General features: G+C 36.3%; 5 protein-coding genes and 1 non-coding gene across 9 annotated transcripts; 3 read left to right on the top strand and 3 right to left on the bottom strand.

The window, feature by feature from the left end:
• The first annotated feature begins 1796 nt into the window (after positions 1 to 1796).
• LOC144704829 (14 kDa zinc-binding protein-like) lies at positions 1797 to 6051 on the top strand. The gene is made up of 6 exons (XM_078577376.1): positions 1797 to 1925; positions 2040 to 2147; positions 2753 to 2839; positions 3825 to 3972; positions 5646 to 5763; positions 5867 to 6051. The coding sequence occupies exons 1-6, from the start codon at positions 1885 to 1887 to the stop codon at positions 5932 to 5934; spliced, it is 570 nt and encodes a 189-aa protein (XP_078433502.1). The 5' UTR covers positions 1797 to 1884; the 3' UTR covers positions 5935 to 6051.
• Positions 6052 to 11198: 5147 nt separating this feature from the next.
• On the bottom strand, positions 11199 to 16874 carry GB1 (GTP-binding protein 1). The gene is made up of 8 exons (XM_078577325.1): positions 16686 to 16874; positions 16497 to 16597; positions 15479 to 15612; positions 14576 to 14716; positions 13564 to 13672; positions 13360 to 13421; positions 12651 to 12754; positions 11199 to 11486 (listed from the first exon to the last, which is right to left on the bottom strand). Exons 3-8 carry the CDS (start codon positions 15569 to 15571, stop codon positions 11387 to 11389), a joined length of 609 nt encoding a protein of 202 aa, XP_078433451.1. The 5' UTR covers positions 15572 to 15612; positions 16497 to 16597; positions 16686 to 16874; the 3' UTR covers positions 11199 to 11386.
• Positions 16875 to 31599: 14725 nt separating this feature from the next.
• LOC144704166 (phosphoglycerate kinase, cytosolic) lies at positions 31600 to 39197 on the bottom strand. The gene is made up of 6 exons (XM_078576452.1): positions 38929 to 39197; positions 35576 to 35653; positions 34572 to 34832; positions 33354 to 33671; positions 32695 to 32853; positions 31600 to 31968 (listed from the first exon to the last, which is right to left on the bottom strand). Exons 1-6 carry the CDS (start codon positions 39118 to 39120, stop codon positions 31774 to 31776), a joined length of 1203 nt encoding a protein of 400 aa, XP_078432578.1. The 5' UTR covers positions 39121 to 39197; the 3' UTR covers positions 31600 to 31773.
• Positions 39198 to 49077: 9880 nt separating this feature from the next.
• On the bottom strand, positions 49078 to 52889 carry LOC144704767 (phosphoglycerate kinase 3, cytosolic-like). The gene is made up of 6 exons (XM_078577292.1): positions 52363 to 52889; positions 50896 to 50973; positions 50358 to 50618; positions 49947 to 50264; positions 49526 to 49684; positions 49078 to 49380 (listed from the first exon to the last, which is right to left on the bottom strand). Exons 1-6 carry the CDS (start codon positions 52771 to 52773, stop codon positions 49171 to 49173), a joined length of 1437 nt encoding a protein of 478 aa, XP_078433418.1. The 5' UTR covers positions 52774 to 52889; the 3' UTR covers positions 49078 to 49170.
• Positions 52890 to 59860: 6971 nt separating this feature from the next.
• Positions 59861 to 63201, top strand: SCI1 (splicing regulatory glutamine/lysine-rich-like protein). 4 transcript variants are annotated; one of them, XM_078577437.1, is made up of 6 exons: positions 59861 to 60050; positions 60286 to 60365; positions 62159 to 62390; positions 62486 to 62544; positions 62893 to 62924; positions 63056 to 63201. In XM_078577437.1, exons 1-3 carry the CDS (start codon positions 59885 to 59887, stop codon positions 62381 to 62383), a joined length of 471 nt encoding a protein of 156 aa, XP_078433563.1. In that variant the 5' UTR covers positions 59861 to 59884; the 3' UTR covers positions 62384 to 62390; positions 62486 to 62544; positions 62893 to 62924; positions 63056 to 63201. The 4 variants fall into 4 exon arrangements, with proteins under 4 accessions (XP_078433563.1, XP_078433565.1, XP_078433567.1 ...); XM_078577439.1 differs by having other exon boundaries at positions 62486 to 62522; XM_078577440.1 differs by having other exon boundaries at positions 59964 to 60099.
• On the top strand, positions 61219 to 61290 carry TRNAP-AGG (transfer RNA proline (anticodon AGG)). The gene has a single exon. It is a non-coding gene; the product is annotated as a tRNA-Pro (tRNA).
• Positions 63202 to 71911: the final 8710 nt, after the last annotated feature.

Below are 71911 nucleotides of genomic sequence, written 5' to 3' on the forward strand. Positions count from 1 at the left end.
GGCAGATCATCTAGTTGTATTAGATCTTCCTTACTGATTGGTTGCGCTTCTTCATCTTCCTCTTGTAACATAAAAATTCTGAGCTTTCCTGACAATGATGACACAGTGTATAAGGTTCATTAAAGCTATAACATAAGCCTTTATCTTTCACTTTTAAGAATTATTCATTTGATAGCCAGATCAATTTCTTTTTGCCTAATTTTGGTATCGAATCACTCACAGATAGTGGCATGGATTGCTGAGTATAATAGGTACATTGGTGATGATTATTAGAGCTCGGATGTAATGAAGAAGTTAAGGGCCGTGATGCTGAAGTTACTTTAGTTTTTTCCCTATTATCCATCACTTATAAATTTTTAGAATACCTTCCAGTCTGTACTTGTTAAGCTCAACTCTGATTTACGGCTTTAATCCTCTCCAATAGGCAGTTTCATGTATATCCTTGAAATTGAGTTTGAAGCAGTTAATTCTTCAAATTGAGTTTGTTGACAAGTCAAAGTCAAAGAAGAAAATTGAAATAAAAATTGGCATGGACTCATCCTAAAAGGAAAAATGCATTGCCTAGTAGTCTTAAAAGAAGACTAAAAGAAAAAAGAAGAAAATATGAATTATAGGAGAAGGAAATAAAAAGGAAGAAGTTAAAAAGACATAATAAGAAATTAGAAAACCCAAAAGAAAACCATGAGGACGATAGGGTATGGATGGCAATGTCTATGATGGGATGTTGGATGACGACAGTGGTAATTGGGCAATGATGACAGGGTTGGGACGAAGATGGCTATGACAGGGCTATCAGATGACAACAACAGCATTTGGACGACAATGGCTATGACGGGGTATGGATGACGATGATGGGGTTTGTACGACGACGATAGCTATGATGAGGTATCGGATGACGACGACGGGGTTTGGAAGATGATGGCTATGACGGGGTATCAGATGATGATGACGGGGGGTATCGGATGACGATGACAGATTTCTGGATGACGATGCCTGTGACGGGGCATCGGATGAAGACAACGGGGTTTGGACAATGATGGTTATGGCAGGGTATTGGATGACAACGATGGATATGATGGGGGGAATCAGATGATGATGACGGATTTTTGGATGACTATGCCTATGACAGGGTATCGGATGACGATGCGGGGATTGGACGGCAAAGGATATGGCGGGGGTATCAGATGATGATGACGGATTTTTGGATGACTATGCCTATGACAGGGTATCGGATGATGATGTCGGGGATTGGACGGCAAAGGATATGGCAGGGGTATCAGATGATGATGACGGGGTATTGAATGACGATGACGGATTTTTGGATGACAATGGCTATGATAAGGTGTCAGATATAATGAAAGCTTTGGACAACGATGGATGTGGCGGGAGATATCGGACGACGATGACGAATTTTGGATGATGATGCCTTTATCCGGATATCAGATGACGACGACGGGGTTTGGATGACAATGGATGTGACGGGCGTATCAGATGACGAGGATGTATCAGATGAGGGTGCCTATGATGGCATATCGGATGACGACGTCCGGGTTTAGAGGACGATGGATATGACGGGGTTATCGGATGACGGTGACGGGGTATTGGATGATGATGATGGGGTTTCAACGACAATGGATGTGACGGGCATATCACATGACGATGATGGATTTTTGGATGAGGGTGCCTGTGATGGCATATCGGATGACGACGTCCGGGTTTAGATGATGATGGATATGATGGGGTTATCCGATGATGATGACGGGATATTGGATGATGATGACGGGGTTTTGGAAGACGGTGACGATTGGCAGCGTCATCCGCAAACAGAAGGCCGTCCATCACTTATAAAAGGCAGAAATTTCAATCCGCGAGTGCAAATGAGGAATGGCCGCGGCAACCGCTTCTACTTCGCGCCTTCTCCGCTGGTAAAATCTCTTCTCCACCATCCAAATCGTTCAATTTTCCCCTTTTTCTGCTCTAATTCTGCTCCAATTCCGCTTTAATTCTGCTTTAATTCTGCTAATTTGCTGTGAAATCAGTTCCTACGACGCGCTGCGGCCTCGTGCGACATCATCCGGCCTAATTCTCCCTCTTTCAAGCCTTCTTTCTCGAGCTCTGCCGACCCTACTGAAGTCGCCATACTCTAGGTAGCTCACACAAACCTCCCACCGCCTCTTTCGATCTCTGTATGACCTCTAATGGATCCCCACGGAGCTTACCAAGTTGTAATGTGTATCCCGTTTTTCCTTAATTCTTATAATCTATTGATTATTTTATATGTTTTGTGGAAGAATTTTAACTAGACTGCAAGAATAACCTTGCTTCTTTCGGAGAAATCCTGCTATTCTGGTGTGGATGGAAGGCAGATCTTTGTTTATTGTTTCTATCCATTATTATCTCAAAAGAATTAAGGACAACACTGTAGAAAATTTCCTTTAAGAGCAAGCAGTTCCATCGAATTGAGGAGTGGTTGTACGTGTGATATGTTCGGAATTGGCAAATCAATTCTTTTCCTTATAACTGCAATTGAGGGTTTCCTTCTTGATATGGGTCGGCGATTAGTTATTTAGACATTGCATCTTATTCTACGTATCTAACTTAACTGAATGAGATTTCCGATAAACTTATCCTTTTTGGAGGTCAGTTTCAAAGTTGGCGATTACTTTCTTACCCGATCCATTAACCTCTCAAATAATACTTGCTTGCACCGCACCTCAGATTTTTTTATGTTGCTTGTTCATCGACTGTGCAGGTTTTCTAGGCAAATTACTCATGTCGTTGATGAGGAGGCAGCTGCCAGAGCAGCCGCCGCACATGCAGAAAGCGGGGGCTCCACGATGTAAATTCATTGTCTTCATATTTTCCTGAAAGATGAGTGCGTGGTCCCAAATGAATTGCTAAAATGATAATATTTTACTTTTTCATTGATTTTTCTGTGAAAACGCATTCCTTTCATTGGGTGGATTTATTTTTTTTACATTTTGACTTTCAGAGGTTAAGATGATTTTTCTGTTCATGGTTTTTTGTGCTTTTACTTTCCCTCGTTCAAAAGTATTTTCGATTTTTTTCTATTGGAATGTACCAATTGTGCAGTTAAATTTAGATGATGATAGGAAGATTTGCCTCAGGATTGATGCCTTCATGGTTCCCTATCCCTATTAGGGGCTTTTTTTTCTTTTGCTCTAACATTAGATCATACTAAATGTGTACCTCTCCCCCAAGGAATCATGCAAAAGGATTTATCCAGAATGGTCGACCATCATTTTTAGGCTGTACTTTTAAGATTTCATGGAGTGTTAAGGTACTATTCTGAGTATCGGTTTTAGTTTTGGATTCCATTGTCTTTTAAATAAATGAGTCTTTCAGTTTCTCCTGGAAGTAAATCTGATATGTTATTTTCGTATGAACATACGCTTTTCAAATCATATTTTCTGCTATTTGCGTTTCTTGCCAACTACTGTTTCTTCCTTTTCAGGCACAGTGTTTATAACAACATTGTTATAAACTGACTGGCCTCTAAGATCAATATGCATTGACCGTATTGCTTAATAAAATCATTTTCAGCCTGTATTCTTGTTATAAAGATCCCAATATCTACTATTTTTCTTCACCGGAATAATTTATTTTTCATGTAACTGGAAGTTTGGTCTATCTATCGATTACCTCATCTAGGTAGAAGTTTAAAAACTTGGTTCATCCGTGCACTATACATAGTTTTTTAGTCATTTGAGGATCTGGAAAAGTCGTACTCGACTGTTTTTAGTTTTTAATTTTATTTTCCACCGGAAGAGTCACATTCTTTTTCCTTTTTATGAAAATTCCAGATTTGACAAGATAATTTCGAAAGAAATTCCATCGACAATTGTGTATGAGGATGACAAAGTGTTGGCATTCAGAGATATTAATCCCCAAGCTCCGGTTCATGTCTTAGTCATTCCCAAACGCAGAGATGGGCTGACAGAGCTTGGAAAGGTAATTTTCTATTATGTCAATTCCGGCCTATATGTCAATTTTTTTTGTTCTTTGCCCTCAGAAGTTTGAAAATACTCCTTTCTCGCAGTAATGGCAATGAGACTTCAGGTTTCTATACATATAAATCATCTTTCTCTATCAACTCTTTTGGTTTGGCTGTCCATTTTTCGTAATGTCAACTTATGTTCTCGTTACTATACTTCTAAACTTAGAAATGTTTGCTTTGGGATTAGGATTTTACATTTAGGGCGTGTTAGTTGGTATATTAGCCACATTTATTTTGGTTATAGGCTTATATCAGTCAAAATTTGTCCTTATTGATGGAATGTTCTCCTTCTAAGTAGACAACATTTCGCTGCCGTTAGACCCTTTGTCAGCCTTACTTATTTTCTAGAAACATCCTTTGTGTTTTCTTAAGATGTTTAATTTCCAGAAGATACACCGTCACTTCAACTGAAGTGTTCAAAATTTGATTACGGTTGATGATGAATTAAAACATTTAAAAGAACTAAACATTGAACGACCAGTAAATCTAAACCATGATCTTTGGTTCCAGCCCGAAGTCGCCCTCTCGTCAACGAACTCAAGAAGTGTGCCTTTTATTTTTTTGAATTCAAGAAGTGTGCCTTTAACCATCCTTAGCCCTTTGATAGAGTCCTGCCTGATCCTCCTTTCACACACAGTTTGGAGAGCCTGGTGTACCATGTTTTCTTTTATTTCTTCTTTCCAAATATTTCCAAGGGATATCCGTACCAGTTAGGTTCTGTTAAGGCACTATCAAATTTTATCCAGAGATAACGAAAAACCAGAACCGACTCTAATCTTGTGCCAATAACAATTGCATAGCTCGTGATACGGATTGAATCTGACCAGTAAATGTATCCCCAAAAAAATTGTCCATTAAAGATGATAGTTGAAACACGAAGTGTAGAGAACGTTAAACTCAATGTGAGAATTGTTCTGTTAAGATCTGTTATGCTGTTGTCCAGATCGTCAACAGCAGCTCCCACGCGGAGGAGGATCTCCTTCCTTCTGGCGTCTTCTTTTCTGCAACCAATTCTTGATTCCGATCTCGGTCCCACTCCCAGCTTTATATAGAAGTTCCCGCGCCTTATTCAAACCTCGCACGAGCTGTATCAATTGGCTCGTGCGACTGGAGATTGGCGCCGTCTCTTGCTGTGATAAGTCTTCAGCAGAGACTTATCAGGTTCCTTTAAAGTTGCAGCCCTCTTTGGAGAGGTGCAACAAAAAAATTGAAGGCTCAGGCTTCACTCAAATCATCCTCTATCTCTCTGTTAACCCGCTCGACTCCTTGGAATCCCCTTCCCCCGTGATTGTTGTTACGGTATCATATCTCCAGCATGCTCCCCATTCCCTATCAATCACTCTCTATCCCCTTCTTATTCTCTCTCTTCCTCTGAGAAAACACCTTCTCAATCAAAATCTACATCAAGATTTCTATCATTTGATGACTCTCTCACCCTTATTGGATGTGAGAGGTGGATGCAGAATATAGTTTTTATGGGTTGATCTAGGATATGTGCATGTCGTAATCTACTCTGAGAAGTCAAAATAAAACTTGAATAAGTTATTGATATATAATTTTCTGGTTGGTGTATTTTCTTTTGATATGTTGGCCAATTGCTAGCTTTGACATGTGATTCATCATCCAGGCCGAGCCTCGGCACGAGGAGATATTAGGGCAACTTGTGTACGCCGCTAAAGTGGTGGCTGAGAAAGAGGGCATCTCAGAAGGCTTCCGGGTTGTCATCAACAGTGGTGCTTCTGCGAGTGAGGCCAAGAACCTTTTATTTTTCTCATTAATTTTTTTTGAAAGAAAAAAAAATTAATGTAAGTTAGAGTATGTCTCTTATATTCTCCTATATTTCTCCAGGTCAGTCTGTTTATCATCTTCATCTCCATGTGCTCGGCGGACGGCAGATGAAGTGGCCCCCTGGCTAAGTCAAATGAACTACCATCAGAAATCATTTGAGGTGCAGAATCAGCTTCTCACTTTTTATTAGAGGAAATTTCTTGTAACTTTACAATGATTTTTTTTTAAATATGGTTACCCTCTCATTCTGGGATTATCCATCATAACTAAGCTTAATTGGGCTTATGATTCATGCATAAGGATTTAACCTTTGTGGAATATGATGTGGCTAAGTCAAATTAATCATCGGAAAGCGGCTGTGATACATGGTTGGCCTCCCACTCTTTTTTATATGAAATATATGGTAGTTTTACTATGATTTTAATAGGGCCTCCCAAGATGACTCTCCAAATGGTTTAACATGGTGGATTCGGTGTGCAATTTGTCACAATTTATTGAGTTCCAATCATATGTAGATTGTTTAGAGTTGGAATTATTATTAAATTGATTGGTTAGCAGCAAACTCAAAATATCACACTGGATGTGCTATAATGATATTTTTTCCTATATGTCAAATAATATTTAGCTCCTCTCATTTGGTGCTTCTATGAAATCTTTGATTTTTTTTATATAAGGAAAGTTCATACTTATGGTAAATTAAATCAAGATCTGATCATTTGATAAAACTCAGATTCAGACTTGAACATGAATCCAAATATGTGTCAAATGTATTGAGCGGAGCTAATTTAATTTGTTAAATGGTTCAGTTAGTCATATGCATGCCAATAGTAATATGCAATTATATAAATTCTGGTTGTAAGAAGAATCATTAAATGATAAGTATTAATAAATTTGCTTAAAATGAACAATTAAGTGCTTGTAATCATCAAAAGACTTCTAATTATAGCATTCATAGTTCAAAAACTACTACTTGTCGTCGGAAAATTGAAATGTGTATTAAAAAAGATGAAAATCAGGACACAACTCCAGGAGTGGTGCTTATAAGTAAAAGGGACGGATGCACATTTGGACCCCACGGTTCCATTTGTTGACTCATTTTGAATATTTGAAGGCATATTAGTGTGAAAAGGGAAATAGCGATAAATAGAATAAATTAATATAAGTGAATCCAATTATATTTTGTATAAGCCTAATTAAATATTTTTCTTTATATTGTAATAATGCATTTTGGACATTTAATTTTCATTTTATATGTTGTCTGTAAATGAATAATGTCAAATAATAAATTTAGTTTTTTTCTAACGTGCATAACCAGAGATTAACAGGTTGACTGAATTTCCTAATATATCTACTTTTTACCTAAATAATCAGTGGAATTATGACATAATATGTTTCAAGAGTAAATAATGAAACCAAATTTACTTTATTCAGATTACATGGTAAGAATCATTAAAAAATGGACTGACATCTTGGACTCGTACATATCTATTTAACAACCAATGTCAGAGTCACAATACCCAACTAATATTAATCAATGACTTTTTCAATCTATTTTGTTTTACATTAAATATTTTAAGATTGCTTTCATTGCTTTTAACTACGGATCATTAGGATTGCTCCAAAGTTGTGCATAAAATCGTACTAACATTTCTCTCAAAGTCTAGTGCCAAAGTTACGGTTAATCTCCTAGGTCTTAATAGGATAATTCAAAATTTCGTTGAACCAGGCTGACCTCATTCAGCTGATGCTCAATATATAAAGCAGAGATACATTAAGAGGCTATTGTGTAATAAATGAAGGATTTTCTGATGACATGGAGGAATTAGATACTTTATATCTTAATGTTTATGAAGACAAATCATTTTTTAACACGGATATAAGTAGGTAAAAACTGTGTTTGGGCATTAAGTTATTTTTTCATGAATTTTAATGTGTCTTTTGGAAAATTATGGTAAAATATGCAACCAATCAGAAATGACTTCACCATACATGGTCAGGTTAACCCCCAAATGAACGAGTTACTTCATTTTGAGTGTATCATTTCTTGATGTTCTTTAGGATACAACTGGGATAGAAGTAAAACTAATGTTAAGTGAAGAAAATTACTTTTAGTTTCCAACATGGTTTTTGGAAATTATTTTGCGCCAGATTCAATGAGCTATTCAGTGAATCCATTTAATAGTATTATTGTAAATGATAAAGTTTTTCCAAACCCAAAATATCTCATATGGTGTTTTTATAACTTGATATTATTATATATATATATCAAAATAAATATGATACGTTTTGCGAAACCCAAAATATCTCATGCAGTGTTGTTATAAGTTGCTAATTTTATATTAATATCATGAATTTATATATTTATTTACACTATGCTTAACAAGCTTTATATATGTATCTTATCAAGCTTAAAACTACTAAATCAAAATTTTACAATGGTATCCTGATTTTAATAGATTTATTGGTATATGTTATGATTTATTGATCCCATACTGGTTAAGAAAATTATTTTTTTTTGTGATTATTTTTTGGAATTTTCTAAGATATAATTTTTTGATATTAATTTTCTAAGCCATAATGCATTTATTTTTATATAATTAAGGCTTTAATCTATTTAGATATTTCTTCTACTTTAATTCATGCTCCACCAGGTGTTGACATCCAATTTATTTGAATATGCAACCAATTTTTTAATTTTTTTAACAAATTAAAATCTTAATAAATGGAATTCGAAAAATAGAATTTGAAAGAGAGGGGATGTGGAAGTAGAATAATTCATCAATAAAGATCCCAATTAATGCTTTAAAATCCAAAATGGTGCACATATATTTGATGCCATATCATTGGTCGAAATTATAAAACATGTTGACATGGAGTTCACAAGATTTGTCACCGTGTCACACATCAAATGTCGAATAAACTTGACTTGTTGTTAATTTGATGCAAGGACTTGTGTCATGCCGGGAAATATGGATTGAGGATTTAATGTGTCATCATCCATAAAATGGATATCAATCAAAATCAATAGTCTTCAGGAAAAATAAGGATGAAAAATCCTAAACTAAATGGTGATAGTGCTGATGAGGAGATCCAATATGAATAAAATTTTAAGCGCAGACTGCATGATCTTCAAAAATTGATATCTGATGGTCTAGAAGACAGATTGAGCTAAAATGTTGAGGTCACTATCCTCTCTATCCATTCATCCCCTATAATTTTAAAGGGATGCTTCAAAATCTGTAAAACCAAATTTGAACTTGGTTCTACATTTGGGGGTACAGTGAATGAAATTGAGTTGGAGAACCATCTAGGAATCTTTGTGTTTTTTATCTATATGAGGGAGGTAAAATAAAAGAGGGTTTCACCTGCATCTGAGTTCCTGGCAGAATATATGCACCTAAGGTTTTCTTCCTTACCTTACATTTGTTCTTTTTCATCAACACTATCTAGCTTACATCATCCCATTTTGTCCTACAAATCACACTCCACAATATTATCACCTGCCTAAGCCCTTTCAGATCACATTTCTACATCATCCCACAATTCCAAAATTTACATACATATTTCATATCCATTTTTAAAAAATAAATCTCATATCCATTTATATATACTTATACACATGTCTATATCCCCCTTCTCATCCTTTATTGGTTCCTACACACCATTATTCATATAATTATTTATGGTATTAGGCTATAGTTGAAGCTGTGAAAAATAATTGGGTCATTCCAATTTAATACCTATCCTCTTCACTTAGTCTTTCATATACACAGAATCTAATAACTGAGAGGTTATAAATCTCATGCACTGCCAATAACACTATTTAAGACCGATTACACCCCTTTCTTTGTCACCCTTTTTCTTATTTAAATGGAACACAAATTATAAAAAGTGATTCACATATGTTGCTTATTTAATTTCACAATCTCTGAGTAGATTCTTATTCACATGTAATTCTCTTTATCAATCAGTAATATATAAAGCTTTTTTCACATGATGATCACAACATAATTCTGATTTCATCAGATCTAGTGACAAGAACATAGGTCTGTTCATAGCAAATCCCATCACCTTCTTAATTTTCTTATGCAAAGAATCTGGATTCACTTGAAGATAGTACTTGTATATTAGGAATGCAAAACAGATGACATCCTACTTCAACTAACTGATCCAGCCATTGTTGCTCAAATCTTTATCAATCAAAATAGTTCTTGATGTACCCAAACTAAGACCATTTAGAATCTCATGATTAGAGACTCGATGGCTATAGTCAAAGTGCAACCATATGTCCACAAAACGTCTTTGGTGTCTCAAGTCTAAGGATCACTTACATAATCGCGACATGAATCGACCTGATTGATAGTTCAGTATGATAACATTCAGCGATTCATACGGATCAATTCAGTGAACTCTTTCCACTAAAGAGCACCAACTATCTATCCTTACTGTCTCCACACTAATGGCTACGTGACCGGCCATTCTCATCATATGAGAGAGGCTAGATAGTGTTATTCTCATCGGATACTTCAATGTCCTTTTCGTGTATCCTTCGAATAAGAATGTCTAGAGCACATGCTTAAGACTAGTGATCTCCGTATTACAATCTTATCATAATTCACTAAGTCAGATCATGTATTCATGGACTTCATTATAAGCATCACACGTGCAATATAATGAATATCTTCTACCAATGAACATTGAACGAGATGTAGAATATATGATTGTCTTGCTGGCCACATATATTTCTATCAGTATATCTCCATCGTAAAATAAAACAATTATCTTTAAGTCAGCCATGAAATACTCTGGAAGATCAATTTCAGCCTAAGTAGTCTTTGGCACGTCTATCAATTACATATTCATCTTCTTCACAGAATCATCGATTTGAGGCCTTGGTGAAGTAAACTTCAAAAATCACATATTCATAGTAGACAATGACATATTTTATTGTTTTTTTGAAAACATCCTTCAAGGCCACAACTAAGTAGAAAAAAACAAGAAAAGAGGGATTTTATTTGATGAAGAAAATAAAAATCAAGATGTTTCCTTGGATGCATTAAACCGAATAAAAATGTTAATTTTCCTTATTAATCGAAGGTTTTGAAAAAAATATAATGTGCTCTTCCTTGAGTTGGAATATAAATTTATTAGTAAAAAATCATGGATTGAAGAAGTGCAACCCAATCAAAACTAGGAAATAAAATTCGAATGAGGATGAAAAATCCTTGGATGAATCCTTGTAGTATTGACATGAAAGTTTTTTCAAATGAGTACCCATGAAGGGTCAAAAATTAATTGTTATCAGAGGCATGTGATTGAAATTTAATCGTTTTCCATTGTAGCAGAAAAGATGATAACTGTGCCCACAATTTTTTTGAGAAAAACCAAAAAATTGAGATTAAATCATTCCAATCTGTCATATTCGTTGGAGAAGTCTTCAGTATGCGTTCTGTTCATATTCAATATGATTTACAGAAGAAAATAGACCACTTTGGGACAAAGAAAATACCTTTTCTGTAATCTAGGCCCCTTAAAAAATCCTTTGTGATGAAAAGAAAGTAAAAAAAATAAGCAAGATCATTAGATACCATTGACTCCAGGACGAGCCTTCAGGGCTTCAGTCCTCTTGCTCTTCTCAATGGCCCCCACCAGCCAGTCTGTAGCTTCTCTGATACCCATCCTGAAATTTAACATGATTACCGTCAACGGCATCATAATTATGTTAAGTTTGTTCCTTTCAAAGTGTAATAACACAACCCTTCCCTTAATCAAAGTTGGAGGCCTCAACCAAAAAAGAATTTAAGATATCATTTCTGACATTAGCTTCAGAAGTCAATGAAGATGAAAATGAAAGTTTACCCAGATATTCATGTTAAACAGTCAATTCAGATTCAAGAAGTATTAGATAATTATGATGTTACCTTGCACTTCCACTTCTCGAAGTACAGCTTTTTAAAAAAACAAGAAGTATAGCTAATAATAGCAATATCTTGGTGCTTTTCATATTCGACCTCTGGTTTGATCCATATTCAATTCAGGATCGTAACACAGGGCCCCCTTTCTGGGAGATGGATCTCCCAACCAATTCCACAGTAACATCACATCCTCTCTACTCTCCTAACAAGAAGGGTACAAGTATTTAAAGAGTAGTAAACCAAATATAATAGACTGAAATACTCTTGATCGGGGTTGGGGATCCTAACAAAATACAAGTGATCAAGTGAATTGGATGATGTCTGCCCAAGTTCTCAACAGGAGAACATAGCTTTACCAGACCAAGTAAAGGTTCGACCATGGATGATCAAAATGGGTGTATGCATGTTTGTTTGAAAATGATGATCCAGAGATATCTTTCGATATAAGCATCATTTTTATGAAGAATTTAAAAATGATACGATCCTCGCATCTCCAGCTTCCTCTTTCTCTTTCTTGCCAAATCGACCAAGCTAACAACATTTTCTTGCTGTCCTCATTAAAGGGTTACATCTATCTGAAGTAAAACGACCTTAATGAAAATGGCGTAAATAACCATTTAAGGGTTTGGAGCTCATATCAGATTATCATGAGGATATTGAATTTTGGAGCCTACGCGTCAAAAATGCAAGTTTGGTCAGTTAACTCCTTCCTCTTCCTCCTTTCTTCCTTAATCGGTCATCTAGCTCTTCCTCTTCCTCTTCCTCCTTTCTTCCTGAATCGGTGAAGTCAAATACATCTTTTCCCTACCCTCATCAGGCGGTATATATCTTTAAAGGAAAATAACTCTAATATAAATGATGGACAAAACCCATCTGGGTTTGGGGACCATATCAGGTTTCCATTAGGGCTACGAGTTTTTGGCGCTTACCCGTCAAGAGCAGAAATGGCCTCAAACATGTAAATTCGGTCATCTAGCTCTTTCAAATCCAGATATCGAGCTACTTCATCTGACGAACCAGCGCCTGGAAGATCCTGCAAAAATGGATCATAGAGAGCAAATTATTTTTTTTGAAGAATAATAGAGAGCAAAGATGAAGTAGATTATAATTCTTCAAGAAGATCCAAGCCATCAAAACCCAACATGAAGAATCAAATGTTGCTGTGGTCCAAAGTAAGTCAACAAAGAGAGGCGAATTTTGTCTCTGAGTATTATTTCGTGGACGCACTCAAATTTTTTTCTGCTATCACTCTATCGACACAATTGAATGAAAATACTTACACTAATTGCTGATTTTTCCAGTAAAAATAAATCACTAAAGTCATTCTATACTGAAAATGCACCATTAATAATATCTACTCAAACTCATCGTTAATGACTGATTGAATTGTCATAGCTCGACAAAAACATCAACTCAAGCTTGTCATTAAATACCAAAGAGGAGACCAGAAGATTACACATATTAGGAAAAAGATGACACTGCATGGTAAATTGTGAGACATAATAAAGTTAGCTCCAATGATAGAGAGAATTGAAACAGGACATTCAGCAAAGTTTAATGTCATATTAAAGTACAAAAAATGAAATCCAGGTACAAGAAATAAATCAGATACACGGAAATAGGTCTTTTCTCCACCACCTGTTTGTTAGCCAGTATTAAAACCGGTGCTCCCCGCAGATCTTCATGTCGAAGTACCTTTTCTGGTCATCCAAAATTCGCACAATGACATGTTAGATTTTTTTGCACAAAAAAATTAATAATTGGAAATACCATGATCAACAATCAATAATAGAAAAAGGAAAAAGCAGATAAATTTAGACTAGATCCTTGATTTGAACTAACCTAGTGCGGATTTTGAGTCTTCAAAACGAGATGGAGATGCAGCATCTATTACATATATTACAGCATGCGCCTCCTCATAGTATTTCTCCCATATGGTGCGTAGACCAATCTGATAGTGTAACCCAACTAAAAATAAGCAAAATATGTAGAAAATATAACGAATGAGAAATTCTCAAAGAAAGCCCAATTTGATCAAGAGGGTAAAGACCACAACATAAATACGGTCGATTTACAATCAATCCATTCTTCAAAATGGAGTTCTTATCATAGTTCAAAGTCATCCAAACTTAAAAGGCATGCGTCATGAGCATGAACAAAGAGGAAAAATAAAATAAGTGTTCTTGTTTACGTACCATGAGCATATTTCCCGTTCGATTAAAAAAAAATTATATGTGCCTCTAATGTAGGGTGTTATCTTTCCCATTTTCACCAAAGCACAAAAAAATTGTGAGGAAAATTTTTACGCGCTCCTCTAGGATATATATTAGAGACGATGAGATAGTGAGGAAATTTTCTTCGTGTACCATTAGCATAGTTGTCATTTGCTTAGACCCAACCTTTGATGTGTGCTTTCTAAATAGGGTGTCATCTTTTTTTCCCCACGTTCACCAAAAAAATCAAAGAGGATATAACAATGCCCCGACTAGAGTTCTCGAAAATAATAGAGAATCAAAAACAGCGTAAGGAAAAGTTCTCAACGTATCATGACCATAAATTACCCTTAGAGAAAAGCTTTCACGTGGTTTTAATAGCTTTTTCCACTTCCGCCAAAAAAAATAAAACATAATAGTGTCATAAAAATCAATAAAATAAATTAGATAGCAAGGAAAAATGACTCCAGCTAAGTACCAAACTAAGGAGCTATAATAATACTAGAGATAAGAAAGCCTAGAATAATCACAGGAAGAGCATCAGAATACTCAAACCAATTTAAAGCTGTTGAATGCTAAAACTTCCAGGAACATAATATTGTAAGAATAAGTATGATAATGAAAAAAAGGAAGGATCGCACCTGCCCTCCAAGGTCCCAAAACACAATCTTTGCATTTGAGACTTCAATCCGACCAATATTTAAACCAACTGTTGGGACAATCCGATCAGATGGTAAGCCTTCCAGTTTTGAGTATGATGACTTCAATTTCTCTAGCAAAGTCTGAAAATCGACAATTTTCCAGTGAATAAAAAATCTCTAAATGAAAAGTTCTAGCAGCATCAAGGTTAGACATAAAATATTCATAAGTACGTTCTTTTTCACACCCAGAGAGAGGACACATTAGCCCCACCAAGCTGACGCCTGGATAGCAGATGCATTTCTACCCATTAAATGTTTTACTGTCGTTTAGATATGACTTCACTGGGGTTGTAATTTATTACTTATGAGGCCTACAATGTTCGAAAGGTAATGTACATAAATAAAATATAATAAGGTATCAACATTAAAGTTAAAATAAGATTAATGTCAATGTTCTATGCCAGAACAACTTATTTGATAATCAATAATTTTCTCCATTAAATTATAGGGTACTAATCTTAAATATTAATGATGGCGAACATTTTTCATCAAGAAGACTAATAAGCCTCCATTCAAGAGAGAGCAAGAGAGATTAGGAAACTAAGACTAATAACTCTTAAGCCAACCTGTTAATGATAATTCAACAAATAAAATGGTTTACTGCTCTGAGTCACATAACACTATGGCGATGATATAAAGTAATCTTAGTTTAAAAGAGATATTTTTCCCAGTTGAAATGAAAAATGCTCTTCCAAGAAAACAAATTCGACCCGATTAACACCGATGATTTTATATGAGCATAACGGATACTTCCCCAGCAAAATAGAATAATGTACTTAGTAAGCCCAATAACATGAAAAATATTTCACAGAAGAGTACATTGACCAAGATAAAAGCACATACAGTTTTCCCTGCCTTGTCAATGCCAAGAATAAGCACATGGAACTCAGTCTTTGTATATACATACTTCCACAGGCCATACAACAGTGAAAACATTTCTTCGCCCTTGGGGTGAAACTTCAGACAATATTCAAAACCTGGCATGAACAATTACAAGCATAATCTGAGAGAGGCAGTGATATCAACAAATTTTCAAATAAAACCTCAATTTACAAGGTAATTCAGAAAATATGACTAACAGCTTTTTTTGAAGAAGAGAAACAAATTTTCAAAAAATACCCTGATTTCTTGCCTTTTTTACGCCAGAAAATTTCTTAAATGTCAGGATATCCATTATGTTAGATCTTTATCTAGTACCCCTGAGTAAACGATGTTTCAACAGTTATAGACGACAAGAACTAGACTATAAGGATGTTGAGCAGCCCAAGCCTTAGTTTTGCGTGATGTATCAACTCATGCCAAATATAAATAAAAAGGTATAAAAAGATACGTCCAACTAGTTAGAAAAATAAGCTGGTTTAAACTCAAATTGTTATGCTACGAGCAGATAGACAAACAGAGAGAGAGAGAGAGAGAGAGATAAATCATTGAATAAGTAAAGGAAACGAGAAATTGGAGTCTAAATCATGAAATACTTATTCAATAAATGCCGGAGAGCAATATTAAACCATAGATTACGATTGAAAGAGATAAGTAGAAGACTAAATGGAAAACCAAAATTTGACTCCAAAGATATGTAAAGAAAATTAAATATTATTCGTGCATTTTTAGCAAAAATGTCCTAAACCTCTCTCCTTCTACTACTCTCTCTCGCGCTTATCTCTCTCTCTTGATATGTATACATGACTACCTTCCAATCAAAGTATTTTTATCTATCTCTCCTTCTCTCCCAAGAAATTGAAGAACTGATGCTAGATAAATTATGGGCACTGGAATACTGATAATCAAGCTAAAGTCCTAGACAGCAAATGAATAGATAGAAATTCATCAAATACAGAAAGAACAGCCAAAAACGACTCGCCTTCATTCCCTCATACTTTCCCGTAGAGCAATCCCTTTCTTTGTCTTTCTACAAAGTGAAACTACAGAAGAAAACTCTTCATTCCACAACCCTCACAGACCCTGCAAAATTGTTTCACGGCGATCAAGATTTTTCAAGAACATGCAGATCAGAGAAGAAAAATCCGACACAAACGGAGAGGAAGCTAACCTGGATCTGTCAAAGGGATTGTGAATCTAACTGGGGAGAGGCATGCAGAAATCCTCGTAATCGAGTTAAACCCACTTCGATTTCGGCAAAATTTATTGCTTTGATCCCGATTTTGGTGATGCTTAGTGCAAAAAATCCCGTCTTGGGATCTGTGACTGGAAATAGCAGGAATGTTAAAAATTCCTTGAACCCAACTTCAGATGCCAATTGAATCAAGTTGACAAATTGTGGGTTTGATGGGTTTGGAAATCTTGGCCCAGTCCAAATAGGATGGCCCAGAAAGGCCATTCGTCGGAGGATTAGTTGTCGACTCAATCATCCTTCGTCCACATTTCGTCATCATCACCTTTCCGTCATCAGTCCTGTATAGACATTCGCTCCAAATTAGAAATAGAACAGATGGCGAAATTGGCAATGACATTCTCGCACTCTCTTTCCCAATTTTCCTCTCTTTCGTTCGTTCATCATTTTCCGTCATCAGTTGTTCGTCGTCTCAGAAGAATGTCTTATGACTAAAGATGGAAATGCCTTCATTCAGTCACCCATCCATATAGTGCAGGGACGCAGACAAAACGATTTTTTCATCCCGGGATGAATAAATCATCCCGTCCGAGGTTACAGACGAATTTCGGGACGAAAATTTGTCCAGGGGACCACCGTACAGGACGGTTTTCGTCCCGTGGAATGAGAAAACCATTCGTCCGGAGGTCTCGCACGATGGACGGACGAATCTGGACGGAAAACAGCCAAATTCACATCTGACGGTTGAGATGTTGCCACGTAGCCTCGCAATGACAATTAGCACCAAAGTCCCTGTATTTTTACGTGTGTGCAAATGGATGCCATTCAGAAATAATTGTACATATGACCCTTTGCATTCTATCTCCTCAGTAATTCCCTAAAAAACTTGAAAAAAATCTATATTAATATATTAAAAATATAAAATGAGTTTTTTTCGTCCGGGACGAATTTCGGGACAAAAATTCGTCCCGGGAGGACTGGACGGGAGGAAAAACCTTCCCAGTATGACTGGACGGGACAGTTTTTTTTGGTTGGACAAAAAACCATCCCGTCCATCGTCCACGTCCGGGACGATCCGGAACTATACCAGTCCACCAGTTTGACGGACGACGGATGACAGATTGGGACACAATGAATGACGATCTGTCATCAATCCAATCCTACGCTCAAAGGCTTAAAAGCAGTTATGCCAAGCTATTAGGCCCCAAAGTAAACAGCATTCCAGCATGGAGGCCTGAGTGTTAAATCTGTGGAGTGTGCGGGTAGACTTGCTCGAGGGGAAACCCTGTATACTTAGACTCGAGAATAAGAAGTCAAGTCTATCATGTTACCCACTACACGTGCCATGGGTGGTGACGCTCGTCCCTGATCTTTAAGGCCAACGCCCACATGGTGCTCGTGCCCTCAGTCTTACCTGCATGGTGGTTCGGGGTAGGCTGTGTGTGAAGCGCCCAGCTTGGGGGCACGCTTGAAGTGACGGGTGCATGCAAGAGTGTGTGTGTGTGTGGATGTTGGCCCCAAGGTGCAGAAGCGTTACTATCCACGGCAGGTTGCACTCCGTAGTCACATTCCTATACATGCCTTGTGCCCAATTTAATAGCAATCGCCATCGATGTATCTTTACACATGTGATAATAAAATGTCTCACTGTTCTGTTATGGGCCTAGCCCAACCTCCTTCCAAACCCTAAGCAATCTCAAGTATTCGCAAAGAGACTTCCCCTGGCTAAGCATTGAAGGATGCCTAAGCCGAAGCCTTGATGATTGTGCACGTTTAATCCAAGCATTATTCATAGCTCTAGATTTGACCATGTGACACAAGCCAATGCCATCATTATTTGCTTTCTGGTTTTTTTTCCTCCCATATTCTTTTCTGCTAAATCAATTGAAGATTAGTTTAGAAAAACATTGCCGATAGAAGAAATATCTGTGATATTTTGTAATTGAGATTACATCAATCGTTCTATGAAAGTCAAAATCAAAATTCAATTCAAAAATATGTTTCCATGACAAATGGATTTTAAACAATTGTTTAACATTTTTATATGGCTTTTTTTAAGGCAGAAAGTTTCTTGATGGATGGAAATGAGGATTGCACTAAAGAATCAGATTTAATGTGGAGGATTGAAGGTCTTTTAAGAAAGATGAGATTTGACTAGCTAATGTAAGAGGTTTGATACTAGTTATATATACGATAGATTTGATATATATATATATCAAATCTATCATAAATAAATGATTAAACACCAGCTAACATGTATTAAATAAGGAATGATCCAATTCTCGCTAGATTAATAGTTTTATACAAGGAACTCTAGACGATATAACTCATAGCTTCTAATAACATCAAACTTGTACAACTCATTTTGCAATTTTGCGCTTAGTGTCATAATTACTCGAAAAGATCATAGTTCCTACGATAGGACTCAGAAAAGTATTTATCATCTGCTTGACCAAGAATTATATTCTATTTTTTTATTACAAACTGAGAGCATACAGCTTAAAACGCTATGTATTATATCAGCTCATCAGCCTGAAAAATCAGCGAAAGTATTGTGTCGTTACAGGCGCTGCTCAATAATTATAAAAATTTCCAAGAAATCAAACTTAAGAAATCAACTAGTTCAACTAAAATTTGAAAATCCACTTAATAGGTAATCCACCAACAATATTAAACAATGAAAATGTGATGTTTGGTATGATGAATATTTTGTGGATGTCAAGCGAAACCTCACTATCATTTTTTATTTAAGTTCATTGAATAAAATATTAGTTCATTATTACTACATTGTGATGTTTATAATGAAGTCCATGAATATGTGCAATGACCTAGTGAATTATAATGATGAGATCATAACACAGTGATCACTATTCTTTAAACATGTATGCTAAATATTCATTTTTGATGGATAGTCAATATGGACAAAAAATAATCTGGATAGAATAGCACCTTCTGATCCTATTTAGACGATAAGTATGGTTGATCCTCTGGCCATTAGTGTGGTGACACTAAGGGTAGATAGTGGGTGCTCTTTAAAGAAAGAGTTCACTAAATTAATCCGAACAAACCCTGAATGCAATTATACCTAAATGTCAATCAGGTTTATTCATGTCATGGTTGTATGAGTGATCCATTTACCTGAGATACCAAGGACATCTCGTCGATGGATGACTAAATTTTGACTACGACTTACAAGTCTCGAATCACAATATTCAAACAAGTCATAGCTTGATTTTTGGAGGAAGCCCACAGAGGTGATTGAGTGTTCAAGATGGGATCATCCGCCCTCGATATAAGAAGAGATTGATTCAAGGAAAATGATGCAAAAATCCTTGGCTAGGGTAGTGAGGATATTGTTCGCAAGTCTCGCGCAGATGAAGGATTATACATATATAGTAAGCGATGACAACAAAGGTTCCATGAGAGAGTTCAAACACTATTTGTTATCTTCTAGGGTACCAGGTGTAGCTTCGCACCCCACGGGCTGAAAACTTAACCTATCGATTGGGTATCAATCCTTAGTTAATTAATATATATGTTGATATAGTTAATTTATAAGGCTGGCTAATAATTGTTATTGGGCCACTAAGTTTATTAACTAGAATGATACATGAATATAGAGGGTCACGCATAAAATCATAAGGGCATTAATGAATATATTTTACTTGATGGGTTTTTGATAAAAATCTTAAGTAAATATAAATAAGGGAAGGGGCACCCATTTTAGGCACGCAAGCCATCCAAATCTGGGCTCCCCCCTACCCTTTCTCCATTCTGTGACCTTCTCGACTCAACTAAGGAGATAGTCTTCATGGTGAGAAGATCTTTAAGATTTTCAAGAAGAGTTTGAGAAGTGTAGATCCAAGAGCAAGATGATCATATGGATACTTCTAGAGGCCAGGCACGTGAACCGCTGCAGAACAATCTCAAAGTGAACAAGTCAAGGGAGGAACAAGTTCCCACAAGATACAAATGATGCATTTATTTCGAAGATCTTTTTGGAATCAACTTTAGCTTTCGTTGCATAGAAAAACTCCATTTTATCGTAATGTTTAAGACCGATAATTAATCCATCATAATGATTGGGCAAGACCAATTCATTATCATGTCAAGTATCACTAGCACATAGTGACAGAATCATTCTTGGGGTAAATGAAAATTTTAAACCATTGAAAATAAAGTTTTTTAAAATTATTTTTCTCAAAAATAGTTTATTTAATTCATTATAATTTGAATTTGAATTTTTAGTTTTATGCTATTAGACATCCAAATTCGGTCACATACATATGTGACTTATAAGGTTCAAAAGTACATGTGTTGACGTGGCTTAGTTTAGATATAACAAGAAAAAAATGTAACCCCAAAATCATGGACGTTATATACATATATATATATATATATAATATAACTGAATTTTTATTTATCATTGATTTTATAAACTTAAATATTAACGAGAAGTTTCATCCATGTGATTATTATATTATGATATTATCTATAACGATTACGGCCTATTGCATGAGTTTTTATGCCAACTTTGTTGGATTTCTCAAAGGTATAAAAACGTTAAGTTAACAAAAAATATTTTAACCAAGTTTATTTGAAAGACCCCTATTATTTAAATGATGTATATAAAGTATTGAGTCATTTTTAAATCTTTTTTACTAATCTCCATTTATTTTTTTTATTTTTTTCCTAATCTTCATTGTTGATCTCAAGGCACCCATGGCATGCTTCATGGTGTCATATTAGAAATTATGGTGTTTATAGAATAAAATCACAATTTTGAACTATATACTAGAGTATTATAAACTAATAAGAATAAACGTACCAGATGTATTCTCAAGGAGCTAATGACATCTTACAACTTATAATATGAAATCATATCATTTATCAGACAAGATATAAAATAACATAATTTAAGTGATTCATAAGTAAATTAAACATATAATTGGCTTATACTGCTTCTTGTTTTTTCCTTTGCCATTTAGGATCAACAGTTCTGTGGAATATGTCTATGAACCTCTCATGTAATCCAAAAAACCTCAACGTTCACTCCCCCTCAGCTATACTAACTAAGGGATATTGACAAAAATAACTTTGAGGAAGAATTTTCTCCACTATCTACTTCAGCACATCGTCGAACACAAGATCTACGTCTAGAAAAATATAACATAAAATCATAGTAATGAGAACCAGTTAACCTCAAGCCAGAAAATTTATAACCAAAGTGAAGATACCATAAGGTTATTGGGCTTTCATTTATCTTCTTATATATATTTTAGGTTGTGGTCTTGTGGTTTCAAATATTTGAAAAAAGCCCAGTATTTTCTTAATTTACCAGATGGCAGAAAAAAGAGAAGAATATTATTCATTTTGGAATCGGAGCCCGTGACCTTCTTAGAGTTTAGAGACCATAATGATTCCAATAAGACTGAAAACATTGGTAGTGGGGTCAGTTCTACTATATGAGGGTCTGGGAGCAGCTTCAAAATCTCCAAGCAGTAGTAGGATTCTTGAGTCAGACATAGCAGTGGCAAGAAACCTGCTAAATATTCCTTAATTTTTACTAGAATATGAATGTTTTAGGATGGGCTAAAGGATTCAAAAGCTCCAAATTTTTGCTAACTTCCATGACTGAATAAAGGAAAACAGGTAATAAATAAGAGAAAATTGCACCAACTTTGTTGTCATTCCTAATAAAGGCAGATCTGGTGCTTCTTCTTCAACTCCATTATCAAATGTCCCATGATATCTACTTCATACTCTTGGGGAACAAGAACGTCACTTTATAAGACAGATGTTTCACTCAGCTAATCATTGTTATGGTGCACATATGAAAATTAGATTAAAGGAATGAATTTTCATAAATTTTATCTAATTGCAATGAATTTGTGGGGTGATATATTTTTACATTTAACATTGATTCAGTTTTTTCATCCATCCTCTAAAGGGCTGATATGTGATATTAGAAAATTGAGCCCTTAATATCCAGATTCAAATCGCCCCTCACTTTACATTTTCCCAAAATATGGTTGAGTAGGGTATTTTCTTTCCTAAAACTCTGCTCTTCCTCTGATTTGGATTTTGGCTTGGGATATCCCTCATATTCAAGTTTATTCTAATAAATAAATATAAACTTATCTTACTCTTGTATTTGAATAAAACTTAAAGAATTTGTCCACGAGACTCAATGAAGAAAGTGCATATAAATTAATATAATTAAAGACATGGAGAATATTTTAGATATTAATTTAGTTAGCAACGAATATGATTCAAAATTTCATGCTTACATTTTCATACTACAAGTTAAATAAATTTATTGCATATGAGTTATTTGATATCAACACATCTGTTTGCTATTAGATGTATTATGAATCATCATGACAAGGACCTGCATAGAAAGCTGTATTGAACAAAATTTCACAACCCCAAAATGTAATGTAGTTTTTTTTATATGGTTAACCTTCAATAATAGAGGTAACTCTTCTATGACTTAGACCCCAAGCTCCATCATGGTCTCACTATCCTACCTGTTTGTAAGAATTGTTGTGGTAAAACCTCAACCTCGTAAGTAACCATGGTCAAAGTCACACACCCCTTCTCCATATTTAATGTAACTGCATTCAGGAATTCTTGCCCGACGTCAGAAGATAATATCGCAATCACCTCTGTTTCGCTAAGTGTGTGCACCATTATTGTATATTTTTAATGATTCCATGCCAAATAATTCAGTGACGTGAAGTATCAGATTTTATTTACTTTTTATAATAATTATTCAATCGATAAATGTTAAGTATGATTTACTTGCGCTAAGTTCAATAGTATTCCCACATTCACTGCCAAATTATCATTTTCTAAGTGTTTTAATTACCAATGTTGGTTGCATCATAGAAATCAGCCAGTTTATTCGTGAGTTAGTACTTTCTTAGTATTATATGTGGAGGAGTCATACTAATTTAAGTGATAAATTAGTTATGGAGATGGAAATAACTGTTAGGCTTATAGTAAGGGTCGATGGAGTGTTATGGGTCAAGAAGCTAATAGAGGCAACCATCAAATTTTTTAACTCTTAGTACTCCATTCCAGACTATGGAAATAATAGACACAGCTCAGGATCTTTCAATCAATGGCAAGCACAGATCAAATGTTATGAAGATAGATCATATGATAAGACTTGGGCTTTTTGTGGAATGTACAGACACGCTTCAAAAAGGATGCCTATAAGGAAAAGTCTATCCACCATTCAAGTTGGCCAACCTATTAAATGTAATTTTCTTGAGTGTCTCAGACCAAGGTGAGAAGAGACGTCGGGAGACAATAGAGCACACATTTGTGTCTATGCATGTATTTATTCCCCTATTCTCCTATTAACTTTGTATCATCTGTTTCCACCATTCCTACCTTATCCATCTATCTGTCTGTCCATCCACCCCCATGTTATATACCATACACAACTCTCCATCTTTTTTCATGTCTTAGTTCAACATGCTTCATCCATTTAATTTCATTTATCTCCAAAGGACTACAGCATTCCAAACCACAATGTCAAATAATTTTAGCTAGGGATAGACCACCAATGTTATCATTAACCAAATTTTGTGTGACATAATTTATCGCCAGCTCGTCTTTTTACTTGTGATAAAATTTTGAAATGTATCTATAAAAATTTTACTTGAATAGGCTGTGAACGTCATTCCAGTTTTATCTTTGTGGAGTTTTTTTGCAGTAGAATAAAATGCCTTTATATATCTTCCTAATTGTATTGACATCCTATACCATTGGACATGTTCACCCCCAATTATCCAATAATTTATGATCACACCATGTGATAGAACTGTCCAACACATCAGTTTTTCAGATAATGATTAATTATGTGGCATGCAATCTATTAATTTGAAAATCCTTTATCCGGTATTTTCACTAATCATAGTAATCACATATAGACCTTGTTGGGTCCTAGGACTGATGCAGGACAGCTAGATGTTGGATGCAAAAATGACTGATGAGACGGGAAGGATGACGACAGGTGCTGGGAACGGGGTTGATTTAGGAATGGGAGGATTAATTCAGACCACAAATCCACACGATCGATTTCAAAAACTTAAATCTGATGAAATAGTAGCGGTGCAGCCCCTCTCCTCATCGAGGGCGGGAGTACTGTCTTCAACCACCGCGATGATACCAAGCACCAAAATCAATACTATCGAATTTTTCATTCGTGGGAAAACTCAAGAAAGACCTAATCCACTAATCGTTTAAAATTCCATAGAATCCAAAAAAACAGATCCGAGGGCGGTGGAAAACTTCTCGCGGAACACTTGACGACGAACACACGACACCAAAGAGTTCAGGAGTACCTCAACACCGAAGTGTGTGTCGAGGCTACGGGGAATTCTCGGCGTATCGCTGATGGGCAGGGGTGCTTGGCATTCTGGGCGTTGAGCGGCCCTAGCGATGAGGTGGCCGGGTTAGGCCTGGTCGCTCGGTGGCCCCAGGCAATTGGGCGAGGCGGACGAGCAGCGGGCGTAGACAGCGCACGCGGGCGGCTGGGCGTGCGGACGGGCACGCGGTGGGTGCTGGCGGCTGGTGCGCAAAGTGCGAAGGTGGCCGGGTGCACAAAAAGTGTTGGCAGCTAGCGCGGGGTGTGCACGGGGCAGCCTGGCGTGTGGGCGTTGGGCGGCCTTGTGCTTGGGCACAGGGCGGCCTGGCGCGTGGGCGCTGGGTGGCCTTGCGCTTGGGCGCTGGGCGGCCCGGCGCTAGGGCGCTGGGCGGCCCGGCGGTGGGGCGCGGGGCGGCCTGGCGCGTGGGCACTGGGCGGCCCGGCACTAGGGGGCGCGCGCACTGGGTGGCCCGGCGCTACGGCGCTGGGCGGCCTGGAGCTAGGGCGCGGGGCGAACAGGTAGAGAGAAGAGGGAGAGGGTGAAGGAGAGGACGGCGGTCGTCAACACGTGGTGGTGACCACGGCGGCAACGGCGGCGATCTGGGGAGGAGGGGAGGATTAGGGAAAGTCCTCCAAGAAGAGAAAACTCAATTCTTGAATATAACTTTGCCTAAATGTTCCTTGCAGCATTGGCCTATATATATAGGTCTTGGAGGAAAGAGAAAATGCGAAAGATAAAAATAAAAGTAAAGATAGGTGACGTGATATCATGTCACGTCAGAGGCCAGTTCTTGATCTGGCATTGACGATGTGTCATGACGCGTGACGGGGCGTGCGTAGGTGGAGACGTGCTTGATGGGGCGTGCGTAGAGGGAGACGTGCTTGATGCCGGTGCGTTGACTTGGTCAATTGACGATAGCGGCGTGTCCGCAGAAGTCGTGGTGACATCGTCGCCATCAAGGACCTTGGCTAAGATGAAGCTACTTCGATTCATGCCGTGAATGATGCATAGTTAAATCAAATGAACCTTCCTAGTGATGAAATAACATGTACACATATTGGGTCCATGATTTATTGGTTCCTCAAGTGAGATGAGGTGATCTGTTTATGTATCCTACCTCAAGAGATATCCATGTGAACCCTTGCACGTTAGATATTTGGCTTAATCTTGATTAGTCATGTTATCAATCCTTCGTATCACTTCGATTCGCATTTTGAGTGGAGATCAGCTAAGGGGAGAATGTTGAAGAAATGTAGAATAGCCTATAAAATCTGTCATGGATGATACTTTTTAGGGCCTTCCCTCAATATACTAATTTTGAATGTCTTAAAACTCCTTAAATTTAAGCTTATATTCCGACTTCCAAAATACCAGTTGTGTATGACCCCCTAGTCCCATGTATAATTCTAATTAATACATTACTGGCTCAATAATATGTACTAGCCTTCCTAATCAATTATATATCATAATATATATTAGTTTATCATGAACTGGCTTAACCCAATTGACAACTCCAACTGTTTATGTTTAATTACATATGTGTCCAAATCATCAGATAACACCTCTATAATATTTGATTACCTGAGCAACAGACTTCATGCTATCATCTTTCTTGAGCTTTCTCTTCTTTTATAAAGGATGGACAAACCCAGCTTGACCATTCAATCTTGAGATTTAGTGTAATCCCTTTAATAGGAACTTGTAGTTTATAGTCAAAGTACAATTGTTCGTCCAAAATATGTGTTTGGTATGTTAGGTGAATGGATCACTTACACAACCATCAGGTGAATCAAGCTGATTAATTTTTTGGTATACTACTATTCAGGGATTCATATTAATCAACTTAATGAACTCTCCCTAGATTATTCATACTAATAGATATGGGATCACTCATACTTATCAATGAGTTAGACTAGATAGTGTTATTCTATCCGTATATTTCTATGTTATTCTCAAATATTCTTTTAATAGGATTATTTACAATGCATGTTTAAAGACTAGTGATCTGCATATTATGATCTCATTGTAGTTCACGAAGTTGGACTATGTATTCATGGACTTCATTATAAGCATCACACATCACTATTATGAACACATTATATTAAAGAACATAAAACATGATATAGAATGTGTAATCAGCTTGCCAGCCACATAGATTCCCATCAGAACACTCAATGACCTTCATAAACTTGTTTTGCATCCAAGTTAAGGACTTGTCGGTCAAAATCAAACTATAACCATCCATCCACAAGATATTATTGGTTTCAATGTTTAAGGATAACTTGCATAGGAATTCCACGAATTAATGGTTAAACCATATGGTATATATAATTTATAACTAAAAAAAATTCAAAAAATATTTGTTTAAGATAAGTGATTATCATATTTCACATATTCTTATATGTTTCTTGACTTTATTAGTAGCCTCACACATGTATAATAATAAATATTTTTTTATAATGAATATTGGATGAGATGCAGAAATAGAGATTGACTTGCTGGACATGTATATAATTACATCAATCTCAAAAATTGACAAAATCTAGTCATTGATATTGAGAAAGCCAATGCCAGTCATATTATTTATATCGTACTAAACAAACTGAATTGATATGTTCAATTAGATTTTCAGGATATTTAAACTAATTTTAGAAAATGTTCCTAAGTATTATTCCATAAACACTTTGTCTCTCATTAAATTTATGTAGGTATCATAGTAATCCATACATTATGTGAACTAGTAACAAGTTAGTCTTTTAGCACCATATTTCCTAATCCACTCCCAAAAGTAGTTTCATGGAGTGCCATTCAATTCAAAAACCATAAAAACATCACAAAGCAGATACATCGCAAACGTAGATCTTCCTAATATTTTCAAATATTTATATTCAAGACATGATTTCATCAATAGATTTTTCACACGAAAAATAGATGCCCACATTCCGTATTTCATAAAAAACTCAATAACTACGAACCAATAGAGATCCTTTTATTTTGTAACCAACAAAATAAATCATTTCAAAATTACTTTCCAAAAGTGAAATATGCTTTCCATGCGACATCCTTCAATCCCCATTTCTCACATAGCTAAACTCGCGAGGGCCAAGTTTGTAGTTTAGCAATGCGCCAGCCTTGATCTTGTACACCAAGTCAAGAAGCCTTCATCAGTTCAATGGAAGTCTATATAAGTATATCAGAATTATAAGTAGTGGGAATTCCTCCTAAGCAATAACACTATATATTCTACTGCCAATAGAAATTAGAGAGTCAGTCATGCCTGGTCTTGAGCAAGGGCAGCCTATATAAATGGCACTTGGCCTTACATTAGTGGTGGCAAGGAGGCACCATGCCTTGTCTTGTCAATGCCACCTTTGTCAACCTTGTCGCTGGGATTTTTATTATTTGACTCCTTTCCCGCAGAACATGTGCTCTCGTGGTTGATCCCACTAGGTGGACCATGCATCTACGAATCTTCTGCTAAAGATGCGCTCTAGTGTCTCCTCTGGATCTGACACACTATGTGCAGAATCCGGAGGCTGTGGTACCGAACACGAGGTCTCTCTACCTCGTTTCAAGACCACCCCTAGTCAGCCAATGCTTAGTGCAAAGACTCACGTCCATTTTGTGTAAGTTGTCCCCTAGGAACATGACGGGAGTCACCACCCTAACATTGTACGCAGGGCACGTGTCTGTGCATATCCGTCATCAATTGTGGCATGTCCAATGTTACCGGAACGATCTTGGCACATACATAGACCCGCCACATGTGTAGCACAATGTTGGCCGCCATTGCCGCCAGAATGGCAAATAATGTGGTCGCCATTGCCGACCAGTAGCAAGATGCCCCATACATGTGGGACGACGCCAGAACGCGCTTACATGATGCCCCACCATCATGCATGACACTGCCGAGCATGCAACCACAAGCGCCTCGTGCTCCCATGTGGCTGTCGTACAACTGATGTCGTGTTGGGCAGTAGAAAACCGGAACATATTGGGAGCATCACACCTCTCTCATTTTGGTTTAGAAAAAAGAGTCATTCTAGGACCTTCCAATAAATATTTGTCTATCTTTAAATAACATAAACATATATATATATATATCGGATAAAATAAAGGTAAAAAATTCAAAGATGAGTCAATTCCAATAAATATATGTATTATTTAAAGATAAAATAACTAATGAAATGTGCATGAATAAAATTAAATTCATAAAACAAATGTAAAAGGCATAAATTACAAAAGCTGGATCTTGATTTCACCTTTATGATCAGGCCAATTTGGAAGACTTTTACTCTGATAGGGTCGACCGTTTTACTCCCTTCCGGTTGTGTGGTCCCTCAGAGGCTGCTTCGATGTTGACTGAGAGATTTTAAAATGCAAGTAAAAGTCAGTGATAATACCTAAGAATGCCTTCTATATGAATATCCATGCAATGGACGAATAGAAGTCTTTAAATTGATATTTAAATAACATAAAGATGATGCTACTTGTTAGCTCAAAATTTTACAAACTAGAATAATTTTTTATGATACAATAACGCAGTGTGTTATTCAAGTAGACTTATTTAAACATGATTTTTCCACCGGTGGTGCAATATTGAAGGGATCTATAATATAGAACTTCTACATTGCTTCCCCTTGAAAGAAAAATAAAAATATATGGCTATACCTCGTGCTGTAATCCATGTGTATTAGACCAAAGAAAAAGAGTGTGAATAAATTTTAAAAAGCCATGTTCATGTAAAAAATTAATTTCCTTGAATCACAAAGGTAAAAACTTTTCAATCCTAAAAATGCAAAACTTCATGTTTTCACTGACCCACATACTTAATAAAAAATACAAACTAAGAGAAAATATAACTACAAAATATTATTAAATATGCACCAAACTGACATATCAAATAACTAGATATGCTTGATTAATCCTATGAGGTAATTTTAAATCTCTGGCTTCTAGATTTTAACTATCCCTGAAACATAAATATTGTAATGTTGCGACCAAGATGATGTACTTAGGTGGATCAGGTGTCAATCAAAATCACTAGCTTGAAAGTTTTTAACTTTCAGAATGTAAATATTTATGGCAGTGACCTATGAATCTGTACTCCTCATCTCTATTTTAATGTTTTGACATATAATTACCATAACAAATATCCTTTAAATGAGGATGTGTTGGCTTCACAACCTAGAATGTTAACTCTGAACAGTGACTATAGTGTCATATGAATCTCTCCAAATGCAAAATTTACAAATATTTTTAAAGGAATCTAATGTCTTCAATGTCCTACTATTTCTCCTCTTCCTACACCCTGTATGAAGAGGGATAGAGATGAGGACTTTATCCTGTCCAGGAAAAGTATATTTTGAACATCTCCTTTTCAATTGTACTATGGTCACATGATCATCTCTCCAATGTTCTTAGGTGAACATATGATAACCAAATATTCTTCAGGTTGACCCCTTCCCCTTTTTAAACTTGATAATAATTAATTATATAGAACCATCAAGCCAAAGAATAAATAAATAATAACCTCCATTTTGTTGTCTGTTTATTGGATACCTTACCCAGTTTATGTTGTCTGTTTTCTTTTAAAATATGGTAACCCTATTCAGTATTTCCCAAACAAATCCCCACTGTCTAAGCCTAATTTTGGATGAAAATTTCAACAGAAATGCTTTTTATATTCATGACTTATTACAAGAACTAGGCTTAGGGTTGAACAGATGGAATAACTACCATTCAAAAGTATTAAAAGGTACCATCTCTTCCTGAGAGTTGGTTTCCATTCTCAGGTAGAGAGTCAAAGAAAGAGATTGAGATAGTGATTGCGATAGATATAAACATAGGGATACAGATAGAGATAGACATCGATATATATACAGAGATATGTTTGTCGACAGATAAATAGATAGACGGAGAAAGAGATTGAGGTGGAAATAGAAATAGATAAAAATAGGGATATGCATGGAGATATAGATAGAGATATAAATAGATTTGCAGATAGAGATAGAGATGAAAGAGAGTTCAAGATAGCAATGGAATAGGTAAATATAGGGAGAGCAATAGATACAGAGGGAGCAGAGATGGAAATGGAGATGGAAATAGGTAGAGATAGGGATGGAGATAGATATAGAGATAGAGCAGAGATGGAGATAGAGATGGACATAGAGATAGATACAGAGATAGCACAGAGATGGAGATGGAGATGGAGATGGAGATAGAGATGGATATAGAGATAGATACAGAGACAGATAGAGTGATAGAGATAGAGATAGATACAGAGTTAAATAGAGCAATAGAGATAGATAGAGCGATAGAGATAGAGATAGAGATAGATACAGAGATAGATAGAGCAATAGAGACGGAGACAGAGACAGAGACAGAGATAGAGATAGAGATAGATACAGAGATGGAGTAATCAAAAAGTACCATCTCTAACTGAGAGAAGAAACCTAAACCTAATAAAAAACATCATGAAGAAGACTACTCATGGAGCAACTACACCAAGATTCTGGGGGACAGGCAATTTATTATTTATTCACCCAGAAAAGGATGCCAGCAGTCAAGTTTCCAGCTCATTGTTTTGGCACAGGGCAACCATTGTTTAAAAAGGAGTTGACCAGCACAAGAAAACGCCGAAAAAAGAGTGAAATTATTGTCTATGGGTCAGGAGATGAGCGAACTTACGCGTCGTCCAAGGCAAGAACACCAGGAAGAGGCTTGCCCTCCAGCAGCTCCAGGCTGGCGCCGCCGCCCGTCGAGATGTGGCTCATCTTATCGGCCAGCCCCGCCTTTTCCACCGCCGCCACCGAGTCTCCACCGCCGATTATGGTCGTCACCCGCTTTCCTGACAGCTCAGCCAGCTTCTTCGCAATTGCCTGGGAAATTTTAACCAAGAAATAAATTACAAAATGCTCAAAGTAAAGGGCTTAGGGTTTCCTTTGAATTCATGTGATCGCGCAACACTCGGAGGTTTTAGAGTTTAGGGGTTTAGGGTTTAAGGTTTAGGGTTTGAGTAATCTTTCGTTGGTACTGGGGTTAGGGTTTAGGGTTTCCTTTGAATTCATGTGATCATGCATCACTCCGAGGTTTTAGGGTTTTGGGGTTTAGGGTTTGAGTAATCTTGCATCGGTACCGGGTTTAGGGTTTCCTTTAAATTCATGTGATCATGCATCACTCAGAGGTTTTAGAGTTTTGGGGTTTAGGGTTTAAGGTTTAGAGTTTGAGTAATCTTATGTCAGTACCTGGTTTAGGTTTTAGGGTTTCCTTTGAATTCATATGATCGTGCATCACTCGGAGGTTTTAGGGTTTCCTTTGAATTCATATGATCGTGCATCACTCGGAGGTTTTAGGGTTTTGGGGTTTAGGGTTTGAGTAATCTTACCCGGTTTAGGTTTTGGGGTTTCCTTTGAATTCATGTGATCGTCCATCATTCAGAGGTTTTAGGGTTTTGGGGTTTAGGGTTTAAGGTTTAGGGGTTGAGTAGTCTTACGTCGGTACCGGGTTTAGGGTTTCCTTTGAATTCATGTGATCGTGCATCACTCGAAGGAGGTTTTAGGGTTTTGGGGTTTAGGGTTTAACGTTTAGGGTTTGAGTAATCTTACGTCGGTACCGGCAGCAAATTTGGCAAACTCGAAGACTCCCATGGGCCCGTTCCAGATAACAGTCTTGGTGCTATCAAGCGCCTCGCTGAAGGTTACGATGGAATCCGGACCGATGTCGAGGCCCATCCAGCCGTCCGGGATGGCTGATGCCGGCACAATCTGCAAGACAAGGCGACTCGATATTATTATTTTGAATCAAAAAGAAATATAAATATATTTAGAAATTCCTACATCCAGACATTTTCTTTTAAGCATATTCAGCTTTGCCTAGAAATGAATTTTTTTCAAGAAAAAAGCTAATAATATTTTTTTTTTGAAAATAAGGATAGGGGAGATCACACAAAGTTGGTGACCTTCCCAGAAGAAAAAAAAAAGAAAAAAGCTAGTTATCCAATAAAGATGCAACTCAGAATCATGAAGATGCATTTTAAATACTTTTGATATCAAACAAATATCACATGGAGAACAATAAACGCATGAACTAAATCAATTAGTCAGATAGAATATTCAAGCCAAATAGGTTCAAGTAATAAAAAATAAAAAATAAATTGCACATATCTTCAACAAATTACACATTTCTAGACTAAACTTTACCAAGATGAATACAAAAAACATCTCAAATGAAATTTTCTTCAAATCTACGATTATAATCATCATACCTGGCTATTTGCATCAGGGGCAAACTTGTCGGCCACAACGACATCGGTGGGCAAGAGAAGGGACACTCCTTTAGCCTTGGCCTTCTCGATCAGTGCCGTGGCGAGCTCGAGCTTGTCTTCTTCCACCAGAGACGAACCAACCGAATAACCCTGGGCCTTGTAGAAGGTAAAGATCATCCCTCCGCCGAGAAGCAGGAGATTAACCTTCTCGAAGAGAGACTCGATGACGCCGATCTTGGACGAAACCTTCGATCCTCCGACGATCGCTGCGAATGGCCTCGTAGGGTTGGACACGGCTCCGACAAGATAGTCGAGTTCCTGATAGAAAATTTCAGTTTACGAATAAGATACAGGGAATCATTAATCTGATAAAAGAGAGAGAACTGTAACTCAAAAATTCACAATTTCACTGCCTGCCTTATTTTAAAGAGGACATCCATGAGCAAAAAATGACCAAAATACCCCTCGCATGGGTTGGGGTATGGATAATAAGTCTGTAATAGTAATAGAAGTAAGAAAATGATCTGACAAAAGAGAATAATTGTCGAATATTGAAGTATCATAATTGTCGTAGAACTCTACGAGGGACGGAAAATGATCTGACAAAAGAGAGAGAGAGAGAGGGAGGGAACTTGTCTGCGTCGACATGATGTCTTTCTCTGTTTTACACTCTTGACCTTACATTTTCTGAAATTGGGCATATACCCCTGTACGGTTCTCTTGTAATTACCGTATAAAGGGAAAATATAAACTATATATTAAGTAATTTGACCTAAAATGCACAAGACTTTATTTTCAAAAACAGGAGTCACATCAGAGACTAAACATTTGCCACCGAGATTCATTTATAAAATAAATAAATAAGAAAGATAATAAGAAATATGATAAGAAATATAAAATATAAAATAAATAAATAAGAAATATAATAAGAATATAATATATAAAATAAATAAATAAGAAATATAGAATATAAAATAAATAAATAAATAAGAAATATAAAATATAAAATAAATAAATAAGAAATATAAATATAAAATATAAAAATAAGAAATTTTAGGAGTGGCGAAGAAAAAGTCTACAACAACGCAGCGCCAAAAAAGTCAAATTAGGTTCTGAAAGAATGCCAGTCTACGAGAATCCGAGAACGGCATCTAGTAGAGAATAGCGGATGTTCAAAATAAAGTAAGAAATAAGAAAAAATAGAATATACGGCCGTACCTTCTGCATGAGAAACCCGGCGACGGAAGGCCTGAGGTATTTAGTGACCCCTTCGGTAGAGGCATGCGCGCGATGAGCCGTTCCGAACGCATCATTAACATAAAGATCGGCCAGAGAAGCCAATTTCTTCGCGAAGTCGGGATCGTTCTTCTCTTCTTCCTTGTAGAATCTCACATTCTCGAGGAGCAATACACCTCCCTCGGGCAAGGCCGCGACCAATTTCTCAACTTCTTCTCCGATGCAGTCATTCGCTATCTCAACCTGTTCAAAACAAGGACATCAGATGATAATATGATTCAGCATCCCAGATGACAGCGACAAATCGACAATAACAATGCAAAATGATGCGTCGAGTCATTGTCCAAGTAATTCGATGACTGATTCGTCATCGTCTTATCATTATTGGTCATCATTATCTCCTTATTAGTCTCATACCAAAAACAGATGACAATGATGAATCATGATGATCATCATCAAAATCATGACTGAAAATTTGGCATCCTCTCATCATTGCCTTTCAAATTAGTATTGCACCAAAAACAGATGATGATGAAGAGAATATAGTCATCATTTATTCATCGAATCGACATCCTGGATGTGAACCCTATTATCATCCAAGGTTGGCAGATGATGATGAATCCCTCGTTGACATAGTCATCATCATCATCTGTTTTGATACAATACTAATGTCAAGACAATGATGAGACTACGAAAAGATGATGATGTAAGATGACGAGAAGATGCCGAGATGATGACGAATTTTCAATCAGATGATTTTGATGATGATCGCCACAATTCATCATTGTCCTCCTCCAAATAAGCAAATTTGATTTCATCTCATTATCGTGTCTAACAATCTCTTCATTCTCCCATCATTGTTTTGCCATTTGTCTCGATCAAAAAACAGATGACGATGGCTATGAGGAATTCATCATGATCTGGCAACCCAGAATGATAAATTACATTTCGATGAAAAATAAACATGGTAGGGCATTAAGTCTTACATTGATACCAAGAAGCTCTGACAGTCTTGGGACCAGAGGTTTCAAGCTGTACTTGGGGGTAACGCCTTTAGGGCGCCCCTGAATATCACAAAAGATTAACATAAGTGACATGGAAATCAGCCGTCTGACACCAGACTCATCAATTTAAGCAAGAGAAAGAAGTATACGTCTTAAGACGCAGCATTTTGATATTTTAGACAACCGACAAACTAATTTCCAACAATGTGCCATTGTCATTCTCACCTCTTGTTCTAGCGACTTAAGAAAAATGAAGAAAACTAAGGTAAAGCAGGGAGAATAGAGGGAGCCAGGATTGAAAAAAGGAAATAAAAAAATATTTATGAAGGTAAAATCAAACGAAGATAAAATAGGCAGAAACTCAGCCTATGAATAAACTGACGCAAATCACTCGCAAATCCTTGTTGTGTACGATCGAAAAAGGAAATAAATGCCATAAATATTCTGAAAAATGATAAATCGTAAACATTATAAAAGATTTCAATCATGTTGTGACAGAAAGAAAGGTAAGCGAATATTTTTCTTCCACGATGAAATTACCCCACAAAACAATAGAGGAAAAGGATTACTTGTTTCCTTTAAAACAATGGACGAGTGAAAAGTCATATGAGAACCCCCTGCAAAAACCTCATTAAATAATAAGCCCTTTCTTTTTTTTGAATTAAATTAATAAGCCCTTTCTAGATCATTAACAATATTATTTCTTTCATCAAGGACAACAGACCGCCACTAATGCACATTTTACACCTGGCCTACATTCGGAATTATCGTATATTACTAGATAAGGACAATTTTCTCATCAATTTTTATGATCCATCCGCAAAAGAGTCCAAGGGCTGTTCTACAGCTGGATTTTCACAACTAGGGAAGCAAAATAAAGAAGCAAAGGACATTGCAATGAATTTTTAGACTGAAGAAAAAGTTACTCAAAAAAGGTACGCTGAGGACCTCGGAAAACAGAAAATTCATCCCGTGAAAAAAGGGGAGGAGACACCAAATCAGCAGTGGAACCTCGAAAATTCAAGACAACTTCAAAAAATCAATGAATAACTTGTTCGTTAGAAAGTAATAACTATTAAGTTGCAAACCATCACTTTTTCGTGACAAACGTCAAAAGGTTCTCAAACACCCGTCTATTGATCCCTCAAGAATATGATTACTGAGGAGATATCAATCTTGCATGATTCACACGAATCACTATTGATGAGAAAGGCTTTGCATGATTCACACGTATCAATTTTGCATGATTAGCAGCAAGAAATTCATGAAAAAAAGATTAAAAAGAAACTCATTCAGATTATCGTTTCTCGATACAAACATTGAAGACGATAAGCAAAAAAAAGAAAAACGGCAAGTCGTGGGAATTGCAGAAATCAATGAAAATAAATTCAAAATAAATAAATAATAATAAGCAGATCACCATTTTTCTGATAACATTTTTTTGCAAAACACAAGCCGAAACACAACTGCAAATCATCATAATTTGCATACATTCAAAACAAAGTAATAATTATGAAGTAGCAAATCATTGGGTCGATCACCGTTATTGGCTGATCTTCCATCTTTCTTTCAAAAAAAAGGTACAGATCATCATTTTTTCATTAAAAAATCAAAAAATTTAAACAAAAATACAACCGCAAAACCATGAGAATTTCAGATATCAATGAAACAGCCATTCTAACTACGTTTTTGAAAGAAAAATTCGTGAGAATAAAATAGCAAAGTGTCATTTTGGTCGTTGAAAAGGGTGCGTACAAACGCAAAATAGTAACTCAGAGATCAAATCTCGTAACTGGTGTCTAGAAATCACAACCGATTTTACACACAATAATGGATCACTGTAGCAGAAAGTGAAGGATTGACAAAGGCGAACAGTTTCAGATTACAAAGTGAAGAGAAAACAAAGCAGCAGTCGAGTCTCGAAACAAATGAAATACTTAGTCTTAAGAGTAATAATATTACAGTTACATGCCATCATTTTTCTCAAGACAAATTGAAAAAGTTGAGCAAAAACACAACCACAAATCAAGAGAATTCTATTAGAGACTGAAAAGACATTCAAAGGAAAGTAACAATAATAAATCACCAGCCAATCTGTCGGGTCATGACAAACATTGAAGCAGTTAAATAAAAACACCAGGCCGAAAAATCATGCATTAAAAAAAGCAAACAGGTTCATAATCCGAAGAGAAAGGTACCAAAGCAGCAGCGCTGTCTCGAAAATTCATGAGACTAGCAGAAATCAACAAAAAGATCATCAAAAATAAAATAATAAAAAACTGAAGGTAAGCCAAAAATTCATGACAAATATTTAAAACATTCATTGAAAAAAGTCCAACAGTTCCATAATCCGAGCGCAGACTGAAGAAATCACGAGAATAGCATAAAAATCAACGAAAAAATCGTCCAAAATCAAAATAATAATAATAGTTCAGTACAAAACTGAAGGTAAGCCAAACATTCATGACAAACATTGAAACATGCACTGGAAAAAGCCAACAGGTTCATAATCCGAGGAGAACGGCACTAAAACAGCAGCGCCGACTAAACAAATCATGAGAATAGAAGAAACTTCAACGAAAAAATCCTCAAAAGTCAAATAATAACAATAGTTCAGTACAAAACTGAAGGCAAGCCAAAAGATCATGCCAAACATTGAAATCATGCATTGAAAAAAGTCAACAGGTCCGTAATCCGAAGAGAACGCCACCAAAACAGCAGCGCATACCACAAAACTCACGAGAATAGCAGAAAAATCATGGAAAATCCATTCGAATTTAAAATAAAAACAACAGTTCAGTAAAAAACTGAAGGTAAGCCAAAAATTCAAGACAAATATCGAAATCGTGCACTGAAAAATCCGACAGGTTCATAATCCGTCTTAAACTCCAAGAGAATAGAAGAAAAATCAACGTAAAAGTCGTCCAACATAATATAATACTTATAGTTCAGTACAAAACTCGAGTTAAACCAAAAATTAATGAAAAACATTCAAATAATGCATTGAAAAAAGCCAACAGGTTCAAAATCCGACTAAAATCCATGAAAATAACATAAAAATCAACGAAAAAATCATCCAATATAAATAATAGCGATAGTTTAGTACAAAACTCAAGTTAAGCCAAAAATTAATGACAAACATTGAAATCATGCGTTATAAAAAAAGCCAACAGGTTCACAATCCGACTAAAATCCGAGACGATAAGCTAAAAATCCACGAAAAAGGCGTCCAAAAATAAAATAACAACAGTAAAAGCACCAAACAAACCAATTCCTCAAAACAAACCTTTAAAAAAACACAAATATAACAGTAATCCTAGGATCGAAGCCCTCACCAGGTGGCTGGAGAGAATGACGCGAGCTCCGCGGTCGATGAGGTACTTGATGGTGGGGATGGCGGCGCGGATTCTGGTATCGTCGGTGATGTTGAGGTGCTCGTCGAGAGGGACGTTGAGATCGGCCCTGACGAAGACCTTCTTGGCCTTGAGATCGGCCTCCTGGAGATCTCCCACGCTCCTCTTCGCCATCTCTCGATCTCCTCCTCTTCCTTCCCTCTTCGAGCTGAGAAATCTGCTGAGTGACTGCGAGTGGGCTCGATCTGAGCCCCAAAATCTCGGTTTAAATAGGGTCCTGGCTCCTGTGAGGGATGACGACATGCTGACGTGTGCATCCCCTTGTGCGGGCCTCATCTATCCCGATACTAGTGTCGGACTACGGCATCAGGACAGATGCTGTATTGGATACCGAAAATTAGGGTTTGACATTTTGGACCCGGGACCGGAACCGGCGGTCCACCATTTCCAGGGGGACCAGCCGACAGGAAACGGCATGTCCGGGACGTGACGCACGTGACGTGACGGGACGGATGACGACCCGTGATGAATGGTATCGTGACGAAATATTCATCACGCCACCGTCTCGTCATGCGTCCGAGGAAGTTTAAAATTTTCTTCACGTCACCGTCACCGTGACACCGTCTTCGTCACCGCTGACGGAAATAATAAGATTTCTTTTTATTATGTTAATAAACATAGTCGAAGCATAATATTATTTATTTTGCTATGTTAATATTTATGATATTTATTTTTCTATGTTAATCCGTCACGGCCGTCATCCGTGATGGAACTGTCGTCACGTCACGCATCCCGGGGTATCCGGTCACCATCACGTAGAGCCCATCACGCGTCACCATCACCGTCACGCCCCATGCATTCGGTCACCATCACCGTCACATCATCCATCACGTGTCCGTCACAGTGACGTGTGACGTGACGGATTACGTTTGCCGATCCCTACTGGTTGATCGGTCCGGATCGGTACGGGTGTATATTTAAAAAATATATAATGTTTTTTGTTGGTCAACCCCGAGAGCTTTGCCTCTCACCCCCATGCACGATCCACATCCCACGCACTGCCCATCTCCTTCCCCATTGCCCGCTACCCCCGCGCTCGTCCGCCGCCCCCGCTCGTCTGTTGTCTCTCCCCTCGCCGATTCGAGCGCTCGGCGTTTCCCCCGCACTCGCCGCCGCCCCCCTTCCCCCCTCGCGCTGGCCGGCCCCCCTTTCCCCCCGATCTCTCGCCATCGCCTCACCTTCCCCCCCACCTCTCTCGCCGCCGTCCCCCTTGCTTCTGCCCACCACTGCTGCCACGTGCCCTCCTCACGCTCGCAGCCGCCCCCCTCCAACTATTATTTCTGAATATGTTCGTTAATACTCTTATTTCTTATTTCTTACTATGCTCGTTCTTATTCTTTTCTTATTTTCTTGTTTTATTCTTCTCTTCTTCTTTTCATCTTTATTTACTCTTATCTTCTTCTTCTTCTTTTTATTATTTCTTTTTGTTCTTATCTTCTTGTCGTATTCCTCTTTTACTTTTTCTTCTCTTCTGATCTTCATTACTTCTTGTCTTCCTTTATTCTTCTTTTTCTTCTAATATCATACTCCTTTCTTCTTATCTTCACTTCAGGTCGTCTTTATTCTTCTCTTTTCTTCTTATTTTCATCTTTTTTTCTCTTATCTCTTATCATATATTATTTTTCTTTATTCTTCTTTTCCTCTTTTCTCTTCTTCGTTTTTTTCATCTTTGTTATCTTCTTATTTTTATTCTCTTCTTCTTTTATTCTCCTTTTATTCTTCTTATTTTCATATTCCTTCCTTTGTATTGTTCTCTTCCTCTTTTACTCTTCCTTTATTCTTCTTTTTTCATATTCTTTCCTTTTATTGTTCTCTTCTTCTTCTTTTATTCTCCTTTTATTCTTTTTTTCATCTCTCTTCCTTTTTTGTTCTCTTCTTATTTTATTCTTCTTTTTTCATTTTTCTTTATTTTTATTGTCCTCTTCTTCTCCTTTTTTTCGTATTTTTTTCTTATTATTTTATACTAGAAGAATATTTGTTTTTCATGTTCTAGTTGGTTTTGTTTTGGTACTCTTATTTCTTATTATGTTGGTTAGTACTCTTGCACTATCTCATCTATTATTTTCTCTTTAAGTTCCAAGTCGAATCAGCTTTGGATTCATGAATACCAAGTACTGGACACTGCAAGAACTGAATTAGAGATAATGGATGACTCCCCGACTTCCCATCGTCAAAAGTCATCGCCTGTCTTGCAGTACTATATTAAAAATAGTGACGGTAACTACAAATGCAAGCTTTGTAAAAGAACAAATAGAATCATGACAAAGGATAAGATGGGGAGCACATCAAAGTTATGGAAGCACCTAAAAGCATGGCTTATCAAGGAATACAATGACTTAAAGCCTCCTATTGCTGTAAAACCTATCTCAGGTTATTTGACAAAAACTTCAAAGTATTCAGGCAGATCTCTGGAACAAGAAAAAGCACTTTTGTTGGACCTTGATGTGAGGGTGGATCTACCATTCTCACTTATTGGCCATCCAAAATTTAAGAATGTTTTAACCTTCTATGTACAAAGTGATGATGCATATATTTCAAGTTCCAAGACTGTATGACGCACAACAGCTGAAATATTTACGCAGGAAAATTAGAAGCTGAAAGAAGAACTCAAACCAATATAAAAAGTGTCACTCACGACGGGCACTTGGACAACCTCAAACCATGTAGCTATACTTGGGATCACTGTTCATTGGACTGATACAACATGGATACTTCGTGAACAAGTTCTAAGTGTTTGCCAAATAATTGGTTCTCATCAAGGTGCATACTTGGCAGAGGTAGTGCACAATGTGTTGAAGGACTATAATCTTACCAACAAGGTATGTAATCATCAATTTTTATTATGTAGCAATTACATGTTTGAATTGTTTTTCTTTTTTTCCTAGGTGCTCACCATCACAACTGACAATGCTAGTAATAATAAAACCATGGTTGAAACTTTAGAAAGGTTCATGAAGTGTTCTGGTTCAGACTTCACCAACCAATAGCACGCAACATACATGGCACATATTCTAAATTTGGTAGTTCAAAGAGGCCTGAAGGAGCTACGTATTTAACGTTTTTAACTTTTTCTAATGAAAATCCTTCTTTTGAAAACATTTGGCACATAATTTGACTCACATTACAGGGGAAACAAGCTCACTTTGCAAAGATATTGATGACCAAGATATCCTCCTTAATAATACTCAGATTTCATTTAAATAAATTCTATATAGATTTCAAAGACTTGTCCTTGCAGTTGGAGCATCACCACAGAGAGTTCACCACTTTCGTACTTTATGTCATGATTTGGGCATGGAAAATCAAAACTTTCTCATTGAAGATGTGCCCACCAAGTGGAACTCTACATATGAAATGATTGAGGCAGCTTACAAGAAGAGAATTGTGTTAGATAAGATGGCAAGTGATCATCTAAACACAAACAAAGTTAGCTATTCAATCATGGCTGAAAAATGGGATCTCTTGGTAAGGTTTTCTGATGAACTATAAGGCTTTCATGATGCTACTAACATCCTTTTGCAGTCACGAACCATTACATCATCTATTGTTTTGAGGGTGCGTCAACTTCTGTTAGATCGATTAGACTCTGCTATTCATGTGCTGGATGATATACATCCTGAACTCTCAAGGTCACCAATCAAGGAACAAACAAGGTCGCTTAAAATTGCATATGGTGCAGCGAAGGAGAAATTGATAGATTATCAACATCACTTGAAGTTAAAGCCTATGTTCCCCGTTGCGACAATGTTAGACCCACAAAAGAAGCTTTAGTTTATTCTCGATGATGAAAAAATTTTCTTCATCCGCACTACTGTACAATTGCTCAATAAAGTGTCCAGCTATTTAACTTCCACTAACCAACAAACTATTGAAGAACAACCACCTACACTTGTAAAATGCTCAAAATTAATGGTTGCACTGATGGAGCGTGACAATGAAACTACAAGTCCAAGTCAAAGATCCACTAAAAGTGAATCAGATAAATACTTGAAAGAGTCTTGCATTGGTCCTCGTGATGACCCACTCAAATTGTAGTCTGAAGTTGGGTCTGCAAAATATCCACATCTTGCGACTGTCGCAAATGAGTTCCTCTCTATATGTGCGTTGAGTGTGCCATCAGAGCGTCTCTTTTCAGCAGGAAAAGGAATTTTCACTTTCAAAAGAGGACAGCTATCTGTAGAATCTATATCCATTTTGATGACTTTAAAATGTTGGACTTATAAAGCCGATGAGGAGAACAAAGAGGAAGATGGTGAAGTGGAGGAAATTTCATAGGATGACGATTAAGACTAAAAGTTTTATGATCATTTTTCAAAATTTAGATTGCCTTTTCCCATTGTGTGTTGTTTACTCATGATATATGTCTATGCTTCTTTTAGGTTGTAACAGCAAGGTGGTGCCAAATCAATGTTACTTTGGAGATTGTGCCTTGATCGAATTGAAGAGAGCTAGGAAGCAACATCTAAATGGTGCTTTTCACTTTCCAAGATGGATATTGTAAATTTCCTTGTAATGCAATATTCTTTTAGGAAAATTTCTTGCCAATTTTTCATCTTTGACTTTGACTGGTCAAGTTGACGGGACCGGGGCCAGACCGGGTCCGAGCAAGATTGGATCCTAACCAGACCGAACTTTAGGTAAGGTTTAGGTCCATGCCAAAAAACAATACCAGACCGGGTCCGTCAAACCCTACCAAAAATCAAATCTTCGGTATCATCTTTTTCTGATATCTGGATATCAGATATCGGTTGTTACGGTACTGGTATTCGATATCGATATCTGTCTCGATGTCATCATCAGCGTTTGTCTCTTGGGGAAGATGATGATATCAGATATCTGACGTGGATATCAGATTTTGGCATCCAACTTAGAAAGGTTGTTAAAAATATAATTTCACCATCATTTTGTAGCGGTTAGAAAGGATCAACGTGGGCAAGAGGGTAATTAGAGAGCTTTTTTATTTGTTAAGTGGCTCTTTTATTTATATACAGCTGAATCTTTTTTTTTCTTCCATATGGGATAACTGGATTTGGAGTTTAACATCAAACTCCGAATTCTTTTATACCATATGGAAGACAATAGAACCTATTTATTATATTAAATATATTAAATGAGCTGTATTTATTGGACGAGGTATTAATATATTAAATATATTTTATATAACGGGCTTAAAATATAGTACCTATTTATTAAAATATTATTATATTATTTAATATATATTCTACCTCATTTAATAAATACAGCGTAATATTACTATTTTCTTCCATATGGGATAACAGGATTCTGAGTTTACAGTAAATTTTGAATCCTGTTATCCATATGGAAGAAAATAGAAATCTTGCGTTGTTTACATTAACTGAGATTAAAAACATATCAATAACATACGACGTTGGTGTACATAAATCGATGAATGTGATGATAAATATTATTTTTTCTATCGATATCGGATATCGATATCCGGCTACTGATTCTAATAGCTGGATATCAACATCTGATATCCAGTATCTGATGCCCGTTTCGTCCTTACCCCTCTGATTTTCGTCTTCGATATCCGTCTAGACATAAAGGATGGATATCGACCGATATCCAATATCTGATATCAGACACCGCCCTGGTATTCTTCCGGATATCGGATATCAGTTGTCTGATACCAGATATCAGACGAATATTGGTTGGACAATCCCTAGTCGCAGGTGCTCTCTTCTCTCTCTTTGCTTTCTCTTTATTCTATCTCCCTTTCTCTCTCTTCTCTCTCTAATTTCTCTCTCGTCTCCATCTTCTCCCTCTTCTCTCTCTTCTCCCTCTAACTTCTCTCTCTTCTATCTTCTCTCTCTTTTCTCCCTTTCTCTCTATATTCTCTCTCTGCCTTCTCTCTCTTCCCTATTTTCTTTTCTCCTTTTTCTCTCTGTCTTCTCTCTCCTTTCTTTTCTCTTCTCTCTATTCTCTCTCTATTTTTCTCTTCACTCTCTCTTTTCTCTCTATTTTCTCTTCACACACTCTCTCTCTCTCTTCTCTCTATTTTCTCTTCACTCTCTCTCTCTCTTCTCTATTTTCTCTTCACTCTCTCTCCCTTCTCTCTATTTTCTCTTCACTCTCTCTCTCTCTTCTCTATTTTCTCTTCACTCTCTCTTTCTTCTCTCTATTTTATCTTCACTATTCTCTCTCTTCTCTATTTTCTCTTCACTCTCTCTTCTCTCTCTATTTTCTCCTCTCTCTCTATTTTCTCTTCACTCTCTCCCTACTCTCTCTATTTTGTCTTCTATCTCTGCACCATTTTTATTAAGTATCAAACATCTAACCATTAATATCATTGCACTTATATGGTTTATCAAGCCTTTTATCGAGAAAAGTTTAATTTCATAATTAAAAAAGAGAATTTCCTAATATTTTCATAAATAACTGCAACCCAATTAGTTTGAATCTTAAGCTGGGATGTTTTTATTTTCCTATTTCTTAACATATATCAATCATGTGATCTTAAAGAAACCCAACGCAGTTAATCATATATTGGTTTAGACTTCAATAAAATCATTTAATACCATTAGATTATGTAATTCGTATTTATTATCTGTACTAAAATATAATGTCTGAAAAATACTTAATAAAATGCTATTTCAAAAAGGTATCTGAATAATAAGCAGGACCAAGGCCAGGTAATAGTGTATATTAACCTATGCAAATTCTATTTTTATCTAAACAAGCACTCATTTTTTTTTAGGTCAACCATGACAAGGCTTATTATATATCCCAGCATTTACTATGAAGTGAATAATAAGAAACTAAGTTTAAAGAACAATAGTTCATTTATTTTTTTATTTTGAAAGTACATTAAATTGGTGTAGGGTTTAGCATGGCACGTCACGTAGTGTCACAATCTGGTGGCTCCTACTTACATAAAAAAAAATTGTATATTAAATTTGTTAATCATTTTTAAACATATATTATTGATAAATTAGTGGTGTCTCTGCATCTCATTCTTGAAGTGCATCCCTATCTTGGGGTCCATATCAATAGTTGTGCAAACCTGAGCTGGAATGTCTCTCTATCTCATAATTTATACTTAACCAATAATTTATTGATATATCTTTTACTTCCAATATTTCTGCTGAAAAATATATCTTGGGGTCCACATTTGAGCCATTATTATTTAGTTCTTATTTAAATAAGAAGTAAATGATAATGGCTCAAATGTGGTAACAAATGGGCAAGTATTTTAAAAACAAATAAATTTTTAGTATGTGCAGGATCCTCAACTATATTTTTTATTAAAATAAACCATTATCTTGTAGATGATCATAATAAGTTCTCTCTTTCTCTCCTTCCATACTTGCATATCTTTAAATAATTTAATTGGGATTAAATAATGAAATTTAAAATGAAGGGAAACAATGATCATGAATGTCTAGTGTGTCAGTATGACCCTCAAAATAACATATTTATTGCCTTTCCTTTCATATCTTTTAAATAGACTATCTAAAATTGTATAATTTCCCTTATCACAACTGATTGGAAACGGATCTTATAAGGCATTTTATATTAAGGCATCAACGTACAACCAGTATATATTATATTTTTTATTTAATGGAATGGCACAAAGTCCTTTTCCATGGGATATAAACTTGGTAAGGTACAGAAGTTGGCTTGCTGAATAGGCTGGGACAGAATAATTATTTGTGAATTGAATAAATCTACTACAACAGGGATCTTTGCCCAAACATGTGCTGCCACTGCTGCTTGAACAAAGGGAGAAGATGTGTGGATGCATATTCCATGTCTTCATCGAAGATCTTCATGGATGCATCTTCATGGTTTTTACAATTGCAAATCAAGAACCAAATTGAGAAAGAGCCAAATTAAGTCTTGCCCATAAAATACATAATTTATAGTAGTACCAGACATGAATAATAAATGCTATAATGAGGATGGGTATGTTATTCCACACGCATAATGTCCCCTGCTAGATCATGTCAAAGAACTGATCATAATCGACATATATCTATAGCACCTAATCATTATTCCAAGTCTAATTTGGAATTGGCAAGGGCTGGATAACTCTCACGCAAAGTCACATCTCATATCCCTTATCCCTTATCACAAAGAAGACGAGCATAAGGTTTCGTCCATAAACTTACCCATATTGGGGATGTCCAATTCAATAATATCTTGTACATGCACATTGATAACATGCATGTTTAGCGCTTCAATATGATCATATTTACATGTATATTTGCATTTTAAATGACTCATATTTGAATGTTATCAAGCTTAAAATGATTAAATTTATTTTTAAAACAATTTTCTGAATTTTTTGCATTTTTGGGATTTTCTAACAATGAATTCTAAAAGAATATAACTTTTGAGACAGAATATGATTTTTCTGGATTTTTTAGACATCAAATTTGGAAAGATATGAATTTTCTAAGTAAAAAAAATATATTTATACGTATTTTTGGTCTTTTATTTTATTTAATATGATTTTTTGAAGTATTTTTTATGTTCTTTTTGCACAGGGTGACGTGGCAGGCTCACGTCCACTCATTTAAAACAAAAAAAGAAGAAAGAAGAGGGTGACATGGCACGCTGACGCTCTGCCACGTCAGCACTTGACAAATAGTTTTTTAATATTTTTATTTTATTTTATTTTCTTTGTCCTTTTTCAGGTACACATGGCGCAGAATACAAAGAGCGCCTGCACGGAATACGAAAAGTGCGGAATATCATGCGCTTTGACTTCTTAACGGACACGGAAAATGAGGATGCTGATGAGGAGAGAGAAAGAAATCAAGAGCTAGGATTGGCTCAACTTTTGGTCTACAATCTGATAGAGCTGAAATTTTCAGCTTTGCTTCGTCTACCTCTTCTCTTTTCATCCATGCTCTCTCATCCATAAATAGAGGCCTGGATCATTGTAAAATTTTTATTGAACTTGCTTCCTACTTGTGTGGGCTGATTGAAAGATAATGAGTTTTAAGATCCATCAAGTGTGTTCTTGTTGTCTTGGGTGTGTGGGAATGTAAGGATCTAAGGTAAGTGTCTTCGCCTTACGTTGTTTCTCTCCCGACATCAGCGTTATCATAATTATAGTTTTTAATCAACTTTTCATTTATCATTTGACGTACTTACATCCCCATTATCTCGTCTCTATCTTTATCATCATATTGTTTGAGCATTCGTTCACTATAGTATCCGTTGCATCATCCACCTTATTCATGTAACACTGCGTTATTCTCCTTATATTTCCTCGATATTACTATCTCGCAGATTCTACTCTTGTATTTATCTCTTCTCCAACTGATAATCACTACAGACAGAAAATTAAATCATTAATCAGCGTTCCTGTGGAGACGATCCGTACTCATCACTAACTAAATATTCGTCAGTACGGTTAAATATAATTTTTATTGAATAATCTCAATTACCGACGACGAAATTAAAACCCCTAAAATTGAGATTACCATACGTCTGCATTCCATCTTGACAACAACCTACTCACATAATAAAGCAACTTTTATGTAATTTTTTATTTGAATTTTTTAATAAATTGTTTTAAATTACTTTCTCTGCATCCCGAGGACGTGTCTCATGATAAGAGAATCAAGTTCTGAGTTCACATCATGTCTCATCTATGTCTTGGATTTTGGAAAGGGAAGTATGCCTCATAATTTTATATGCGAACTCCTAATTAGAGGGTCTCATTTTCATTCTGAATCAAGTCTCACTTTATTGTTACATCTATTTATTTCATCCTTCTGGTTGATGATTCTCATGTCTTCTCTCTCTCTATCTCCATCTCTCTCTCTTTTCCCATTTCTCTTTTTATCTTACATCTCTTAAAACGGGTTCTTATTCCAAATTCAATAATGAAACTTCAATCAAAGAAAAAAAAACAATGAAGTTAAAAGCATCAAATCAGCAACTTTTGTTGGTCGTTTTAAAAATCAAAGGGAAGAAAAGACTTTTTTGAACAGATGAACAACATGGCTGATTAAGACCCTGACACAATGTCAATATTCAGATGTTTTTATTCAAACATACATTCTCTTCTCATTGCTGATCCTCATAGCCTCTCTCTTTCTCTCTAGAAAAGATACAATACAGCTAGAGATGATGGAAGGGGACTGAATTACCTGAGGGAGACCGACGAGCCAAGCTGGTCAAACCTGCTTAAGCTGCAACAGGCACAGCCTCATCCAGGGCCAATACTCCAGGAAGCTCCTTCCCCTCCAGCAACTCCAAACTGGCACCGCCGCCCGTCGAAATGTGGCTCATAACATCTGCAACGCCGACCTTCTCGACAGCGGCGACAGAGTCTCCACCTCCGATGATCGTGGTCACGCCCTTGCCGCTCAGCTCGGCCAGCTTCTTGGCAATGGCCTACAAAAAACAAAGAAGAGATGTTGACCAGACAAACCAAGACGATAACAAGTACATAACATTGTGATTAAATTTATGCGAATTCCTTATAAGTTGTTGTTAATTAGAGAAATCGAATCGATGGGTGGTGAATTGGGGTGTGTACCTCTGTTCCAACAGCAAACTTGTCAAACTCAAAGACTCCCATGGGTCCGTTCCAGATGACGGTCTGGGTCGTCTCAAGAGCATCGTTGAACGTCTTCACAGAGTCCGGGCCGATGTCAAGACCCATCCAACCATCAGGGATGGCATTTGCCGCAACAACCTGCAACATTCATGCAAATATTAAAAAATCCATACAGGAGCTGAGCTAGAATCATCTCGGACAGTCAGGGACTGGCCCAAAATTTGATGCATAGATCTTCAAATTCCAAAGATTTCTGAACTTAATCCTAGTGTTGGCTCATTTTTTAAAACAAATTCTACAGAAGCTAAATCTGATCTTATCAAAGAAATCCAAGTAAAATATGTCATTGCTAACGTATCAGGGATAAGAAACTACTTTGAAGGAAGAATACGATGTATACCTGGCTGTTAGCATCAGGAGCGAACTTGTCGGCGATGATGACATCGGTGGGCAACAAGAGGGAGACTCCCTTTGCCTTTGCCTTGGCAATGAGCGAAGTGGCGAGTTCGAGCTTGTCCTCCTCCACCAGAGAAGAACCCACTGACAGGCCTTGAGCCTTGTAGAAGGTGAAGATCATGCCTCCGCCGAGGAGGAGGATGTCAACCTTCTCCAGCAGCGACTCGATCACACCGATCTTCGAAGAGACCTTCGACCCACCAACAATGGCAGCAAATGGCCTCTTTGGGTTCGACACAGCTCCAACGAGATAATCAAGTTCCTAAAAATCAGTAAACATCCGACATCAATTCTTCCTTTTCCAGCCATTAATCAAGTATGGATACCTTAAACATAATTTAATTTTGGCACCAACCTTCTGCAGAAGGAATCCAGCCACAGAGGGCTTCAGGAACTTGGTGACTCCCTCAGTCGATGCATGGGCACGGTGGGCAGTACCGAAGGCATCGTTCACGTAGATGTCAGCAAGGGCGGCAAGCTTCTTGGCGTATTCTGGATCATTCTTCTCTTCCTCCTTGTAGAACCGCACGTTCTCGAGGAGGAGCACACCACCCTCAGGAAGGTCAGCAACCAACTTCTCAACCTCGGGGCCAATGGAGTCCTCAGCCTTGACGACCTGTTTAGGCAAACAGGATGAGAATGTTCAGCAATGAGTCAGTTGGGTTTGGGTTTGGCGTCAGCCAAGATCATGATGATGATTATGATGGCAATGATGATTATGACAATAAAAACGATGATGGTTCATCATTTTTATTGTCATATCATCCAACTGTTGATAATGATGACCAAGTTTAGGGACAAGGATGATGAATTTGTGATCATATGCTAACCAAGTAGTATCACAAGAACATGGCGGGAAAAATTTACAAGAGTTGGAGGTTGGATGTTCAGACCTGGAATCCGAGGAGCTCAGAGAGTCTGGGGACGAGTGGGCTCAGGCTGTACTTTGGGGTGACCCCCTTTGGCCGGCCCTGAAAGAAGCAATAGAAACAATCAGTGATGACAGATCAGACAAAAATGCATCACCAAAAGTCTATTTTGATCAAAATGAAATGCATGTAGATCCCAAGTTTTATATTTCTTTCAAAACGTGATGCCATATAATTCATAAAATGCATAACAAAATGCTATACCAGATCATACTAAAATGCATATAGATGCAAAATTCTATATTTCTTCTTCTAACAGTGATGGATAATGATGCTAAATAAAAAAACATTCTAAAATTCTGTACTGATCATACTAAAATGCCGATAGATCTCAAGTTCTTTTGAGAAGGGAGAAAATCCATGGCGGTAGCCATTGATTCTAAAGTTAATTCCCACTCAGATAAAGCTTATTCTAAACACACTATTTAACAAAATGCATATAGATCAGAAGTGCTTTAACTATCTGGAAACAGAGGTAGTGATCATAATAAAATGCATGAGCAGCCCGCTTCAATAGAATAAAAAAAAAAGAAATACGCCTTTTACTAAAGGGCGAAAACCCAATCGAGAAATAATTGGCCGTTTTGTAAAATCCCACTCAGATAAAGTTACAGCCAGCTAAATGCTACCCACAACTCAAGGGAAAAAACACGAATGACTTCCATGCAGGAGACTTTGATCGACTGAAGAGATTGTTAGAGGACATTCCACATCCAGATCGTGAATTTGAGAATTTGAGATAAATAGATAGATAGATTTAGAGAGGTGGATATTACACAAAAATGAAACATGTTTTCAAAGGAAATGTAGACATCCCACTCGGTACCAAACAGATTCTAAACTTAATTCTCACTCCTCAGATAAAGCTAGAACCATCTAAATTCTACCCAGAATTCAAGAGGGAAGAACATGAAAGATCTTCATACCCAGAATTCAATCAACAGAAGATACCCCACGAACCGACGGAGAATGCAGAAAATTTCAGAACACATTCCACATGCACGCCAAGTATCCGAGCATTAGAGATGGAGAGAGAGACGGGTTTCACTCACCAAACTTAATTCTCGCTCCTCAGAACCATCTAAATTCTACCCGGAATACAATCAACACAAGAGACCCCACAAACCGACCGAGAATGCAGAAAAATTGGGGAGAAATCCCAAAATTTCACAACACATTCTTCAAAAAAACCGAGCATTAGAGATGGAGAGAGAGACGGGTTTCACTCACCAAACTTAATTCTCGCTCCTCAGAACCATCTAAATTCTACCCGGAATTCAATCAACACAAGAGACCCCACAAACCGACGGAGAATGCAGAAAAATTGGGGAGAAATCCCAAAATTTCACAACACATTCTTCAAAAAAAAAAAATTCGGAGAATTAGAGACAGAGAGAGAGAGAGAGAGAGAGAGAGATGGGTTTCACTCACCAAGTGACTGGAAAGGATGACCTTGGCGCCATTGCTGGTGAGGTGCTTGATAGTGGGGATGGCAGCTCTAATTCGGGTATCATCGGTAATCTTCTGGTTATCATCGAGGGGGACGTTAAGATCAGCCCTGACAAACACCCTCTTCCCCTTCAAATCAGCTCCGCTGAGATCCCCAACGCTCTTCTTCGCCATGGAAACCACTCCTCGAGGTCCTCTAATGGCAGACCCACCAACCTCTCTCACTCTGGAAGCGATCTTCATCACCAGGGAGGAGTCTGCAGCGGCCCCGGCGAAGCCCAGGCGGCGAATTGGGCTTTTTAGAGAGAACCCATTTGGGGAAACCGCGCCATTTCTACGGGAAGAGGAAGAAGAGTGGAGAAGAGAGAAGGAGGTGGGAGAAGCGGCCGCCATTGATGGGCTTCTGGGTCTTACTCCGCTGCTGCTGCTGACAGGGTGAGACGAGGGGAAGAAGGGGGGGAAGAAGGTTGGTCTTATTCCTTTGGTTTTTTGAAGGGGATTTTGGATTCTGGGGGATTCTGTGGAGGAGAGGAGGTCTGGCCCAGGTGGGTTGGGCTTCAATGGCTGAAATGCAGCGCTTTCTTATCTTCGAGGAGAGGTTGCAAACTTGCAAGAAGACGGTCGTTCGTTGATGCTTGATGCTTGATGCTTGATAGAGATGGAGAGAGAGGGGGGGGGGGCGGAAGGGGATCAGAGGAAAAAGATTGGACTTTTTCGATGGAGTTTGTGAGCTGGGAAGTGGTAAAAGTAGGAGTTTTCTTTATTTTTCTTGAGAAGTCGGGTTGACGTTTGGTTGTCAAGTGTCAGTCAGATGTAAAAGTAAGATTTGTGAGGAGGGAATTATTTGGGATAGTAAAAGGAAGATTTGTGAGGTGGAAACTAGTAAGAGGAAGATGTATTTTTTTTTTTTTTAGAAGTTGGGTTGAAGATTGATTGGCAAGTGTCAGCAGACATGGTTGTTACGTTCAGCTCGTTTTAAACGAACAAAAAATTTGCACAAAAGAACCGCGCAGGACCTTGTTCTTTGTTCTATTCTTTTTTTTCAAAAACGAACAAAATTCGCACATTCGCACAAAACTATATCAAAATTCGCACAAAGCTAACAAAAGAACCGCACACGGGTTGTGCGATGTTCTGTTTGAATTTATTTTTGTTAAATTCGGTTATCCGAACAGAACGAACAATTCGCACAAAAATAACAGAACGTCCATGTTTAAGTGTCAGTCAGATGTTAAAGTAAGATTTGTTTGCAGGGAATTCTTTGGGCTTGGGAACTACTAAGAGCAAGATTTTTTATTTTTTTCTTGAGAAGTTGGGTTGAAGATTAATTGGCAAGTGTCAATCAGACGTAAGAGTAAGATTTGTGTGCAGGGAATTCTTTGGGCTTGGGAACTATTAAGAGCAGGATTTTTAATTTTTTTCTTGAGAAGTTGGATTGAAGATTAATTGGCAATTGTCAGTCGGATGTAAAAGTAAGATTTGTGTGCAGGGAATTCTCTGGCCTTGGGAACCAGTAAGAGTAAGATTTTTTATTTTTTTCTTAAGAATTTGGGTTGAAGATTAATTCACAAGTGTTGGTGAGATCTAAAAGTAAGATTTGTGGGCAGGGAATTCTTTGGGCTTGTGAACTAGTAAAAGTAAGATGTCTAAAATTTGGGTTGACGTTTGATTGCCAAGTGTCAATCCGATGTGAAAGTAAGATTTTGCCTGAGTTAGTGAGAAGGCTTTTACTTGGATGTCCTCAAGGAATAGGAGATTTGACATCTGTTTAGACATAGTAATATGAGGAAGTTTTCTCCCAGGAAAAAAGATAAGGGTAAAACAAATTTGATAGAAAGCAGTTCTCTAGGTTTGCCAAATATTAAAAAGTACTACTTTTATTTTTTGGGAAAATGGGTTTATATTTAATTGCTGGTGGCTCTTACTTGGATTTCCCCAAGGAATAAGAGATCTGGCATCTGTTTAGAGTTTGTAGTACGATTTGAAGTTTTGTCCCAAGAAAATAAAAACCAATATTGTTAGAAGGCAGCTCTATGGGCTTGCCAAATATTAAAAATTAATAATTTTATTTTTTCAGAAGATGACTTGATATTTGATTTCTTGAGGATATTACTTTGATGTAATTAAAAAATAAGAAATTTGGCATCTGTTTAGAGTTTCTAGTATGAGGAAATTTTATCACTTGGAAAAAAAGTAAGGTAAGGCTAAAACAACTTTTGTGAGAAGGAAATGGTAGACATTAGATTGCCGCCAAGTGAATCACACAACCATGTAATGTTATATTTCATTGAAATAAATATTGTTACTTATTGCTGTCATGTGATGTTCATAATGAAGTCCCTAGATATGTGTAATGACTTAGTGACTTATGATGATATCATAGTACAATGATCGCTAGCCTTTTACAGTCTATTGTAAATGTTCCAATTGGATGAATACTAGAGACAAACATCAAACTATACATATAGAATTATACTATCTGATTCCAATTGTAGAATAATTATGGTTGATCTTGTGTCCATTAGTGTGAAAACACTAAGGATAGAAGGTAGGTGCTCTTTAGAGAAAGAGCTCACTGACTTGATCTGAATGAATTTCTTACTTTTATTAGACATAAACTTCAATCAGGTTGATTCATGTTATGGTTTTATAAGTGGTTTGTTGACCCGAGGCATCAAGGAGATATTATACTTGGACAGCTATGTATTGACAAATACATGCTAGCCTAGAATCATTTGATTCAAACATGTCCTAGTTAAGTTATAGCAATAAGTAAATGAATGTGATTGAGTGGTCAAGGCGAGATCATTCATCCTCAACATAAGAGGAGATTGACTCGAAGAAGAAGATACATGAAATCCCTATCTATGGTAGTGGATATATAAGGGAAGACGTTCTACAATTATCCACATTATAGATCAATAATAACTAAATAATAGATTAGGGTTTGACCGTTAACCATACATTAAGATTATTTATGTCTCACTCAGGGATTGATTATTAATGGTAATCAACGACAACATAGGTTCCATGCCAGAGTTCATTCATTACTTGATATCTTCTAGAGCACGAGGGGTAGCTTAGCACCCCACAATATGAAACCAAGCGTATCGATTGAGTGAAATCGATCCTTAATTAATTTATTTATATGTTGATATAGTTAACTAATAAGGTTGCCTAATGAATGTTAAGTGTGTGCCCCCTTTATTTGTACTTTTTAAAAGTACTTTTCATAAAAACCCTAAAAACTTTATAGATAATTAATAAGGTTGCCTAATGAATGTTATTGGGTTATTAAAGTTATTATTAATTGTATAAATATAGGGACCTAGTGGGTCACACATGAGATTAATTGATGTTGGAGGCTATGCATGAAGTTTTTAGGGCTTTTAAGAAAAGCACCTTTGAAAATTACAAATAAAGAGGGCACGCACTTAAGGTGTCCATGCCAGACAGATCTTCCCCTCTTTCTTCCCTTCTACTCATTCTACTCATCCCACAAGAGATTCTTTATTAACAGATGATTCACAAGATTTTCAAGATAATCTGGAGAATTAGAGGATGAGATCCATCATTATGTCGTCCATGTGGATGCATCTAGAGGATGCACCCATGAATGGCTCAAAGAGACTTGCCCGAGGAGCAAGACAAGGGTAGAGTTGTTCACAAAAATAGATCAATTGTGCATTGGTTATCAAAATATCAAAATATCTTCTACCACATGAAAAATATTTTCAAGCATTCAGTCAACAGCCACACCCTGACAAGTTCTTTGGGCTTTCAAAAAAATAAAAGTAAGATTTTAAAAAAATATTAATATTTGATTGCCATGTGCTCTTACAAGGATGTGCTCAAATACTAAGATATTTGACACTTATTTGGAGTGTAGTGTGAGGAAGTATTTCTCCCCAAGAAAAAGATAACAAATGTATAATGCAACTTTGAATGTTATTGTTTGCATGAATAAAAAAAAGATAAATATGGATGAGGCCCAATAAAATTATATAGCATAAACAGGGGTTGTTTATAATTGTGATCATTAAATAATTATTTATTAAGAAAAGAAGTCATATTCTTTGGAACAATATATTTATTGGATAAGAAATGATGCACTCCCCAGATGCATGAAATAGTTTGGAATGAGTTGGATTTTTTGAATAGGTTGGCCTAACTTGGTTTTTCATCTTTAATTGATGGGCACCTTTGATAATTTAAAAATATAACTAATTTATGCTAACTTAAATAGTATTAGGATCAAACCATGTTATATATCATGTATTTTAATTCATGTTAAAATAAAAGCTAACAAAATAAAATCTTATGGTTTATCTATTTTATAGAAAAATATATAATGGTCTTATGACTAATATGAGATTCAGGACGTATTAATTTTGTCACTTTGATAATGCCATAATTATAACTATTGATCAAGTAAGTCTAATTATTATCAAGCTCTACAAAATTTAGCATTGTGAGATAATAAACATATTTATACATGTACAATTCTGTATGTTCTTAATATGTCAGATGTTTGAAGAGATATAACCTTTCATTCTGAAAAGCCTAAATATTGACATAACTCTTAATCATAAATATATGCATATTCTTTAGGTTTTAGATATATTTTGATGACCATGAATTATGTATGTTAGATGGCTGAGACCTTCCCCCACTAAATAACTGATAATTAGTGGTCCTGAAATTAGTTATTCAAAACATATTCTCACATTACGAGTGAGATAGATATATGTTCTGAATAACTAATTTATGTATTTCCACATCTCTAACCCGGCTTCCATTATTCCTAGTGGAGAACGAGCTGGTGGGAAAAATCTGGAGATCATGAGAAGTATTTCCACACAAGGAGGCAGGCGGCTAGGCAAGTGGTAGCTTGACGAAGGCTGACCACTACATAGAGCTAAGAATATGTTTCTTTTTTTTCTTTCTAGCCTCAAGATGTTCCAGAGAAAACTCGCGAGAACAATGGAAATAAGTCTAGATTCCGAGGAAGAAGGATCTGTTCCCATGTAGTCGGGGCCGACCACACTGGGGAATATCACTAATTGGAAGGTTCTTCAAGGTTCCGACTTTAGGAGGAATTAATGTTACAAAGTAAAGAAATGGAGTAAATCAGAAAACATAAAATTAACATAAAATTTGACTTCACTCCGCGCCTTCTTCATATTCATCTTAATTATCTGCTGCACACTGCGCGCCTTCATTTACTTCACTCCGTCGCTTCTGCTCCGCTCCCCCTGGTAAACTCGCGCCTTCTGTATTTTAATCTTCATTTACTTCGTAACATGAATCTGAATCTGAATTGACTTCGTTAGAGATGGGGGAACACCCTTTAGCTACTATTGGTTTAGAGGTTACCTTGTGGACTTCTGGAGTCTAATTTATTATGAGAAGTACCATCTACATGAGAATGAGATAGTCAAGGTCAGAGACACGGAACTGGAGAAAATTTTGAATACAATCATGGGACAAGAGGGGAAAAAATGATGATATAGTGTTTAAAATGAACTTTTAACATATATGACTGCGATGAAAGCCTATGTGTATGATATTTTAAATTTAACATTATATAAATATCACTAACTATCTAAGAATATAAAATAAATATAATTGATATATGACATCATTTGACTTACCATTAGATCTTGCATGAAAGGGCTTCCTACTTAAGATTCTCAAAGTAAAGGAATTGACGAGTAGCATAATTATAATTCTCATTATATACATTCAAATAAAATTACTTAAGTAAAATTAATTTATGGAAAACTTATTTAGTAAAAGTCAATGAGAACTTAATTTTGTCCTTAAAAGTTAAACTCTAAGCCTTTCCATATAAAGTCCATATGTAATAGGTCAGTTTTTGTTTTTAAGTTATTAAAAATATTAGATTATTAATTTAATATGCTAATACATGCTGATGTATATTGTGGAAGTTTCAAAATATAACACCATATTTTTTCACTATATAATAAATTTATTTTTTTACTCAAGATGTAAAATAATAAAGTTATGAGCTAATTATTCTTGTAGTTTATGAGTTTACTCGGTGCATCTTTCATTTGTTCAAATATAAATTTATTTTTATGATTTAGGTAGGATGAATAAGTTATTGAATGGGTAATAATACTACTATGAAACTTACATATAAATAATTATCCCATGCATGATTTTTATTAATCCAAAGGTGAATAATTTTTAAAATAAAATTTAAGTTGACAATTAGCCAATACTTGAGACCCAAAAAACTTTCTATAAAGGATTATAAATCAAACCCATCCAATGCTTCTAGAAAGTTTTTGGTGATAGAATTGGCAGCTACAATAGCATATGTCATTTTGAAATATATGTTTTTCTAGTTCTTCTTCAGTATTCATTGTGGGGAACACATCTGAGAGAACTAATGTATATTTAAATCATTATTAGGGGATGAAAAGTGGTATTTTACAACATAAGACAGAGACATTTGAATGATGGTGATATGAGAAGGTGATAATATATATATATTATATATAATATATATATATTATATTATGGAAGGCTGGATGATACAGAGAGAGCGAAGAGACGAGGTACAACATGTGAAATTGGTAATGGATGGAAATTATGATAACTAGAGATTGATGTGTATGTGATATTAAATGTATATTATTTATGTAACAGCTGGTATGGAGGAATGATGAGAAATGGTGATGATAAAAGGTTTGAGACATGGATGAGATGGATTTGGATGGATGGATCCAGAATCAAGGTTTTGAGAAGAAATTTCCAATTATATTTTGCATTTTAACTCGAATAAATGATTAGCAACAAGAAGTGTGTGGATCTCAAACTCAATTTCATTTCACTCGGCCTACAAATATAGGAGCACATTTAATATTTTTCTTATATTTATATGGGGGTCTAGTTTAAGATCCAAGAATGTGGATGTCTATAGGATAGAGAGATGAAGATGCTCTCAAATTTTATTAAAATTGTAGTCAATTATTTTTCTCAAGCTGGCCATGTTTTCCTATTTCACATCTCATTTATATAATTTTGATATCTATCTGTCATGTGTTTTGCACTTTAGGTGTGAAGAAAAAAGAGGAAATCAACTAAAATGTTCATATGATCACTACTTTATTGAACAAACAGACATAAACTATATACCTTATCAACATGATTTATTCTTTGTTCTTTCTGATATAAATGTCCTAAATCCCGATTTATGCCATAAACTTAGTGAACCATAAGGTTTGTACTTTAAGTGGGAAGAAAAAAGAGGAAATCTGATTAATCTGTTAATATAATAATTATTTATTGAACAAAGAGATGAACTGTATGACTGATCAATTTGATTTATTCCCTGTTCTTCCTGACATATAAATCTCTTAAAAATTCCAAAAAAAATGATGTCACAAACTTAGGGAGTTGTATGATATAGACTCAAATTGTCGGGGTATAAATACCACCGCCATTTCAAACTTCAAAGAAACAATCACAAGTGATGGGAAGAGACGAGAGGAAGCAGAGGAAATCCTCTCCATCTCCACCTGATGGAATTTCTAGGTCTGGAGAGACGACGAGGAAGACCCATCGAAGAGAGGAAGAATCTAGAGATGAACGTAAGAAGCGGAGGAGAGGATCAGAGGAATCTGGCAGAAGCAGCCGCGGTGAGATTGGTCGATTTGGGTCGTTTCGATATCAAATTTTATTTGATGGGTATGAGATTAGCCGAGTTGGGTCGTTTCAATTTTCAATTTTATTTGATGGGTATGAGATTGGTCGATTTGAGTCGTTTCAATTTTCAATTTTATTTGATGGGTTTGAGATTGGTCGATTTGGGTCGTTTCAATTTTCAATTTCATTTGATGGGTAGAGAGATTTGATGGATAATTAATGGGACAGACGAAAAGAAGCGGAAGAAGGAGAAGAAATCCAAGGAAAAGGAGAGGCTGCGCGACATCGGCAGCAGAAATTTGGATTCGGTAAGTTCGCCTGTGCCTTTATTTTGAGCAGAAATATGGAATATTATAATCTGTTTAGCGTGATTTTGCTTCTGGAAATTAATTACCAAATTGGTGAAGAATATTCGCGTAGGGTTTAGAGTCAAACCTTGTTCATGAAAAATGACGTCCTCGGCGAGTCCTGTGATGAGTTTCAATTCCATTTTTTTTTGTTTTTGAAGTGATTAGTTTCAATTCCATTTTTTTTTGTTATCTCTTTTGAAACATTTCCTGTGATGAGTCGGCCCAGTGTCGGCCATATCATCACCGAGTTTGCTTAATTTTTTGTGCTCTTACATCATTATAGGATCTCTGTAGGTTCTTGATCTATTAATGGTTTGGATTATTGTCTTTCAGATGAAACCCTGGGATCTATTATAGCTCAAATAAAGAGTGCTTGAATCACTGAATTTGTGGGGAAAGTTGTAGGAATGAAAAAAAGCAAAGATTATCTTGTGCAGAGATCTTTATGATTGTTGCAATACCCGAAGGATTTAATCTCCGCCTGATGAGATTTTATTTAGAATGAAATATTTTAATACTATACTTGAGTTGTCCGAAATTTTGCCATTTGGGCGGCAATATTGACTTTCAAATTTCCATAATGGACCTCAAATACCCAATGTGAAGAAGAAGAATATAATTGATGAGAAGGGGCAAGTTGTCATAAACCCTCGAAACAGTTTAAGAGTTGAACATTGATGCCTTTTATTGAATTAAAAAAGTAATGATTGTTGTTTCAGAGTGACCCATATCATGTATCTTTGATATTAGGAGTGTCACTTATGATTTCTCTTGAGATCTTCAAATTTTAATTAGAATTCCCTTCACAACTGGGCATTTGGTCTAGTGGTATGATTCTCGCTTAGGGTGCGAGAGGTCCCGAGTTCAATTCTCGGAATGCCCCAATAAATTTTTTTTTGACGCCACTAATTTATTCTTTGCGTCTTTGTTGAATGAAAACATAATATTATTCTTTATAAGAAGATTGAAATAATTGATGCCGGTGTTGGTCAAATATTCCACCTATATGAAACATAATTCAGTAACCCTTCATATTCTCATATTTGCGATCATGTTTTTAAGTGTACTAAGGACTGCTGTTGATAGAAAAGAAAATTTATGATAATATTGGTTGTGTACTCTGATAGTTACTGCGTTTTTGGAATTTTGGGCACCCTAATCAGAATTAGAACTTCTACGGTCATACATCAACATCTGATTTTGGCTCTTAAATATGTGCTAGTAAGCATCCCGGATTTTTCAGGAGCTCATAATTTTGGCATTTCGTGTCCTTAATGACAAGTCCCAATAAAAAAATCAGAATTTAGGATTTTGAGCTTGAAATTAAGTAACGAGCATCGTATACGTGTTTTAAAGATATCAAACTAATTAAGTAAATGAAACCGACTGTGAATGGGCTCATGGTTAAGTCTTGTTGTGCAAAATCCAAACAAATTTATTATTTGAAAGTGATTATGTGTGGATTCTCCTGGTTAAGTGAAAAACCTTACGAAGTATTTTTGGTAACTAAAAAAATCAGTATTTGGTTTTTTAAAGATGATAGTGAGTAGATTATCCTGGCCAAGTCTTAAGAAAAAAACCTCATGAACCATTTTTTGGGAACAAAAATTCATTATTTAGGTTTTTAAAGATGGTAATTTTAACTGTCGTGATTAAGTAAATAAACATCATGAAGCATGTGTTGGTAACTAAAAAAAACCATTTTTTTGGTTTTTAAAATCACAATATTAAATATTTTCTACCATGGGCAGTTTAAAGAGATCTCCAAGGATGATTACTTCTCCAAGAACAACGAGTTTTCAACATGGCTGAAAGAAGAAAAAGGAACATTTTTTTCTGAGCTGACTTCTGAGGCCGCAAGAGAACTGTTCTTGAGTTTCGTCAAGCTCTGGAACAAGCAGAAACTTGACTCTCGCTATTATGAGGGCATCGCCAGAGCCCCAAGGACTGGCCACCACTGGAAGATCAGAAACTGATATCCTGGTTTTCCCTGCCTGCTCGTTATCATTTAAATACATTATTTTTCACTTTTGACTATAGATTATAATCTTTTTACCGTTTGGTTTTCTTATCACCAGGTTTTATGGCCAATGAAAGAAAGAAGCGTCAAAAAAGGTCAAGAATTTCTTTGTACCTGGTAATTTCGATTATGCCATCTACTGTAAATAAGTATCAATCTGTTACTTGTAAAACTAAATGATTTCCCAGTTCTGCCCTCCTGCTGTAATTTAATTGCATGATTTTTCCACCCCTTTCCAAAGTTTGGATTTCTTTTTACCTGGTTTTTTGGTCGATGAAAGAAAGAGGGAAGAATACAAGATAACTTCTTTGTTCCTGGCAATCCAGTTAAAATAAATATGTTATTTACGAGTTGAATAAATGATTTCGCGGTTTTGCCTTCATTGTATTTATAATTAACTGCGTGATTTCCTCACTTGTGACCAAATTTTAAAACATCTAATTCAGTCCAATTTCTTGTAACCAGGTTTTATGGCTGATGAAAGAGACGGCAAGAAGGTAAAGGATTTATTTATGCCGTGACTTAATGATTTCCCAGTTTTTCCCTCCTGCTATAATTTAACTCTATGATTTGCTCACTGTTGCCCAAAGTTTATTATCTCTAATTCAGTTGAATTTCTTGTTACCAGGTTTTATGGCTGATGAAAGACAAGACAAAAGGTCAATGATTTCTTTATACCTTTAAACTTCAACGATGCCATCTATTTTATTTTAGAACCAATCTGTTAGCTACATTTTACATAATAGTTAATATAGTTTAGTTTTTCTTCTTTTAGTTATTGTGGGAAATCAATTTGAAACTGTTTACCGTTAATTCAAATTTCATCTATTAATTTAATCTTTTAATTGAGTGAAACAATAGCTTGAAATTTCATTTATTAATTTAATGTTCTTGTTGCAGTTAACGGTTCAATTGCACCTGTCCCTGATTTTATCATTTTTTCTTTGAATAAAATCGAAAGTCATCTTATCTCAGCAAAATCAAATAAAAAATGACGACTTAAATTCGTCATTCGAAATTGATTTAGAAGAAATCAAATATCAATTTAAGTGATGACGTACTCTTAATTGATGGGTTTTGTGGTTTCAACACCCATCGCTGCCTTAAAACTGTTAATGCTCAGCTCCTCCTCTTCTGTTATGATCTTGCCAGAACGAAGATATTGAGAAGAGCAAGATCATAAAATGAAAGCAGAGAGCGACGATATGCTTAGGGCAAACTGCTTAGGAACGAAAACTGGGATGGAAATTCGTCCTGAGATGAATGGACGGGACAGCTTTTGTCCACTCAGATGAAAAAAGCGTCCCCTCCGCATCCCTGCACTGATTCCAGACGTCAGACGAGACGATCAAAATGCACAAATGGGCTAAATTGCCAAAGATACCTTTTGAAGGATAATATTTTTGTCACCAATGTTTTGGTTGGAGTCTTATAGATCATCCCCTTCCTGCCACTAAGATAAGAGATTCATCATTTTAAAATAGTGATTTTATGGCCAGTGGGCTGTATAACAAGATAAATTAATAGAAAAAGACGATGCAAATGCAACTATGTTTCACCTTAAAAATACAATCAAGTTTTTTATTTTCATTTTCATTCTTCTAGAGTTAATGTTAAACAATTAGGAAATTACATGAAGGGAAAGGTGGCAAGAATGCTTATTGAACGGGAAAGGTACATCATGTTTTTCTCTAAAGGAAATATGAAGTGATGTCGAAACGACACCAAAACGGTTGGAGAAATGAGAAATATCAAGTGATATCCATCGCATGATGAACCATATTAGCATCATAAAAATCCCTAACCCAAAGCTATGGTATGTTGATGGATGATGTGATGACTTGCTGTACATGCCCACTGTGTAGTTAACGACTATCTTATGTATGTAATTATTTAGCACATTATATACATATCAAGTTATCTATCTTACAACCTTTGTTCAACCAACTTAATACTCCGAGGGAGAGGGAGCAGACAACTGACGAGAGAAATGTATGGGGCTGTGTAAGTTAAAATGCTTCTTCTTTCTTGGAAACAAAATAAGAAATTACATTCCAAGAAGAATAAAAGAATTCTAAGAGGACAAAAAAGTGGTTAAAATAAACTATTTATCAACATTTTCAGCATTAAAGCGACAGAAGATAAATAGGATTTTACAACGTTCTTGTACTTAGAATGATTCAAATAAATATTTACATAAATGTGGGGAATTTTCGGAAAATAAACTCATATTGAGTCTCACATTAGTCTGCCCATCTATAAGAGTAGAAAGATTAATGATCATAAGTAAAAAAAATAAACTAATGAAAAAAACTTATAAATGCTATGAAAATATTATGCTCACTTTTAGGGTTTGATAATTGACCTGGATTTGCCAGTTGAAGGTTGAGCCCAGTGAATATTGGATCAGCTCGACTGGTCGATTAAATTGGATGAGTATATGGCGAGTCAAATAAGTAGTACTGTCAAAGACAGCCATTAAAGATTTAATGGGCAAAACCAACCAATCAATACATCCTAGTCGTCTTGATGGCATCAAGAATTTTTAACTTATATTTTATGACCTCTGAAAATTTCTCTCGCATGAAGTGTGTTGTTCATGCTAAATTAATGAAAGAAAGGTATATTTTCAATTTAGTTAATACATTTAGTTATTTTATAAACTATTCTTTGAGAAAAAAATTAATCTAATATTAAACTTTGTTTAAAATAAGCCTAGAATTAGAATAACCATTAAATCTCAGTCAGGTTTGGCCCCAAAAATTTCCCCACCTCATTCAACTCACCTTGGTGTCTCTGGCCTATCTCGCCTAAGGAAGCCAACATGCTCCTATTAATATTTAATGTCTTAGTAAATAGGGTGCTACTAATGATACTGATTACCATCACCTCCCACCACTATATTCAATATCCACACTAGTAGCTATAAGATCGGTTATACTCATCGTATGAGTGAGACTAGACAATGCTATGCTTTCCAGTTATTCTGATGTCCTTCTCACATATAATTAAAATATGAATGCTCAAAAAATATAATAAAAGACTAATGATAAATATATTATGATTTTTTCATAATTCATTTAGTCATTGTTATATTTTTTTTTATAATTCATGGATTTCAATAATAGTCATCACATGTGCATTGTTGATAGCATGTATTTTTAGTACCTTAATATGATCATATTTACATGTTTATTCGCATTAAATTACTTATATTTGAAAGTTATCAAGATTAATATGATAAAATCTATTTTTAGAATGACGTTCTGACTTTTCTGCATTTTTATGTATTTTTGGGGATTTTTATGACTATAGATTATGAAATAATATAATTTTTTGAGACGAAATATGATTTTTTGGAATTTTTTGTCATTAAAATTGGAAATATATGTTTTTTCTGAATCGATATATATATATATATATTTATATGTATTTTTTGGGATTTTATTTTATTTTATATGAATTTTAGAAGATGTTTAATGTCTTTATTTTGCACCGCCATGTGCCGCCTTTTGATTCATTGAATGACTATGAATTAGAACTAAAGATAATGATTGGCAACAACCAATCATGAACTTAGTTAATGATTGGCATCAGTCAGTCATTTGGCTATGCCATTATAGCACGCGAAAAACAAAGCCATAATGTCATTCAACTAATGAAGTTGACTTTTTAACATTTTCTACGAATGGATGACTTAGAAGAATAAAAGAGGAGGTTTTTTTGTAATAAATGCGCACATGTGCCGAGGAAAAAGGACAAAATGGACTTTTCTTTGTTTTTCTTAAGAGTAGTTAATAAGGACAGCGGGAGACGTGGCTGCACAACCCTACGCCACGTGTACATGTGGCGCTCGCGTATCGCCTACTGATTGGAATAAAAATGAAGGAAAAGCTGATGTAGCGCGCACTGATGCGCCGCCACATCAACCACGTGCTTGTATTTTGTTATATATATAATAATAGTCTTATTATTCTTGGTGTCTTGGGTGTATGGGGAAAAGCATTAGAGAAGAGAGGGAGCTTATCGGCACTCGTAAATCACTGTGACCCTAACAGAAAGTAAGGATCTAAGGTAAGCATCCTCGCCTTATGTTGTTTCTCTCATGACATCATTGTTATCATAATTATAGTTTGTTATCATCTTTTCATTTTTCATTTCACTTACATCTCCATTATCTCGTCTCTATCTTTACCATCATACCATATACACATTCGATCACTATCGTATCCGTCATGGCTTCTACTTTATTCTCGTAACACTTTGCATAGTTCTACTTATATTTCCTCGATATCACTATCTCACCTATTCTATTCTCACATTTATCTCATATCGTACCCATAATCACTATAATAAGAGAATTTAATCCTTAATCATCATTACATGTGGATACAATACTTACTAATCACTAGCTAAATATTTGGAAGTACGGTTACATATATTTTTATTGAATAATCTCAATTACCAATGATGAATTAAAACCCCTAAATTTGAGATTATCAATTGTAATTTGCATATTATATTAAATGAATATAAACAAGATGGGGAATATGTGATTGGCTTTGCAAGACACATATATTTTCAACAAGAGAGACATTGAGAGAGAAAAAGAAGACATATGCAGAGATATAAAGAGAAAAAATATAGAGAAATATACATGAGAGAAAGAGATAAGGACATTTAAAGAGAGAGAAATAGACATAAAGAAACACAGAGAGAGTGAGATAGAGAGAAAAAGAGATAGATAAGGAGAGAGAAAGATACATACATTCATAGAAAAGTACAAAAAGAAAGAAATTGAGATAGGGGAAGAGAAATGAATAGAGAGCAAAAGAGAGATACATGGATAGAGAAATACAAAGAGAAATAAATAAAGACAGAGAGAGAATGAATAGAGAGTGAAATAGAGAGACAGAGATAGATAGATAGATAGATAGATAGGAGGGAGGGCGAGGGAGGTCGGAAGGGCGAGTGAGGTCGGGAGAGGTTGAGGAAGGTCGAGGGAGGACGAGGAAGGAAGGGAGAGGACGAGGAAGGGAGAAGGAGGGCGAGGAAGGAAGAGGGAGGACGAGGAAGGGAGGAAGGGGCGGATCTAGGGCGAGGAAGGGAGAAGGAGGGCAAGGAAGGAAGAGGGAGGACGAGGAAGGGAGGAAGGGGCGGATCTAGGGCGAGGAAGGGAAGATGGGTTGAAGGAGGAGGAAAGAAGGAAGGTGAAGGAAGGTGAGGGTTGGAGAAGAAGGGGTTGAGGGTGAGGGAGGGACGAGGGTGAGGATTGAAGGAGGGATTCAGCATGGGGGAGGGGTGAGAGTTGAGAATTGGAAGAGGTGGATAGAGGCTGAGGGTCGGAGGAAGGTAGGGCAGTTGAGGAAGGTGAGGGTGAGGGATGATGGTGGTCAAGCAAAAAGGGAGAAGTTGAAATTGAGGGGAGGAAGGCGAGGAGGTGGAGGATCAAAGAAGAGAATAGAGGGTCAAGGTGGAGGGGAGAGCACAAAGACAGACAGAGACAGTGGTGAAGGACGAGCTTCCAGAGGAATAGTACGACAATAGAGACGTCTCAGAGCCGCCGGACATCTCGGATTGGGCATCTCCTGCTGGAGCTAGAGACAGACTACAGAATCAGGTAACACAAAAGTATGTCCAACTAGATCAATATTAATTTTTGATGTTTTGATTTAAAGGTTCGCGCGCGAGTTTAATGTTCGTCCGTGATTTAAATGTTTCGGAGGCATAACTGTGTTTTGTTTTGGTTTAACGAGAGTGGATTTGTTTCATGTATTTAGTGCTCTATTTGGCTAAGTATAAACTAAATTAGAACAAACCAAACTACCACGTAGTCCCCTAGTTAGAAACAAAATCAGAACATAAAATACATAATAGGGTAAGTATATGGCTATTTATATACTTTATCATCTTGAACAGTGAGTGCCATTTTAGGTAGAGGTTCTGTTAAAAACAAAAAAAAACAAAAAAATAGAAAAGAAGAACATGGAACACAATAACACCAGAAAAACAACAGTAAATCATTCTGATTCTAGAAGGAAAAGTTTTACCTCTAAACAAAAATTAGAATATGATGCCACATTGAAATCTGTAACTGTCAATTTAAAAGTCATCCCTTTCCCACTTATAGCAGAGTTTGAATGGAAAAACCTTGAAGGTGTATTAGAAGATTTAGGGATTTCGAGTATTGCGGGAATTAAATTAGATATCCCAAATCAGGAAGATTTCCTTCAGCAACTATTTTCTAGCTACATACCACAACAGAGGGCCAGTTGGATAAATAATAGTGGAATTTCAATGAGCTGCCCGGATTTGGCTAGAGCAATAGGAATTGATTGGAAGAAGGAGAAGTTTCAGGATAGACACTCTGAATGTATAGTTTATCAAAATGAATCATGTGATCAAATTTGCCAAGGGCTCACATACATATTAGAGTATTGGAGATCGATGGGAGGAATTTATAATACTGATACATTGGAGATTAAAGATAAGGCACTTGAATATGTACAAGAGAGAAGACTCATCAAGATTAAATGGTCAGCTGTATTATGGGCTATGTTGGAACGAGAATTACGAGAAGTCAAACTTACTGGAAAATGTCACCTCGCCCAACTTTGGTACTTGATGATTCAGAATCAAAAACCAAAACTAGTAATGCAATTGACTATGCCTAGAGGTGATATGCTGGATACTGAGGAGTCTGTGATGGTTGAGGAAACAGATACAAAAATAGAGGATGAATTTATGACCCCTAAATGTAATTTGTTACATGCACTGAGGAAAATTGATAATCATATGGGGAGAGAACAAACCGGGGAGGATAATTTAGATAGACGGCTGGAAGGGCAGAAAGATGTTTGCATTGAAAATATGATGAACGAGGAGAATTATAGAATGATTCTGAAATTTGAGGATGAAACTGATGTTATGAAGGAAAGCAAAATGAATGATTTGAATCATCATCTGAGAAAGCATATTCCCAGTCAACCTGTAAGGACTTCGATACAACAAATACCCTTCCTTGCCCATTGTTCCAATTAAATTTAAAAAATTAGTTGAAAGGTAGATCAGGAAACATAAAATGTATAAAATCCAACGAATGAAGCATACAAAATTCAGCAATGCAAGTCTAGAAAGGCCTATCATATCTGATCAACTCAAAAAACAGCACAGTCATACATCCAATATAGATATCAATGAAGACCCATACCCAAATCAGACTGTTACCGATGGGTCATTCTTACGTAATTCATATAAAGAAGCTCTTTTAAAGCCCATACAAAATATAGATCCTGTAACGGAATCAAGGAAAGTGTGCAACTTTATCCCAAAGTTCAACACATCAATTCCACCTAGAGAATGCATCATGCATAAAGGGCTTAAAATGATTAGTTTTTCAGATGAGGAAATAGTCCAAATGGCCAAGCCATTTGAGGAATCAATAATAGGTAAATTTACATATGGATGACCTGAGGTGCAACATATTAAGCATGAGATGGAAAATTTATGCATTTTCACGAATATAATCTCTGTTACTGCCCTAGATTTGAGACATGTCTTGATTAGATTTGGAAATACAGAGGATTTCAAGAGGGCTTGGAGTAGAAATATTTGGAGATTAGATCGCACTATAATGAGAACCTTTAGATGGACACCTGACTTCTCTTTAGAAGAAGAATCTACTCGTAGTCCACTATGGATCGGGTTCCCAGGACTTCATCCTCAATTCTTCAACCCAACACCCTTAAAATCTATTGTATCTATGGTGGGAACATTCATTGCTACAGATGAAGGAGTAAGTAACTTTACACGCCCAGGGTATACAAGAAAGAGCTTGTGTGGAAGTGGATGTGGCAAAACCAATCCCGGAGTTAATACTTATCCAAAACGGATCCCGGGGTATGATTAAACAAAGGATAATTGTAGAACAGCAGCCTATGTTCTGTTCACATTGTCACATTGTTGGACATAACGTGGATACATGCAGGAAAATCTACAAATATGGTCAACAAAGCTCATATGCAAGTGCTTGATTCAAAGGATCACCCACTCATGTGGGAGAGCCTCAACATTTTCTACACAACTACAACGACATTAAAAAATCTACATCTGTGGCAAAATTCCAATGGATACGGAAAATCAATCCTACACCTCACAACACAAATCTCGAAATAGGATCAAAAATTCAAAAACCTACCCCAAATGTCTCAACACAAAGTACATACCGAATAGATGTGAAAAATTCCTTTCGGACATTAACCTCCATATCCAATGACATAACCCCTATTATAGAGAACACTACAAATCCTATTCCTAAATTAAAACGATCTCTCTCAGTTAATGAGATAACTAAGGCCGCACAAATCACACAAGTCAACCTTAGAAATGAAAAACAGTATTCACAAAGTAATAGATGTTGCATTAGCCCAGTATTTCTCGTCAAGCTCCGGCGAGTTAAGTTATTAGATATACTTCAAGGAAATACGGTAAGGACTATTGATGATTACCTAGTAAATGTAACCTCAGATGATAAAGATATCACAAATCTTGAAGGTCAACACTTACCAACATTCGATACCCATCTGAGAACAAACCAACACAATCATTTTTCCGATGAACCAAATTCACTTGTTACTACAAGCCCCTTAGAGGATATGAGGCGTCATATGCAAGTTAGAAAATGATAAATACCATTATCTGGAATAGTAGGGGAATAGCAACAGCAGAAACAACTTTGCGTTTAAAACAGTTGATTCAACAATATAAAGCCAGAATTGTAGGAATCATTGAACCCATAACTAATAAGATGCATATTGAAAAATATAGAAATAGAGAGACATGTATATAGACACAGAGATAAAGAAATAGAGACATGGATAGAGAGAATGAATATAGAGAGAAAGAGAGAGACATAGATAGAGAGACCCAGAGAATAGGCAGCAAGAGAGAGAGTGTTACAGTCAGAGAGAGAGAAAAATAGTGTTATAGGCAGAGAGAGAAAGAGAGTGTTATAGGCGGAGAGAGAGAAAGAGAGTGTTATGGACACAAAGTGAGAGAGAGAGAGTGTTTTATAGGTAGAGAGACAGAGAGAGAGGGAGGGAGAGAGAGAGAGAGAGAGTTATAGGTAGAGAGATCAAGAAAGGGGAGGCAGAGAGAGAGAGAGAGAGTGTGTGTGTGTGATAGGCGGGGAGACAAAGAGAAGGGAGAGAGCGTGTGTGTATGTTATAGGCATGCATACAAAGAGAAAGAGAGTGTTATATGATAACTTGCAAATTAACAGGATTAATTGATGAATTTTACATTATATTTATGTGCTTTAATGACCATATTTGCATGTTATCACATAAAATTGAAGATTAATGAATTACACTTTGATTTTACTATTATTTCTAATCTTTTTATCATTTTTTACATGGTATTTAACCTCATTTTATTGAAGAAATATTTTCCAGGGGCTTTAAATAATTTTCTAAAGGTTGGTAAG

Source organism: Wolffia australiana, chromosome 6 (assembly GCF_029677425.1).
Source record: "Wolffia australiana isolate 7733 chromosome 6, ASM2967742v1".
NCBI classification, from domain to species: domain Eukaryota; kingdom Viridiplantae; phylum Streptophyta; class Magnoliopsida; order Alismatales; family Araceae; genus Wolffia; species Wolffia australiana.

What these genes read in the sequence shown, in the direction of transcription:
- LOC144704767 (XM_078577292.1), bottom strand. Translation starts at nt 52,773, where the DNA reads ATGGCGGCCGCTTCTCCCACCTCCTTCTCTCTTCTCCACTCTTCTTCC. An exon ending in TCATCCTTTCCAGTCACTTG is followed by an intron (nt 50,974 to 52,362) that starts GTGAGTGAAACC and finishes TGCTTCTTTCAG; the next exon opens with GGCCGGCCAAAGGGGGTCAC. An exon ending in CTGAGCTCCTCGGATTCCAG is followed by an intron (nt 50,619 to 50,895) that starts GTCTGAACATCC and finishes TTGCCTAAACAG; the next exon opens with GTCGTCAAGGCTGAGGACTC.
- LOC144704166 (XM_078576452.1), bottom strand. Translation starts at nt 39,120, where the DNA reads ATGGCGAAGAGGAGCGTGGGAGATCTCCAGGAGGCCGATCTCAAGGCC. An exon ending in CAGAGCTTCTTGGTATCAAT is followed by an intron (nt 34,833 to 35,575) that starts GTAAGACTTAAT and finishes TGTTTTGAACAG; the next exon opens with GTTGAGATAGCGAATGACTG. An exon ending in CCCCTGATGCAAATAGCCAG is followed by an intron (nt 32,854 to 33,353) that starts GTATGATGATTA and finishes CTTGTCTTGCAG; the next exon opens with ATTGTGCCGGCATCAGCCAT.
- SCI1 (XM_078577437.1), top strand. Translation starts at nt 59,885, where the DNA reads ATGGGAAGAGACGAGAGGAAGCAGAGGAAATCCTCTCCATCTCCACCT. An exon ending in ATCTGGCAGAAGCAGCCGCG is followed by an intron (nt 60,051 to 60,285) that starts GTGAGATTGGTC and finishes TTAATGGGACAG; the next exon opens with ACGAAAAGAAGCGGAAGAAG. An exon ending in GCAGCAGAAATTTGGATTCG is followed by an intron (nt 60,366 to 62,158) that starts GTAAGTTCGCCT and finishes TACCATGGGCAG; the next exon opens with TTTAAAGAGATCTCCAAGGA.
- LOC144704829 (XM_078577376.1), top strand. Translation starts at nt 1,885, where the DNA reads ATGGCCGCGGCAACCGCTTCTACTTCGCGCCTTCTCCGCTG. An exon ending in CTGAAGTCGCCATACTCTAG is followed by an intron (nt 2,148 to 2,752) that starts GTAGCTCACACA and finishes TCGACTGTGCAG; the next exon opens with GTTTTCTAGGCAAATTACTC. An exon ending in GGCTGACAGAGCTTGGAAAG is followed by an intron (nt 3,973 to 5,645) that starts GTAATTTTCTAT and finishes TTCATCATCCAG; the next exon opens with GCCGAGCCTCGGCACGAGGA.
- GB1 (XM_078577325.1), bottom strand. Translation starts at nt 15,571, where the DNA reads ATGTTTTCACTGTTGTATGGCCTGTGGAAGTATGTATATACAAAGACT. An exon ending in TTTGGGACCTTGGAGGGCAG is followed by an intron (nt 13,673 to 14,575) that starts GTGCGATCCTTC and finishes TTACACTATCAG; the next exon opens with ATTGGTCTACGCACCATATG. An exon ending in TAATACTGGCTAACAAACAG is followed by an intron (nt 12,755 to 13,359) that starts GTGGTGGAGAAA and finishes CCATTTTTGCAG; the next exon opens with GATCTTCCAGGCGCTGGTTC.